Raw genomic sequence first — 55,921 nt, 5'->3', positions numbered from 1 at the left:
TCCAAAGAAGCAGGGGTCCCCCCACCATTTGCCTGGTCTGCAGGGAGCTCCTGCCAGAAGGTTTCCCTCCACCTCCTGCTTGTTTCCCACACTGCACCCCACACTGGGGACACCCTTCTCAACCCCTGCATGTCCTCCAGACTGGTAGATAAAGTGAATAACATACACTTGCCAAGCAGAAGCCTGCTCAAATGCAGCAAATAAACCCTCCATAGGTCTACATTTTGCTATTTAACATGCAACTGGGCAGAGCCCAGGAGCCCATTTGCAGTGCTGGGCGGTGCTGAGGAGCTGCTGTGCACGTTGGGAGAGATGAGGATGCTCAGCAGGAGCAAGGGAAAGACCCCGTCTGCCCCAGAAATCACCCCTCTGTCACATCTCAGACATCACCTTGCTCTTCCCCTGCACATCACATGAAGGCACAGTGGTGTAATAGGGCTCCTTAATATCTTCCCTCGATTGACCTCCCTCAGCATACCCTTTGGGCCAGCAAGAACTGATCTGCTCAGAAAACACCCGCAGTCAGGACAAGAGACAAGATGGAGCCACCTCACGAGCATCTCTTCAGGCAGTTCATTACTCCTCAGCCGGGCTGTGTGGAGAGCAGCCAGAGCACAGACACAGTAGCTCTCGTGTCCTTGCCTGTTCCTGAGACTCAGCATCCATTCCTGCAGCACGTAGCGTCCAAGCTGCCTGCTGGGAGAGCTATCCCTGCTGCCAACCCGTCCCAAACTGCATCGTGTGCCCTAAGGGCATGCTTGCGTGATGAGCACACGGGACAAGTCATCCTATCAAGCCAGAACACACTTTAGTGCATAAGATGTGTTTTGTATGAGAGCTCCAACACATCTGTATCTGTCAGATGATGCCTAACCAGTTTCAAAGTAGCTCTGCAGGAGTCACGGAGCCTGTCTTGACCCAGTAAACATATCACAGGTGGCAGTGCCAAGCAGTCTGTGGACAAGAAAAGGCAGCTCCATCAAACCCCACTGAACCAGGGAACAGGACGTGCAGCCCTGGGAGTGCTGGCAAATCAGCGTTTCTCATGCCATTTTGAACCAGAGATGGGTCTACTCTGCAAGCGCTACTGAGTCTTAAATACCAAATGCTCTGCATGAACACAATATTTCTCCTCACCTTCCCCCCCCACTCCCCACCCTCAGGGCCATATTTCTCTCCTATTTCCAGTTTGCCAACTTCTTAATGAAGTCTCAGTACTTCTCTTAACAATCTGGTCAGTGGAGGACAGATGACACTGAGGAACAGTCACAGTCTTCCACCTGGTTGAAATGCACTCTGTGACTAAAACTGAGGGAAGGGCTAGTTTCAGGATCACTAAGATTTGACAGGGCAGCTAATTTTTTTTAACATCTTAGGGCAAACCAAGACCCATGGACTGGTATCCATTGCAATACCCATCCACCCACATACTCTGAATTAGGAAGTGTTGCTGTTAGAGACCATTAAGCACTAGATGGGTCCAGCAGTGGTTCTGCTAAGCCAAGCAGGGCAAGGGGGGGGGGGTCTGCCTGCATCCCTGTGCTGGGTGTCTGGTATGTGTGCTGCAGTGCAAGTACAACTGTCTCTGCCCTCCTCCCATACCTCTAACTAAAGACATTGCATCCCACCACCTCTTAAATTAACAGCAATTTGCTCCACCTAGGGGTTGGACCAGATCCTTGATTGGGGTTGTCCCCTGCCTTTTGACTTCATGAAGGACCTTTGGGAAACTTGGGAAAGGTACCGAGGGCCCATCCACATTTCCAGAGGAACACATGAAGCTAGCAGAGAAAAAAAAACTTTATTATTCACTATGAAGATACTTCCATCCCGTAGCAGATGGCAACACTACATGCTGAAGCATTTTTAGGTTAGTGCGCTTTATGTGCCAGGAAGCAGATTCACATCAGGTTAGCAGTTTCCAAGAACACTGAAGTTCAGAAGTTCACTCGCTGCTGTTCTAACTCTTCCCAAATGGCATTTGGGAGACCTGCTGCCTCTCCCTGAGTGTATTGCTATCTCCCTGCCCTGGCAGCTGAAAGGTACACTTTTACACATTTTCTCCCACCCAGCCTGGATTCCTACAAACATTTTTCAGAAAGTCTCTGGAAGGTGGGTTTCTCCACAGCAAAACTCATCTGTCTTGCCTGGTTTTGTACATCTTTAAGGAAAGCACATGGAATAGATTCAGAACCCAACAAGGTATGGTCACAGAACCCACAGGAACACTGCCTTCCCAGGTTGGCTTCAATCCATGTTAGTAAGGCAAGCTCTGCAACACAAAACATAGTCCAGCCAGATATCGAGCTGATATTATCAACTGTCGTAATCTCACTGCTACTCCCAAGGTAGGCATAAAGTGTTCAGTGCTACAGGTGTGAGATGTTCATACCACAAGCTCTTCCAAACACCCCCAGTTTCAGGAAATATGGAGGATGCTCAACAGCTTAACGGAGGAGGTCAGTTAATTTTATCCATGCCCTGATTCCTTGACGTCAATAATTTATCTTTCAGTCTTATTTAATAGCATCTGAGATATTCCAGTGTGGCCACAGCCTCCTCCGAGTACATGCTGCAGGTGAGTGTTTGAGTACCTGCATCCCTTGCTAATCTCTGCAGCATTTAAAGTCTTGGATGAGCATACAAAATCACGTTGCTCCTGTCACAGGAGAGGCATTAGCAAACAATGCCAGATAAAACATTTTAAAAGGCTGCTGTCAGGGATATCTGAGCAATTGCCAAAGCGAAGAGGGAAAGCTAGGATTCAGACAGTGAAACACCAGTGAGCTGCCTGAACAGAGCCACTCTTTGTGGGGACTAAGAACCTGAAGCTCCAGTTAAGCCAGAGAATGAGAAATATTGAAGTTAAATGAATGAAGCTGGGGTGAGTTTATTCTCAAGAGGTGAGCAAAGCAAGCCATGATCTGCAATTTTAAGATTGCTGGGCTGTTGGTTATGTAAATGCAAGCAAGGAAGTGAAAACACAAGTAATTTCCTGGATTGTATTCAAATATATGTTTGATTATTCTGTTCCTTAAGGCAAATTTAAGAGGTGGTAGGGTTTTCCTGCCTCCCAAATATACATTTGAGGCTATGCTCCCAATAAAAAAAAATATAGTTGCACTATCAGCCAGCACCTTAACCCTGCTAGGATCTTTCCACTTAGTAAGCCAGCCCCAAGACATGTACTAGCACATCACAAAGCAGTGTCTGATAATTGTGTTTCTCCAGCCCAACATGACCACGTCCCATGGGTTACAAGTTCATGGATTAGTATAATCCATACAAATATAATTACAGATCTTTATGACTCTTAGCAAGCTCTGCATATTGGCCATGTGCTGAAGTACAAGTTCTTTCCTAATCCTCTTTTATGGTTCCCCTCCCCCTCGAAGAGTATCACCAAGCCGTCCTTTATCCCGACTGAATTTTGATGCTTTTGATCTGTTGGGATTGAAGACTACATGCAGCCTCCTGCAGATTATTTTGCTTATCTCTCCCTCCACACCCCCTTTGGTCTGCATGGCCACAGGAAGACATTTAGGGCAGATGTCAGGCTAAGAGATCCGTAACATCAGCCAGACTTTAACTGCAGGCCTGTCCCACACCTAGCACAGGCACCATGCTCCTCTCAGGCTGAGCACCACCTGTGGATGCCCCAGAAAGACCAGGATGCTGGGATCTCTGCTGTTACACCAGCAGCTGTAGCTGGCAGGCTACACAGGGCAGGACTATGCCTTAGCCCTGCCCTCCCACCTCAAATGTCTCATGCAAGGACTAGCTCAAGGTACTGCAAACATGAGAGCCTGGGCACAGGAGAAGCAGCAGCATCCTGCCTCTGGGGTCACAGAGGAAAGGGGCTGCTTTTCAGAAGGAAAGGGTCTCCACTGAGGGCATGATCATCTGAAACACCTTCCAGTGGTCAGTCCAAGGCCCTGGCAGTCTTGTACCACACCAACCTCTTGTCCTATATGCATCTAGTTGAAGTAGCTTAAACTTCTCTGGGGTTTTCAGGTGCCCCAGCTATCCCAGGATCTTCCTACAGAACCTGCACCTCGCTCCTCGAACAAGCACATGGGACACTACTGTCCTTGTATGTTCTCCACTAAATCTGCTTCCAGGCCCCCTGCTTGAACTCCGGCCTGAAATCCAGGTATTCCCAGCGCTGCAGCAGAAGATAAGCCGTCAGCGTGCTGTCATGCCACTGCAGGAGGGAGGGTACTGTTTAAATTGGCAGCTCTCCCCAGTTCTCATACCTTGTTACTCTGGGAAAGGAACAGAGAAAGGTGAGCTCCAAGGGCAATTCAGCATCTCCATTGACCACCAGCTCTGTGGGGAGCTTATGGAGGCCAGGCAGGTAACAAGCAGCCGAGCACTGCTTCACCCCAGAGGCTGCTTCAGGAACAGGCAATTAAAGAGCTTCAATCTGGGGAAGTTTCCAGCCTGTCACCCATATCACTCTCCGAGGCATGCAGGTGTAAATGCTGGCGGAGGGCACCCTGGCTGACAGCCCCCAGTCTCAGCACACCCAGGTGGCAAGAGCAGCTCCTCTTGCACAGCCAGCACTCTTCTTCCCTGCTCTGCAGGGACCCTTTGAGGGGCACAGGCAGAGCTAGCTTTCTCTGACCTATTATGTTAATGGCCCCTGTGATGGAGGCAGAGAAGAACTGTGCCAGTTAATAGCAGTTATAATGAGGGAGAGAAGCAATCCTTTTTCCAGTTGAGGTCGATAACAAGGCTCCCATGGGTACCTATGGGAAGTGGATTAGGACAGTTACAGGAAATTAAGATGTGCGCAGAGGAGTGTCGAAGGAACCCTGGAGAGAAGTTTTGAAATTCTTGTAGCCTGATGAGAAATGATTCACTTATCTTCCCAAATGGATTTCAGGAGAGCAGGCAGAGTTGCACATACGGAAGCAGCGCCATGCATTCCCTGGGAATAGGTAAGCCACAAACATTATTTGCTCAGCTCTAAAGCTTCTCTCTGTACTTGATAGATGTAATTGCAGATGGTGTTTTCACCTCCAGTTAGTAAACACCTCATTTGCAATTAACTTCACCTGAAATAAAGGTAAGGAGAGAATAGTGACCAACCTTATTCCCTACCACCTTATGCGATACAAGTGCTTCTTTAGCACAGACTCAGGTGGGGACAGCAGAGCTGCCCTGGCAGATGAACCAGAGCCGTAACCCTGTTGCACAGACAACATTAGCCCTAAAACCTCATCTCAGACCAGGGCTCTTGAGGCGCGCTGGACAGGACCAAGTATCTTCTGAACAACCAGTGTTTCCTGGAGGTGGAGAGGTCTGGATTTCAACCAGCAGTTACATACTGTCCTAGCAGGGGGGTGCTTGACCTTTCCCTTGCCTCCCAGCCAAGCGAGGGCTTCACTTCTTACAGGAGAAACCACATCTCCAATGGGCCTCAACCACCATTAAAGCAAATTCAGCTCCAGCCCAGTTCCTCCACCACTTCCAGCCCTGTCAGCAACAGAGGCAGCTTCCCCAGCCCAGGGCACCTCCTCTCCAGCGCACGTGCTCGGGGCCGGCCCACGCTCCCTTTGTGCACAGATGGCCAGCCGCGGTGCCAGTTAGCGCAGGCCCCAGTTTTACTTCCTGATGCGAACACATGCATTTGGGACAGAAATCAAGTGGTCTGGCTTACTTCACTGAGCAGCCGGGTCCAAAACAGCTGATGCTGCATTACCAGTGAGGGCCACATCTGAGTGGCTCATTAGTTACCAGTCCTCTGAGCTGCTCAGCACAAACCAAACAGAAAGCACTGCTGGTCTCTGAGGAACTGGGCCTTTTCCAGTTCAAGACTCATCCCCATTCGCTGTCTTCCAACACCTGAAACATTTGCTTTGTTGTTTAGAAAAAGCAAGTTTCAAGTGCCAGTTTTCCAGGTAACCAGGTCGGGACAACCATATCACTCCAGTTAAGTCAGAAAGGATCTTTTCTTTTCCATGATAATGAGCCTAACACTTCTGCCAACAGGAGAGCAAAGCAGGTAGCATATAGAGAGACCCAGGAGCACCAGATAGCGCACTTGAACTGTGCTGCTACCACCTCTGAAATTGTGTGAACAACAGAAAAACGCAAGCCCAAACTCACCTGTAGAGCAGCATTTGAGGAAAACACATACATAAAAGAGCAGGACATCCTTTGCCCTACATGGCAGCTCCTTACCCTCCACAGCCCTGCCTGCCAAACATCACAGAATGTAACAGCATGGCCAGGGGCTGAAGCCCAAGGGAAAGCTCTGCTCATCTTTTTTTTTTTTTGGTAGTGGGACAGCACAACCAAAATACAAGAGTTTCCCCCGCCTCCTTCTCAAAACAGCACTAAAAGCCTGTGATTAGTTTTTCACAGCTACATCTCACTGAGAAGAAATCCTGTCTCTCAAGTGGATGAGTTACATCTCTCCCATGTTTGCTTTCAGGGAGCCAGAGGAGCCGTGCTGGTGTTCCCACAAGAGTAGTACTTGGGCTTCCCACCAGTTCGTGGAAGCTGCAGGTGCTATGGCCTGTGAAGACTGCGGATCTTCAGGTCAGGACCTTACATACATATTCTGAGTCACACTCCTCAGTCTACCTTGTGTATGCTCAAGTTTGTTCAGTTTAGCAACAGCCTGGATCAGGGCTCAGGAGGGGAACAACAGAGGGATGGAAAAAGATGACTGTGGGACAGACAAAGGCTGGGCAGTCCCATGAAGTGCCATCCCTCAGAATGGCTGTAAAAAAGAGCAAAGCCAAATAGAGTGCAAGTTCCCATTTTTGACCACCCAATATCACACTGAAAACACCTCAATTTTTAAAGAGCTTTTTTTTCCCCCATAGAAGATGCTCAATGAATTAGTGGTAGCAAAATCCTGCAAGTGCCTGCAACCTTTTAATCTGATTTTGAGTCCCCTCACATTGAAGTTCTTTCCCTGGTGCCATGTGCAAGTGCAACAATACCTGGAAATTCAATTGCTGCCTTTTGTACCATCTCAAAAGTCATCTCCGATATACTCTCTTATTGTGGTTACAGTGAAAAGGGATCTTGCGAAGCTTTTAGAAATGCTGACTTCAAAGCCCATCTAAGATTAGCAAAGCACTCATTTACTATATGGTTTCAAGGACTGCAGCAAGCTTCTCCCTTATTAGCTGCTATATTCATCTCTCAGATATTAAGAGCAAGACAGACTACTCACAAACATTGCTGTGGATATGGGGAGGCAGAAATGGTGCAGAGGATACCTAGTTCTTCACCATACAACAGTGACAAGGTTTCAGATGAGGGCTCCCATCCATCCCAACCGTACAGAGCAAATTCAGCTATCGAGGGAAAAAATGTTCCTCAGCAGCATGCAGGTCAGAAGCAACGTGGCCCCCTCCTCCTCCTCCCTCCTCTGGCTCAGTCACAGCAAGAGCATCTGCAACAAATTAATTTCCCCTGGTGCATTGCAGCCCCCTTGGCCGCACACAGGCTGTGCATTCAGCATCTGCTGCCTTTCCTCACAAGTTCACGGGATGCTTTCAGCCAGTTGTCACAGTTCCTACAACTGCGGACTTTCAAAGGCTTTCTACAACTGCATACAAGATGGAGAGTCGAGACAAAAATCAATGTTCCTTTCCATACACTGCCCAAATGAAAGATTGAACATAGCTCTTCTTGCAAGAAAAGCTAGGTACAAAACTTCAGAAGACCCACATACTTCTAAAGGACATAGCACTATACCTTCCTAAGGAGCTTGGCTGGTCAAGTCCCTCTGTGAAGCATTGTTTGATTGAACATACTTTTCTCTACTGTTTCAAAAACAAGGTAGGATGTAAACAACTTCAATGCCCTAGATGTTATGACAGCCATAGAGCAGCAGCTGTGAGTAGTGAAGGAGAAACAGTTTTGAAACAGCACACCAGAAACGCTGTGGTGTGAATTTTATTATTATTATTAGAACAGCTTAAGGCATGAGTTTCAGAGAAGGTATCAAACCTTGAAGATCCTTTCACACACAAGGTGCACAGCTCAGATGAACCTGATGTAAACAATGACGGGGAGAGAGATTAGATCTACAAGCACAGAACTAAAAGAGATTGACATGAGTTACAGAAAGTTAACCAGAGCTGTTTTTTCATCCCTTTAATTCCTAACTTTCAAAGCTTTCTGCAGCAGACAGGCCCTTCCTTCCTTGTTAGCACCTCCTGTTTGGTTTCCTTTGTCGCCAGCTCAGAGGAACACCCAAGGACAGCCCACAAACACGTCTCAGCTAGGCTTTAACTCATCCAGCACCACTTGCCAGTAGGATGAGATTTCGTTCTCCAGGGGATGGGTCACTGGGACCCTCGCTGTGCCATCCTTACTGGGAGGCAGCTAGAGAGGCCTGAAGGCAGCAAAGTAGCTGGGGAATAACAGAGGAAGAGAAACAAAAGCTAAACCCAAAGGGTTCATTTGCCAGAAGGCTTTGGCCCTTTGGAGACCAGGGACGTGAACCCACACCCATGGGCAGGAAGGTCTGCCTCTAGCATCTGGCTGCACACCAAGGCATTAGTCACAGCAGCCAGCCTCTATAACCTGCCTGCTAGGACCCTTTGTTGTGGTCCTGTCCCCCCTGCATGCCACCCCCAGGGTGGTAGGGTGGCCTCTAGCACTTACCCTCCCCTCTTCTTCTGGCCACAGGTTCAGTTCTCATCACTACACTCGCTGCTCTGGAGCATCAAAGTTAGCTCTAGGCAGTGGTTACAGGACCCCTTATGTTTTTTCCATTTACTTTAGCCTGAAATAAGAATGAAGCAGCCTGTACAGGAAAGCCCAAACATTAAGGAAAAGGTTTGGGATCTCTATCATGGATTTTCCTCAAAAAAAAACAACACACCCCCTGAAAATCATTTTGCTCCTTTAGCACGTGCAGATTCTCAGCTTCCACAGTTAAAAACCCAAATGCTATCCATATGTTTCCTCCGTGCTCTTGTGCTTCCTGGCCATTTCTCCAGCAGTCTTGCGTAACCTAGGACTTCCCTCTCACCCAGCATTTCACAGTTAATATAAGACTGCTAGATGAGGAAGAGAGTGGTTTCCTCCTCCTTTGCCAGGACAAACAGGCCAAGAGGTCTGGCCCTGTGCACCTGTTCATGATCTTATGATGCACAGGGGTACATGGTAAGTACTTAAGAGTAAACAGCAATAACAAAAAAACAATAGCAGAAAGACACAACACCAGCAGTATTGCCATTTACGAGGTACATGCATGTGACAGCTTACACAGAAAGAGAGGCAGATAGCATTTTGAATTTCACGGATAATACAGATGTAAATTGGCCTAGCTTTAATGGCTTTCATATGTCATCTAATGCTTCAGCTTAGATCAGCAAAGGCTCTGGCTTCTTTTTAATGTCATTTTGTTCCGTATTCAGCTTTGCTATGCACTAGGAACTGCTGTCTGCAGGAGAGACACTAGGGCTAAGCTCCAAGAGGGGAAAAAGATGTTCAGCAACAAAACACATTTCCTTGGAGCAATACTGTGAGCAACGGGACTATTTCTTTCTAGGATCCCCAGTAGCTAAGCACTGATGCACAGGATTTGTTTGCTGGTTGATAACATGCCAATGCCTGCTTGAACCAGCTTGTACACATTAACACCTACAAAAACAATTCCTGCCCAGCTGGAGCGATCCAACATGGGCCAGAGTGCACCCTGCCCAGCAGTAGGTTGTCTGTACAGTGGCACAGGAGCATCAAGTGGCAAAACAGCACGTTCAGAAGCTACAGAGGAGGCTAGGACAGAGGCAATGATATGCTCCAAGTGCAAAGTCATCCCTCCTCCTCCCTGTTACTCACTGCCCTTCCGGAGAGCTTTCTGCTTTGCTAGCACTTGTTGTTCTCCTCCCCAGGGAGGAGAGCCAAGTTCCTCTCATCTTTGAGTGCTGATTTTTTTTTTCCTTCTCCTCTGAGAAGAGCACCTATGTACAAGCTCCTATAAATCTCTTTGATGAATTTGGACAAGGGAATTGGCATTAACTAAGAACTATCAGCCAAAACAAAGCTCAGCTCAGACTGAGGCTAAGCCAGCTTTCAAGCCTGGTTAACCACAATTATGAATGACAAAGCCTTCCCTTCCTGTGCTGTGCACCTTCTGCCTCCCTTGGGTCCTGGGAATGGGGGGGAAGAAGGAGGAGTAGATGAGAGACCATCCTTGAGGAGCTCTAGACTTGAGCAGGAGCCAGAAAGTACTGGAAACAGATGTTTCTAGGAAAAAAGTACTTCCCCTTAGAAGTTTCCCAACCAACCAAAAACACTGCTCACCTGAGTAGTACCTAAACTGATGGAATAACAGTGCTAGAGCTGGGCAGGAAATACCGCTCCTATCCTATGAAAAGAAACCTTTCTTTTCTCCCACTTCCTCAGTTCTTCCTCGTGAGGAAATCATGCTTTTGTTAGTCTTCTTAAGGAAAGCAAAGCAAAACAGAAAAAAACAGCAATTAAGAAACCACCTGTGCTTCTCACCACAGCCAGCAGACAAGCAGTTGTGTGCCTCCCTGCAATACAGGAGAATCAGATTCAAATTTCTGATCTTCCCAAATCAGGGTGACTTTAGTCTTGGTCTTTCTACATTCTTTGTAATCACAAAGAAAAAAAAATCACAAAAATCAACCTGTCTCCAGGTTGTTGATACTCCTCCAAACTGAAATTCTGTTTTGGATTCAAAATGGTGACTGCTATAGCAGTACTGCTATTTCCACAGAAAGCCAGGATAGATACAATTCTCTGTTTTCTTTCTTGTGTACAGGAGCCTAAACTACTTACTACAACTCCTCTGTCCCTCAGTGCTCTCCCCTAGATCTGAACCTTCACAAGTAGCTGATTAAACAGCTTTCAAATGACATTTCCCTTATTCTTCTCTATGTTACTCTGCTTCCGCAAGCATAGGACCCATACCACCAATAAATGAAGAACTGCTGACAAATATCATCATTTTATACCCATCTGATCAGTGTCCCTTGACAAAGCTGAGGTTGGAAAAAAATATTCTCAACTTTTCTGTGGAGATTTATGTTTGTTTTACTTGAAAAAACAAAGTTGTCATCGCCGACTGATTGTGATTTCAAGCCAAGGAAGAGAAGTTTGAAAATACAATTGTATTTTGACTCCTTGATGCAATTGAAGACACTCTGCTACCGAGAGCCCCAAGTCAGCTAGGGTAACTCATGAGCTGTGCCTTTCTGTCCGTTCACAGAAAGTATTTTTGAGAGTTTTGGACAACCAGAAATACCCCACAGGAAGGCAGCCTGCCTGGAGCCTGACATGTGCTGTTGAGCTGGGTGTGGACAGTCTCAGAGCATCTCTCGAGAGTACTCAGAGACCCCCCTCCACCCCCAGGAGGGAGTATGGAAACTGCAAAAAACAAACCAAAAAGCCTTCTGTGGTGCTGATGAGACTAGTCCAGATCACTTGTAAACCGCCTCCTAGGTAACAAGATGTGAGAGATCACTAGATTTATGCAAAATACATTGCGTCTCATGAGGAAATAACTTATCAACAAGTAAGAAAGTGCCCCGGCTTGTTATTCCTACTGTATTTCAGTGCAAATGTATTCATCTTGCTTATGAAACCTGAGAGGGAGTTACGTACACCACGCAGATTCAGAGTTTCTTCCAGAAACTTCTGACTTCATAAGCCGAAATAAGCCAACTCTGCAGGCAGGATGAAACCAGTTCAGCAGCTTTGCACAGGGAAACACTTGTGTTGATAGGTAGAAGCTTTTGAAACGGCAAAGGCAGACAGCCGCAATCATAACCTAGGTGTTTTGGAAAGACTTCTGAAATTGCTGACCTTGAAGAAAAGTGCTGGAAATTATTTGTCATATTGCTTTGTAGTTCTGTGCAGGAAACCTGGTATGGCAAAACTTTACTTCCCTATACACTTTCCTCTCCTCCTTTACTCACACAAAGGGAGTGCCTGGTATATCCTGCACTGAGGACTTCTCCAGGTGGTCCCAGACAGTGCTAGAACAACAGTGCCACCTTTGCCCTAGCCCTCAACACTATTTTTCAAGGAACAGGGTCAACAGTGCATACCTCAAAGCATATAAGGCTCCAGTACAGACAGGTTAACACCTTTGCCAGCAGAAGAAATATCTGATCATTACTGATTGCTACATCCCAAGAGCAAATAGAAGTTCTTGGTTTAAGAAAGAAAGAAAATCTATTGTGTCTTTTAACCAGCCCGTGAAGCATAAAGGCCTTTTAGGCGAGTTGTCATACAGGTAATTATAAGAGACAATAGATTTGACCTACAGATCAGAAACAATAGATTCATTTGTCCTGGTCTAGACTGAGTTAGATAAGTGGCAACATATCACAGCAAGAACTCAGGCTACAGGCTATTCTTTCTCCCACAAGAAGGAGATACGCCTAGAAATGCACACCTGGAAACATTCTTTTATACAAATTAAATAGATCCAACTAAGATGGCATCAGAAATGAAACCAGATATTAGTCTTTCCATATGCTTGTCAACGAATGTATAAGTCAGTTTCTCTCTGATATCTAGCATCATACTTAAAAAAAAAAAAGTCATGATATGAATTCTTGGTGGGTATGTCTAGCCACAGATTTCCCCCCCTCCCCCTCCTTTAACTTGGAATACTTAAGTGACTGTAAAGTACTTAAAGGTAGTTCCAGGTAAAGCTAGAATAGTTCTTGATAGAAGTTGCAAGATTCCAATTTTCATATGTTCAGCTGAGAAAAACTTTTTCATATGAGCAAGTTGATAGTTATTTTTCCTGTCAACATGAAAAAAATTGGAAAAACATTGTATTTTTATTTTCTGTTCACAGGGCTATTTACTAGAGCTCATTAAAATGAGAGTGCCCATGTTAGCATGACTGAGCCTTAACGTCTTTCCTTCTACCAGTCCACGGTACATGGAAAGTCTTTGTATCTATTTCAAGATTGAAAAAATAAACCTATGGGTTTAAATGAAAAAAAAGAAAAGTGTTTTGGCTCACTAATTTGTAGTGAAGCTTACCCCTCCAGTTAGCCTTCATTTCCTCATTTGCATGGCTGTGGCAGTCTGACACCAGGAAGTTTGGATTGCCCAGACATAAGCCCCTTGAAACACAGACTTCCTTACCAAACACTCACTGTTACCCACCATCATTGCTGGGAGCGAGGAGAGCCAGCACCCCTCCCTGCCCACCCCGACATACCATGCCTGTATCACAAGCCTCCTTTGCATCTCTCTATAGCATGCCAACCAGTAACAATACTCTTTTGGTGGTTCTCATTTCTAAGGCTTGTCTATTTTTTCCACTCACCTCCCTCTCTCACTAGGCTAATCCTTTTGTGCAAGGCTCAAAGGACATGGTCCCGTTCAAGGCTGCAGCAGATGGTGAAGACGCATTATGGGAACAACAGCAAAGACAGCGGGATGCACATGAGATCAACATGAAGGAGCGCTGAATAGCAGCAACACCGAGCTATGGCATCATTTATCATTGTAGAAGGCAAGACATAAGGTTATCTCAAGGAACTAATTGTTTAAAATCCCACTAGCTCACTCCAACCATCAACCTGCAGCTTCTGATACCGAGCAATTCCATTTCCTTCCTGTCAGCTTGGCTGGTTTGGCATTAGAGGGTGGGGGAGAGGTAATTTGTTGCCCACATAGCTCTTTATAGAGTGAAATGAGCAGTCTTACAGAGCACTAAGAGCCAAGGAACTAACTACTCTTAAACCTGGGAAAAATGTCAGGAAAAAAAAAAAAGTGTCCACACAAAGCCAGGAAGTAAAGATCAGGGCAGAGCGGGAGTCAGGTGTTACTCTGTCCCTCAAGCACTGCTAATTCCTCTGGGCCATGCATACCCCTATTTGCAGAAAGGCTGAACAAAAGCAGCTTTCCTTTGAACTCTAATCAGCTCCTTTACCAGATACTCCTAAATCTAACTTTGTCCCCTGATTGCTGCAATTCTGCCACATTAAAGTGATTCTCTGAAGTAACTCTGATTCATTCACAATACTGCTATTTAGCAGCCAGAGCGTGAGAGTGATGCGGTTATGTTTTGATTTCAATTCAATTACCAGCAGAGTGGAATCCACAGCACAGGACTGAGATGTGCTCAGCACAGCTACAGCAGCAGCCACACACCAGCAGCCCTGTGCCTCCCCTTCCCCAAATTAAAGTCTCTCTGGAAATGCCCCTCTGCCACACTACCTTTCTGCTGCTGGGCCAACACGTGGGGGTACACATGGCTTACACAGTCTCTTCTCCAAATGCAAGGGGGGCAATTTCATCTTCAGAGAAATGAATTGACACACACAGATCAAAGACAAAGCTGGTTTCTGGAAGCAGAGCCAGCCTGAGAGACCATAGGAGCAGGGTTCAAGGAAAGGCAAATACCATGTCCCCAGGGGACATGGACTCTTCACATGGAACAGAAGTAAGAGCTAAAATTAAAAACAGTTCAAAAGGAGCACTTCTCTTTTCAGAGGAAAACGGAGAAGTCACCTCAGGCCAGACCAAGAACAGCTCTTCCCACAGACCTATTTCAGCACAACTGGGACCAGTCCTTCCAAGCAAAGGGGATGGGGGGCTGGACCTTAGGAGAGTAAAGAAGAGCCCAGCCAGGAAAGATGATTCTCACATTTAACTGTACCACAAACTTCAAACATCAGAACAACAGGACCTCAACATCCAAAAATACAATTAGTTCTTCAGAAAGCAACATTTTTCAAAGGGCCCTGTCAATCAGGCAGTTAAAGGGGTGTTTGGATGTAATGAAAAAGAACACAAAGGCTTACCACAGTCAGCTCTCACCATCTCCTGTTCTGCTGATTGCAGCCAGGCTGCTGCAAGAGGGCTTTACAGGTAGAAAACAACTTACTCACCAGTAACTTTTAGCTGAGATCCACAAAGCTCCATCCACAAAACTGCTTCTGTCCTTCTCAGCACCTATAGCGGATATAGCTTCATAACACCATCAGCCACATAAAGGTGGTAAAGACCCACCTCACTGTTCAGCAGGACTGATCTTACTCTGGGCAGTGTGGCCAAAGGCCCTTGCCAAAGTACCTTATCATTAGCCACAGCTGGCAAGCAACCAGTCACCACAGATGGAGGCTCCAGTACTTACAGGTCCTGAGATTAATTACAACTTTGGCTACCACATACAGGGAAATTAAATTACCTCCTTCAGGTGGTATGAATGAGCAGAAATGGTCCCCATGCACAGGGAATTAAAACAAAAGAAACCCTTCTAGAAAGAGGAAAACAACAGCAGATCAGGACACCAGAATATTAGTTCCATTTTCTACTCCACCAAAAAGCTTGGTGCTTGTCTTAATCTCCCTCCTTTTTTTTTCAGTGCTTCTGAGAAACTTCAGAGTAGTATCTAGCTCTCTATGTCCTAGATAGTACTCCCTGCTTTTTACCTGGAGTTGAAAGAGCCCACTTTTTGGGAAGGTCTATATTTTACCTGGAGGGATGAACTGCTTTTAAGTAGAGCCTGCTAATATAACTAAGCTGTAGCGCTGAGGTCTTCAGCAGAGCTCCTCTGGGAAGTGGCTGCATTTCTTTACAGCCTCATTGAAATTTGTGTCAGCTCTAATGGCTGCCCCAGAGATGCTTCTGCAGCACCATGGGCTCCAGAGAGCAATCTCCTCACTCCTCCCCTCTGCCTGGGGAAGGCCTTTTTGCTGTAACACTGAAAACTGCAGCTCTTCCTAGGTTGATACCTCGGGTTTTGTCACCCTCAGTTCAAAAGTAGCACTGTTGAAATAAAAGTATGCTTCCCTATCACCTCTTGGAGACACAAATGAGACCAAAGCATCCTTTATTTTCTGGGGTCCTTGGGAGCTCTTTGGAGCTCTGTGTCCTGCTCTCAGGGGCCATCCACAGCCAGCTTCCTGCTGCTTTACAGCTGGTGATTTACAGGGGCAGTTGAAATCTCTAAAAGTAAACACAATTATTTTATTTTACATTGAGGTTTTCGTGTGTCTCACACTCCATTTAACAGAATGCAGAGATTTTTTAATGGGTTAAAGGTTGTTTTCTCAGAGCAGGGCCTTGTAAAACAGTTGATTGTTTAAAGTAAACTCAACTATGGAACCACAGAAATTCCCCTTACTAAATTTTTGGAGCTCTGAATAGCCATCTGGTGGAGCCACATGGCTTTGAGGGAGGTCAAAGGATCAGATTTAGACTGGAGACCTAACTTGGGATGACTAAAGTTAGGTGAGAGGAATCCCAACCAAGATGCTGCAACAGCTGTTGAGGGTATTATTGGAACAGTCACCAAATGAAATATAACACCAGTTTTTTAATGGGGTACACTGCTGTTTTTAGAAATTAAGCTTCCAGCCCTGTTGTTGTTTTGGAATTCATTTCACTGATGGAGATATGGGAAATTCTTTGGTTCATCACCTCAAAGGAAAAGAGATGCCTAAATCCGAGTGACTTCAGTAGGAGTTACGATTATTGAAGTTTGGGACTTTGCACCCCATTTAATTTCCCTCTCCAGTGACCAGTTAGTCTGTACACATAACTAAATGTGAGTTTTACATCTTTACCTAAGGGACAACGTGGTAGATTCCATGACTTTTTTCAAGTAGAATTCAGTGAAATTTGTGGAAAAATCCTCTCCTGAGCTGTGGATTTGATGGTGAATGGAAGAAGACATTGCTCCCTGCATTGGCATCCCCTGGATGAGCAGAGCAGCCTGGGCAGAGGGAGGCAGCAGTGTCAAGGTGTTCATCCCTCTGTGTACCCTGCAGCTAACCCACCCACAGCCTCTCCACTAGATCCCATTCTTTGGCTGGCACTGCCAAACAGTGTGAACTTTGTAGTTTTTTTTTCTATCACGTCCTTTTCCATCCAGTCACACCACTATTGCTGGATAGCAGCCACAAGCAAATAAACAAATTGTGTTATCTGTGAGCTCCAAAATTAGCTACTGTTAGCAGTCATCTTACACTTCTTATTACTGCATTGATATCTAACTGTTTTATATATTCTGGTTTGTTCCTCCTTATATATGTAGCCAAATGGGAAAATAGTAGATAATTGACCAAATAGTTTTCAGCAAACTATTTCTGTGTTCAGTGAAAACAGGCTGTGCAGAACCCCAAAACACAAGACCAGTTGCTACTTCTGTTGTATTTGCATTTGGAATGTACTTAAACTGTGTCTATGTTTGCTTACTATGAACATTATGATGTTCACACACAAGACATGGTAGAGAGAACTGTCATTTCCTAGGCAGAATTTCTTGTAAGAATTAATATGACTGTTTACTTCTACACTTGACACGCAATGGTGTAGAGTGAATTTTTTTTTTTAATTATTATCTATAAATTTCAAAAAAGGGGAAAAAAAGATCATTTAAACTATCCTTGAAAGATTCTTAACTTAACTTTTCCAAGGCAGTTATTTCAGATGAATTTTCTTATTTTAGGTGGCAAGAGAAAAAAAAAAAAAAAAGATTAGGCCTGTCACATTTGTGACAGTAGGTTAAGAGATATCCTGAGCTGATAATTTAACTTGCAAAATCAGACAACATTTAGCTGCCAGGTTAAAAAAAAAAAAAAAAAATTGTAATTCCCTGAACTGTACCATTATTCATTACTGGCATGAAACCAGTGAATAAATTAATACAGTATGAAGCAGTGGTTAGACAGTAACTTATCTTAGTAGACTGTCAAGTGTTCATCAGACATTTGGACGAACCAGCCGTCTATCAGGCACAGTGTTTTGTGATTGCTGGAGGTAGCTCTGCACAGACAGCTGGAGTCTTCCCCTTAAAACACCTTCGCTTCACGTATTTCCCTCATTACACCATACTGGGCACGGCATGGTAGAGGCCCTTGTTTCCTGGCTCTTCCTTAACAGCAGACGACGTGGGCACAGGATGGCAAAGGCATGGAGTCAGCTTCAAACACCGAGGGTAAAACAACAGCCGCAGAAAAAGACACTGTGCTGTAAACCAGGACACACTGCACTCAGAAAGGAGCCCAGCTGGAGCTCAAATAAGACACGACTGCAGATTTGAAAAGACCTTTGGAAAACAGCTTGATCTTGACTGAAAGCACATACCAGACTGAAGAAGTTTCTCTAAGCAAAAGGTTGCATCTGGCTGTGAGTGAAGTGATTAAACAACAGCTTTAAGGTTCAGCGACAGAAGTCTCAGCAGCATCTGAAGGCATTTGAGGAGCCTTATGCTCCTTGTTTTACAGAGTGCCGAGGAGAGAAGAAATCTTTAGAAAAGAAATGGGAATACACCGTGAGTAAGAGCAGAACAGGGCTCATCCTGACCCTTCGGGACAAATGCTTCTGCTCTCCTATTTTAAGCTCTTCGGAGCAGTTGAACAGCTAAGTAGTCGTGCTGAAGGCTGCAGCACTGCACACAGAAACAAAATGGGCTGGAGACTCAGCTGACCCTTCTCAAGTTCAGGACCTGCTGTCTGTGGGTTCATTTTGTTAATGTTTGAGGATTCTGCAGTTAGGTGGAAGCTTTCTGACCTTCATCTGTGGGAGTGAGGAGTGGTGGTAAGGGCAGGAAGAAGGACAGTGGAAGGGGGAGGAAAGAAATGATTTATTTCCCTCTGAAATGACGAATTGGCTGACTTTGGCAAAACTAAAGACTTACACATGCACTCACATATGCTTGTCACTGGCATGAGACAAAATACAGGAAAATTATCTCAAAAGTTGTTTAACTTCTGTAAGTAGCTAAATTAAGGGAATTGGGCTAGAGATTGATTTTACAGTGGATACTAGACAGGCACGATATAATACTGTCTATTTTTGGATGCTTAAAAATTGTTACAGCCTTTCTAAGCCACAAACCCTTCCAGAAGCAGAACAACACCTGGGGGCTGAGGGCCTGGCCAAGCCTTTCTGAGCCTTGGGCTGATGGGCTAAACCACCTCCCCTGGGAACGACATAGGAGCCTGTAGGGCCCAACATTGGCAGGCATAATTTAAGACACGCCTTATGTTGTTCTGGGGGATCGGAGTTAGAAAAACTGGTTCCCCGATTTCCATCCTGAAAGGCCAGTGACAGAGCCATGAGTCACAGCGGCAACATGAAGCTTTGCTGGAGTCAGCTCCTCGGGACAGAGGCCTGTCCTCTCAGCGAGGAGGGGCATCGTGGGCTTGGCAGGAGGAAAAGGAGGTTTCCGTCTGTCCTCTGCAAGCCAGGCAGGCAGGGCATCGCTCGGCCTTCAGCACAGGCTGCCGAGGAGTCAGCTGGCAGCCCAGGATTCAGCTGCTAAGGCACAACCTGAAATACAGAAACACGCATGAAATACAGCAGGCCCTGCCTTGAACAGTCCTCGGGGCTCCCTGCACAGAGCTGTCCCTTTGGCTGACGCTTGAGCAGAGCTGATGATGGCAGTGGCATGGAGGGACAGACCTGGGCTGTGTGCCGTGGTCGTGACAAACCTTGCCTGGGGTGAAGTATCTGTGAGGCTTTCTCTTCCCGGGGGCCTTGACAGTAGGAAAGCATCAAAGACTGTCCATTGCTGTAAGCCCCTCATTTCTATTTTTAAGGGTGCCCCATTTTCAGATGTGTTTGCAGCACAGGCTCCCCAGCCCAGGCCCTTTGGTGCCGCTCACTGTCTGGGTGGCACATGGCAAGGGGCTTTCCACCCAGTGCTGTGGCTGCAGGTGCCGCAGCGATGCAGGTGGTAGGTAACACCAGCACAACAAGCATCTGCCCAGTCACATCACCTTGTTTTGCACCCAGAAGATGTTGAATCAAACCCTTGGCTTACTCAAACCCTGCTTGGGATATCCCTGTTCTTAGTTACTTCATCGTTTGGCATGGCACCGAGCAGCAACAAGCACAAACAGGCAAACCATGACAAGAGGATGCCTCTTACCAGCTACAGGCAGCTCCCACAGTCTTTCCAGAGCATGTGTTTGTTCTTGGGGGGGAAATGAAGCATCTTGGTCAGGGCACTCTTTTAATAGGTAGGACTAGTGCGGGAAAGCCTTGTAATGTGTGGCTAGTGACATGCTAGGCAGAAATGACAGTAGGATGATGGAAATATATGGAAATTTGACATCCTGCCTCTCCGTGCCCCTCCCCGCCCCCTGTTATGCATGACTTTGAATCTGCTTTCGAGAGCCCCCGCAGCGCAGAGGCTGCCCATCCATCTGGCAAGGTTACAAACACGTTTCAGCGCTGTCTGCCACATGCCTGATGTAACCTCCCTTCTCCAGCCCCTGCTCTCCTCCTCCGAAGCTTTGTGCGGTGCTGAGGAATGAAGCCCAGCAAAGCAAAACCAATGAACCGCAAAGAATCGCAGGGCCCAAACCATTCCATCCTGCGAGGGAAGAAAGGGGAGGGAAGGCACAAAAGGAAGAAAGGGGAGAGGAGGTGGAAGAAAGAGAGAAAATAACACAAAGAAGATCTCACAGCAGAGGGGTGGGGAAGAAGGGATAGGGAGAAAGGCAGCAGGGATGGGGCTGCGCCCTTGCTGCAGGGTTTAACACCAGGTTGTGGCTTGCTTTGCAGCTATGTTACATCTGTCAAAATCTCCAGTTCTGACTGTCGAGGTATTTACATGATGCTCACTCATGACAGCAGCCAGCCTGTCAGTAGCTTCCCCTCTCTTCTCCAGGGCTGTTAAGGAGAGAGAAAGCCTTTGTTTGTTTGTCAATTGTCTTTTTTAATTTTTTCCCCACTGGGAGATTTTCCTTAGCCAGGTCACAGAGTGGGCCCCTGCTGTAGGAAGGAGGCACAACGGCATTGCAGGTGTTGGTGATTGTTATGGCAGGTGTGAGGAGACGCTGAGTTCCCGTGTTAATCAAGAATAGCCTTTTCTTATGTAGCTAAGAGCTAATACGTTAATTTACTTATTCAGTAATTTATTTGTGTTTCTTTCTGGTACTGAGGCAAAGTAATCAGTACACATTAATCAGAAGTTCTATGGCGTATGACTTTAGGACATTTTGTTAGAAAATAGCTAAAAAAAAAATGGGAGCAGTCAAATCTCTCTTAGATATGACTCCATAGAATTGCTCTTCATATATCAAGAGCCTGTGCACAGCATACGAATACATAAGTCAGAAGCACTTAGGATTAAAACAAACTTTTGGTTTTGTTTCTCTAAGAAAGAAATGCATATTGTCCCCATAGTTTAGGCCTTTCTAGCTTGATTCCTCTGAATGAAAGGATAAACAGGGGAAGCTTTCCTGAACAATCTGCAGGGGAAAAATTTACCCTAAAGCTCCCCTGCCAATTTATTGAGGGGCAGCTGGTCACTGGGACTCTGAGTAAAGCTGATCTCCAGAAGGACAGCTTCTGCTCCTGGGAGCAACCTGCAGGCACTGTTCAAATGCAAGTGCCAGTCCAGGCAGCCATACTTCTGCAGCAGGGGCACCAAATGTATTAGCAACTAACGCAGGAGCATCTCTCTGCTTTTCCATCTCATTTTTTTTTCCCAAGAGTAAGTCACACTGACTCAGCCTCACTAAAAATATGCCCTTCAAAAATAAAATATTCCCCTTTGCCACAGCTTCCAAGACTGCAGAGTTTCCTGACACAAGACCTCACATGAGCCCCTAGCAGCCTTCCAATGACTTAAAAAAAAAACAAAAAAAAACCATTTCTTTGACCTTCACTATTGAAACGTTGGACTGCTAATTCTGAAAATGGAGCACCTAAAAAGGCAGGGAGAAGGGTTGTATGCCTGCTGCTTTTGCTTTTATTTAGAGCTTCAAAGGCAGTTTGAAAAGAAAGGCATGGGCTGCAAAACTCCCATACAGGTCTACAACCTTTAGCAAACTGGCAGTTCAACTCTAGCCAGTGGAGCCATCTCCCTTGGAAACAGCTCAGGATCTGGCCCCAGGCTTCTGTGTTTCAAAGGCAGCTAATACAGAAAACATTCCTAATCATTTTTGAAGGGTTTATTTTTTTTTCCCCTTCTTTCTAACAGGAATTGAAACTGAGTTATGGTTATTCTCTGCTGAAGCACACAGGCTGGTGCAAAGTCAAAATCTGCTTACATAACCACAGAGGAAGATCATGTAGCTGCTTGCAGCCTTTCATATCTTCTAAACTTAATCTAGTTTGCCAGGCAATGAATAAGAGATGGGATCACTCCTATGCTGTATTACTCCACTTAAGGGCCTGTTAACAATTTGCTATTGTTTGAAAAAAAATTGCATGTCATCTGTATTAGTCACACTCTTCTTCCCAAGAATGTAACCTTAATTACTGTTACTGGGTTTGCGTGCCTAATGTGTTTGGTCCCACCTATTTTGCTTGTGAACCTGTTATTTTCAATCACTGCCTTAAAAAGAAGTACTTAATTATTACGATTCTGTTGCTTCTTCATGAAATGCCTTGATACTTATTTTGCTCTAGGCTGGAAGGATGAGCAGAGTGTTTTGACTTCTTTGTTTGGCATGGCAGCATCCCTCTTTTGTCCTGTTATTCAAAAACGATAAATATAAATGGTTTAAAATAATCTCTGATCCAACTGTTTTTTTATTTTATTTTATTTATTTTCCCCTGAAGTTATCTAAATTTACAGTATTCCAACTATATTCCTTTACCTTCATTGCTTAGTAGCAGTTTACTGCCTAGTGGTCCTTTTTTTTTTTTCTCCCTACTGTGAGGCAGGGGGAACTTTTAGAAGACATACCAACATACCTTGTCTAATACTGAGTACAAAAGGTCACAGGAGAAAAGAATCTGTATAGAGAGTTGTTTGCTTTCCTGTAAGACGTTTTGAATTTCTGTTTGCCTTGTCACCAAAGATGTCAGCTTTGCACTCCATTTTCCATCAGCACTCTTTGCAGTTTAAAGCATGTTGCAGAGTCATTAATATGAAGAATTGCTTTAGGAGATTAGATCATTTAGCATGGAATTCAGCAGCACTGGTGCTTTCAACCTCCATCTTTCCCAAAGGTGATATATGCCTTATTGTTCTCAGCATGGGTGCTGTTGGTCTGAAATCTCACTGCTTACAAGAGTCCTGCTGGGTGAGGCTGAAACTATTCTGCTCCTGTTCTAGTCAGGGTGTTGAAAATTTCCCAAATGCCAGTCATTACAGGGAAAAACAGCCCTGAAGAGCATGTTAAAATAGCCAAATTACATGCTCAAAAGTTAGATAATTAGGAATGCATCATGTCTGAAAACAGTGCTGTGGCTGGACCCATGGGCTGGTCCACTCCTAGGGACAGGCTGCATTCATGGGGGACTTGGCAGAGCAGCCCTGTGTGGGGTGCAGGGTGTCTCATCCCCCTTTCCCAACTGAGGCATACAAAGAGCAAGGTGATCTCTGAACCTCATCTGAAGTGATGAAGTTGTGATGATTTGGGCATTTTTGGCGATTTACAGCATGAAATGCCCCTACGGACATTCTCTGCTGTCAGCTTCTGCAGCTGAGAGTGCTCCAGTGTCTTAAGTCAGGCACCAAAAAGTAAAGAAAAGAAGCACGGTATCAATCATCATCTGTGCCAAATTTGGTTTAAGTGGTGTGTCAGGCATGACCCAGGAACTCTTTGATGACTGTAGAGACAGAATTGGATTTTTCAAAGCAGTGATCAGTTGCTTTAGCCTTGAGATAAGCTTTTAATTTCCTGTACTTCAATGCTTAATTCACCCTGTACCTCCCAATTTCTGTAGCAGATGAGGTTTCTTTCTCTTTCCCAGTCTTCGCCCCTCCATCAAATCCATTTTCCCATCTCGATTTCTGCTCCTTGGTTTTCTCCTTGTCCTTTCTTTCTCCTTGTCCTGGGAGTCCTTTCTCCCAGTCCTGGACTCCCCTCTCCCCAGCCAGCTCCTCTCATCTCCCCATCTCTGCTCCGTTTTCCCCTGCTCAGCACCAGCTTCCTTTCCTCCTTCTCCCCTCACTGGTTGCCCACTTTATCCCCAGCTCCTTCCCATGGACAGAGTCCTGCAGGGAGATGGGCAGCAGCCATCACACCAGCTGCTTCCCATGGTAGTCTAGCAAGGAGCATTGGTTTCAACATCTGAAGTGCTGCAGGAGATCGAGGGGGACAGAGGTAGCTCCCCGCTACCGCTAACACCTTAATAGTTAAACTAAATTAACCAACCAAAATTGCCACAGGTACAGAAATACAAGCAGGGGTACCTGCAGAGCAGATCTTACCAAGCTGTTTTCCCTCTGTAGTGGGTGTACTCAAAGGCCATTTCAATAAACGCAAAAGTTTTCCACAATGGGTATGCTGCATACTGGGAACTTAACAAAAATGCAAGGGAAGGTACAAGAACAAAAATAAATCTGCATGTTCATTTTTCAGGTGTGGCCATTTTTTTTTCCTTCTAGTTATCCTCATCAGAGATATTAGCAGAAAGCAGAAAAATGTTTAAGGTGAGAAAAATAACAATATGTAGCACTTAGTAATTACAATTCCTTGAAAAATCTGCTCAAAATTATGTGAACATGTGCACATCTATGTGAATAAAGACCATTCTTTTCCTTCAGCAAATTGTCATCTATTCCTTTCATCTCCCTATATTTTGCACTGCAAGTTATGGATGCAGTTTCTTAGCTACATTCAGTGTTTGTTTTTTCTTTTTCTGATCTTGCCTCAGAATCATTCCCTGGCACTTGCATAGTGATGCTGCAGTTTTATGGATAAAAGGAAATATGTGCTTCTCTCACTTTCCCTCCTGCTATTCTCTATGTAAATACTTTTTTTTTTCCTTCATGTTGAAATAGAAAAAGACCTCTGTCAGCCAATGAATCACCCAACAGCAAATAGAATCTGTAAGCAGAAGACTTTGCAAGCATTAGTTACCAGTTACCAGTTTTGAAAGAGTCCCCATAAATAGTGAACAAGAAGCGGGAAAGGTAATGAAATTACCACAAACACATGGAAAGAATGAGGAAGAAGCTGATACAAGAGCGCGAGTGCTGAGGGAACGGTTTGTGAGTGTTTTCATTGACTTCCAATTTGACCTTAATTTCATGGAGCAATATTAGCTCCACATGCTCTTAAAGCTTATTTGTGCTTCACAAGGCAAAAACTGTTTTTAATAAAGTGAAGACTTCGGAGCCCAGAGCTCCCTCCAAGACTACCTGGTGAATGCCAGCCACAGATAGCTGGACTAGGACTGCAGTGAGGAGTCCTGGTGGGCAGTCCTATGACAGTCAAGACTTCAGTGGGCTGTGCTGCAAGCTGCTGCTGGGACACCTGCCTGCCTTCCAACATTCAAAATTCAGTGAGGTTTCTACTGAAGGCTGGATTATGCTTAGAAAAATGGTGTGAACTGACACAGTGCAAAGGCAAACACCTATTCTCTTCTGCTGAAGGAGCTATCTCCAAGATTATTAATCACAAGATAGGAATTGTCAAGAGCTGTTTACTGTATGAACAATAATCAGTGTCATTACAAAACACATTGAAAATTTTTGAATATGCAGAGCCTGCACTGAGCAGTCAATACAAGGTTAGACCAGAGCCTAATGTGCCATCTGAAAGAAGCTCTGTCTGGCCTGAGAGGCCAGGAAATGAACGGAGATGGAGAAGCATACATTGCTTCTCAGGCACCCCTCCAACAGCTGCACCTGACCAGCTACAAACTCATCACGTGTTGGTGCTCCCTTCCCAACACTGGACAGGGGCAGCATTAATGACAATGACAACACTGCTTTCATGACTCTGAAGTGATACCTCCTGTTCACAGGAACACAGTGTGAGCGATAACCTGCCTTCATTTTTTTGACCCATACCACCAAAGGCAGGTGGGTATGCTAGGAAGATTAGAGTTGCAGTGATACAAACTTTGACCTGTAAAAAGTGCATTCAGGATAAGGAAAGCAAGTCAGTTAATAGCACAAAGTCAATGAGCATAAGGTAAAGCTCATTAAAACTCTATACAGATGCCTTAATTTGGGAATAAAGTTATCCCCTAAAGAGGATTATGCTATGGTGAAAATATAATACGTCTGAATGAGGCTACTCACCTGGGGATTTAACACACCATACACCCTGTAATTTACATTGTGTACTAGCACCACGCATTGAGGCAAATCACTTCATAGTCATTGACTGTGACTCATGTTTACATGGTCACGGTGTGACAACTCCTGTCTTTGTGCTCCATCCCTTCCTCCACTCCTGCCTCTTTCGAAGGAAGGTCTTCACAGTCAATGCCAGAACCCTTGTAGCGTGTACGGTGAGTACACTGCCTACCACTGACTATATATAGCCCCATCACACTGCCATAGTACAACAAGTACATGGAGTGACAGTGTTTCGTATTAGTATCTCCTGGAAACAAGTCAGAAAGCATCCCATTATGGTACCCAGCACACGTTTTGTATAGAGCAGCTCTGAGCATAAGGACTGGAGTTCAGACTGAGTTTGGCATGGGTGAGATGACATGAGCGCTGCACAATGGCAGGCAGGACAGAGACACCCACTCATGTTCCTTCCAAAACCGGAAGCTGTGTCATCATATCATTATGTTACCACTATTTCTATAGCTAATTAATTCCGCTCACAGGCCAGACTAATTAATTTAGGTGCAGTCCTGCTATCTTGCAGCTATATATCTTTAGGGAGTCAACCTAACATTTGTTATTGCTAATAACTTGCAGCCCATGTCATAAGGTGGCCTGAGACCAGTCAATGGCAGCCTTGTTTCCCTGGCATCATGCTCCCATGTGAACCACAAGGTAACCTTGAGATCCCCAGTAGCTTTTCCTAGTGGTCAGGGAAGAAATAGGCAGCAGCAACGCTTTTTCTTCATTAGAGTCCAGGTGCAATCTTTTGTAACATTCCCAGAGAGATAATTCTAACCTGCTGGTTGAAAACAAGTGTCCTTCTGACTTTTTGTTCTGGCAATTCCCTTAGACATGATCAGAATTCTTTCTTTCTCTTTCTCTTTCTTTTTTTTTTTTTTCCCCCTGACAGTCTATTGATCGAATGTACTGCAGTTTCATTGACGTTCCCATGTTAATTCCACTCTTGTCTGGTATCACAGAAAGTTTTGCTTGCTCATGCAGTGTAAATTAGCCGCAGCTCAATTAACCTTTTGACATATGTTGTTTTTTCCAATTTCTCTTCAGACCTGCTAGCTTTCCTTCAGACCATCAGCACTTGCCTTCTCTGGTGAACACTTCCCTACCTGCAATATTATGCTGGTTCAGCAGTGGCTGATACAACACCAGGGTACAAAGCCGCTTTGCAGTACCTTTTTCTGAGGATGGCAGCTGAGTGCCCTGGTGCATGAAAGACTCTGGCCTTTTGGTCCAAAAAATCTGCACTAGTTCAGTGAAAACAGAAATTAGAGAAGGGAAGAGCACAAGAACTGGGGACCCTGAAGTGAGGCTTGTGGACTTGCTTTTCCATTTAATGCTTATATGGGGAAGAATATGGTCCCGTACTATCAGGGCTAGGTGTGTACATGATGCAGTACACTGAAGAAGTTTACCCTATTTATCTTCATTAGCTCCTTTCCTTTATATTACCCCTAATTCGACAAGGCAGGCTGCACTCATTATGGTCAAGAAGGGTATTATTGCATGTGAAGAACACACACACTTCTAATGGTGAGCTCCTATTTAATTGAATTCAGTGAATGACAACACCATGACATTGCTAAGATTAATGACTCAATAATTTTTGAGACAAGGCAAAACGTAAAAGTAAATTGATTGCATTAATTTATTTTTTTTCCTTGGGATCACTACTGCATACTAGCTCAGCAGTGTCCTGGAGGGGACTCTGTGCTGTTACACAGAGAAGCCCCTCTACCCCTTCTCTGTTCAGCTCTTGCACTCTGACATTACTTTGGAGTAACTTCTAAAGTAATTTCCTAGTTACAGAGATGCAGGCTGAAGATAATTGTGCTGAGATCTCGACAGACCAAATGATTAATGGAGAGGGCTTTTTGGAGTGGAAACTTCGGTTATTATTAGATTATTCAAGAGAAGGAGAGAAGGTGCCAGAGCATGCAATGGCGGACTGCAGTGACTGCACATTTCACTCTTGAAAAAATATGAATAGATTTTCATTTCTGCCATCTTCTTAGTAGCACTCATTCACTTAAAAACTTCTTCTTTCTTAAATGCAATGTCAGACGCAACATCTTGCTTGCAAAGCTATTTGCAGACGATGAGATAGCTTCTTTCCTATATGTGGTATAAGTTGAGATGGCTTTTCACATAGACACTGCAAGAGTGTCTGTCAAAAGTGTTTCTCTAAAAGGTACAGAGTAGAGCTTGGTATTGCTCAACAGCATCTGTAGTAGCACATTTGTTTTTTATAAGATATACACAGCAAAACAACAGTTGCAAGCCTAGTGGGCATTTAGTATTTCTCATTACACAGGGATTGTGTTTTGTCTGTCTGAAGGAGACTGTGACAAAACCAGGTACTCTAAAGCTAGGATTTTGCTCATTAGGATATGGATATGTTCATAAAAGTGTCTTGAGGAGCAGGGAAGACAGAAGTAAGGTAACGCTTCCTGTGATACCTGGTGTCCAGGAACCAATTGCAGGTTTGAGAAGAAAAGTTCCTCACGCAAGCTATGTGAATTTTTCATATTAAATATTTGAACTCTGTATGACAGAAGAACAATTTTAGCTTTTCCCTTCTACCTTTCCCTCTCTTTAGAGAATGGGGAGTGAAAGGGAAGACAGCAGTGGCCGTATGACAAGTAAATTCCATCTTACATCAAAGACAAAAAAAAAAAACATAAAATGACTGAGATCCACAAAAGATCTTCACTGGTATGTATAACACTAACAGCAGATTTTTATTATTTTATCTGTTTGCAATTTATTGCAGATACTTTTTTCTTGAATTTCACCTACTAGTAAAACTAGCTCAGAGTTAAGTGACATGTGGCGTGTTCCTCAGCCAAGTTTTGGTGAGCCATATAGCAAGGGTCCTGGTACGTGTGCCCTCCTTACCAACACAGCCCTTTCAGGAAAAGGAGATGCATCAGGACCACAGTCTATGCTGGCCCCTCCAGGATCTGCTTTGGTGAGCTCTGAAGCTCACCAGGGAAGAAGAACCTCCTGGAAAGCCAGCACAGCCAAGAATGCCTCCAGGCATATCTGAAGGGAGCACTCCTGAGCCTTGAGAAGGTGGTAATGAAAACAGTTCAGTATCTCTTGCTGAAGCCTACTGGTCTGACACTGCAGTAGGTGCTCTACTGTAAATAGTGTGTGGGCTAGAGTGTGCATGCCCAAATGTCACTGACACGTTTAATCTAGACATTTTAATCCTTCTGCAGTCATTTCAGGAAGCCACAGTGAGATCTCAGGGCTGACAGTCTGCTTCCCCCCAATAATTTCTTTCTGCCCCTGTTGCCATGAAAAGCTCAAATCCAGTAAATTTTGTCTCTTCTACATTGCTCATTTGTCATTTCCCTATTCATTCTCTGGACTTTTGTGATTTTAATCCCAGGAGCCCCCAAATGCTGTTCAATTGCACAGCACAAACACTGATGAACTAGAGACTGAGAAGATCAATTCTTGCCACCACAACAGAGCTCCCAGCTCCTGTGGCAAAAATTGGAGAGGGTCCATGGCATCGCTGCTGTGACAAGTACAGGAGAACCTACACGTCTGAGAAACTGGGTCCATGGACACTATCTGCCTCGTTCTGGATGGGGGCTGTGTCCTTGCAGAAGGGCTCTAGATGTAGGCACTTGGGTGGTACTTCAGAAGGAATAACAACACAGGAAAAAAGACTTAAATGCAAGTCTACAGCTGGGTGATAGGCCTTTGAAATCTAAAGGAAACCAGTTCAACTAATATTTGGGGGCACCTGCAGCCTAGGATTTCATCTTTCTTCTTTGCTGTCTGACTGAGGGGAATTTCATCACTGCAGACGTTTGTATGAACTCAATTATGGCTCTGCCCCAGTGTGTCTTGTTTTGCAGCAGCCAGTATTGAAGAAAAAGAAACATTTTCAGTCGGAAAACAGATCATATTCTACCTCAGCGGCTAAATATGATCTCCCTGTTTTAGTGCTGTATCATTTACCTTGCCATCCAACTGCAAGCCAGCTCACCCAGGCCTAAGTGCACAAGAGATGACATGAGCAGGGAAAACTACTTCTTTCAATAATATTGCAGCAGCAGAGAGTTTATGACCCTGAAAAGATGGAGGTTTACGGTCAAAGACCACTGAATCATTACCAGCTTTGAAGGAAAAAGGGCAAGGACATGTTTTTCCTGAACAATAAATAAACCTGTGATGTTCAAATACCTTTTGGTATGAGCTGATGATCAGTATGTAGGAACTAAGACTCCACTGCAGCGGCAGAACCTGTGCATTCAAGGAGTCCTGTAGCACGGTTCTTATGTGCCTTTGCGAAGGTTTGTTGCACACTTATGGTCACTTTTCCCTTTATAGTCACTTTTCCCTGAATGCCCACTCTTTCCTTTGGAGTACAGTCAGCTGTGCAGCCCCAGTTTCAAGCATGATGGCCTGTCTCTGAGTAGTGCTGGAGGCTCAATGGTCTGCATGAAGTTTACAGGAACTGAAGCTAAAGCTTGCCCCAGCAAATCAGAGCATGGGTGCCACAGGGCAGGCATTCAGACACAACCAAAAACATTTTAAAAATTATGACCTTTGGGGAGATCTTGTCATGTGAAGACTGACATGAATTTGTTGATGTTCGGCCAGGAATCCCAGCCTTCTAAAGGACTTGTTAGCAAAGCAGTGTGCTAGCGAGCTGCCTTGCTCCTAACCAGGGGGAAATGAGCTTATCTATAGGCCATGGTCAGCAGGAGAACTTTCTCTATCAGTGTTCTCCACTGAGTCTGAGAAAAGCTCTAAAACATAGCTGGAGGGAGAGGGATAGAGCACATTCAGTGCTGGCCAAAGACTTTCCAGGCATGTAGGAATCTATAAAATCAGTTTTACTTCTTCTCCTGCCTCTAGGAAAATAGGCCAGATGGGGACAATGACTGTGCTGGCCATAAGGGCTGCCCCATCAATAGCCTCGTACCCTCTGATCTTCTCTTGCTGGCAGGAATGCCAGCAGCCAGCCTGGTCCCAAGGTGGTGGCATCAGTAGAGCAGGCAGAAAGGAAACCAGGAAAAGCCTGAACTAGCAAGGTGTGAATCACTCGGAGATGCCCTTCCCTCCCACCTCAACCATCGCTGGCTCTGTGACTTCCCTTCTCTTGTCTCACCCTTCCTTCCCGTGTGTTGGAGTTAAAGATTTTGGTTAGTGCTTGGTTGCCAAAGGAGAACATCTCTAAAGGATTCCTCATTGAAATGTCAGAAGTCGGCAGCACTTAAGGGAACACACACATGGTATGTAGGACTCTGGGTTTTATTGTGAGACAAAAGGCAGGGATCTCATCAGTGTTATATTTGCCATCATAAATCAGTAGAAGAAAAATCTTTCAGCAGTGCCGGCAGTTCCAGTTTTGGCTTCCTACTAGATTTAGACCAGATGTGACTCAAGCAACATGACAGTTGTAGAAAAAATAATAATCATTCCTTCTTACTGTGTGAGAAACCTGAAAATGTTCAGCTCCTAATGAAATAATAAAGATTGTGAAATGTGCAGGTGGAAGATGCATCCAAATGGATTTCTGGTGCTCAGTTGTGTGCTGTCACATACCTTCACTTCACCTCAGACAATGGTTAGTTTAGATGAAGCTTTCCCCTTTGCTCTTCCCTTTGAACCAGAGATAGCTCAGGTTTCTCCTCAGGAGCAGAATATGGACTACTTTTGCCCCCATAGGAGGCAGGGATCGAACCATTCCCATCTCAAGAATTTTGGGAGCTTGCAACAGATAGCTAATTAACTTGGCATTAACTCTGACATTAGCTTTCTTCTTGACGGTGTCTGCAGGACTCAGAATCGTGAAGAACATTTACAAAACCACAGTAAGTTCTATTTTTATTTAAGGCATAATTTGCATAAATTCTTCCAAGTGCCTGAAACAATAGGCACAATATAATCAGTCTTCAAGGAATCTCTGGATGCATTACAACTAACAAATGATGGGAATGTTGGTACTATGTGGTGCCTTTCATCCAAATAAGCCAATGTTCTCAAAATGTTGGGCAAGTCTAGTACAGCTGTACAGTCATGGGTTGCCTGGCCACAGAAGCATTACCTCTCCTGCAGCCCATGAGGAAGCGTGGAGAAGAAGGTAAAAGGCGATGTCCTGAAGCAGTGGGTCTGGGCCATGCCTGGCAGCTTTGTGAGCACACCCAGCAGAACAGGGAGAAATGGCTCATGCTGAAAAACATCTTCCAGTTTTGAAGTAACTGGTAAAGGGCCAGCTCAGGGTATGAGATCTGAGGCGCACTCTGGGGTTAGTTCTCTCCTTGTCTGACTGCATTCAGTGAGAGTGTAGATGAGAAGCAAGGTGTGTTTGTGTGTGCATGGGTACAGCTCGCTCAGCCACCACTAAACCACAATCTGCTCTGAAGTGGTAGACAGATGTTTCTAAACTGGATGCATGTCTACACAAAATGTTTGTGATCGGTACTTCATCCAAAAAAGAAAGAAGGAATCTGAGACACGTAAACTGTAATAATGGAAGTGGAACTCACCCAGGACACTCAAGGCAACAACCTCCCAAAATGCCTGTGGAGACTGACGTGGGAGCTGGAAGAGCGCTACAAATGGCTAGATGTTTATAGCTGGGTAGGAAGGCCACATCTCTGTCAGCAGACTGTCCCCTGGCACTGTTTTATTGCACTGAGTGAGAAGGAAAAAAGCCAACTGCTGACCTACTTCTCATGGCACCTACATCTGCTTTATGTCCAGGGACTGAAAAAGTACCCAGCTCACCCCATTTATGATATTTAGCTGTGCTTCACTGCAAAGTTCAAAGCAGGCCGGGGAAGAGAAAACACACCACTATGCAATAAAATGTGCTACAAATAAAATCAAGTAACTCAGGCTAGAGAATAATGGTAAATAGCCAGGTAGCACAGAAATGATCATTTTACTACTTTGAATTACAGCATACCAAGGGAATTGTCATTGAGTCCGGTTTTATTAATGCAATACATAACTGATTCAGAGGAGGCAAAATGCAAACTCCCTCCTGAATTAGTTTAACCAGTATGAATTTGCGGGTAGACCAAGCCTCAGTCAGAACAAAAGAGAAAATAATCCCCTTGTAATGTAGCATTTAACACCTAGCAGGCAGGTGATAATTGCTTCAGTCCAAGGGGATTAGCACATTGTAACCTCATTATAATGTAAAATGTAACTTCCCTATATGGGGTTGTCCACATGGAAAACTTATAGTGGCATAAACAAAGGTATGAATTCAAACTGATTTAGTTTTACTGGAATAATTCCTGGTGTGAATTTATTTATTTGGAAAGAAGAACTCTTTTTTTTTTTTGGTGGTGTTTGATTTTCTTTTCCCCTTCTTTTTCCTCCTGCAGTTTAATCAATGATGCTTTGGAACTAATGTAAGAAAAATTTAAAACTGTTCCTGTTATTCTTAAATAAGAATATTCACACAAGAAAGTCCGGTCGGATGTAAGCTGTATTATTTAACTCTAACCGAATCTTTATATCAATGTAACCATAACATTTTCTTCAATAAACAAACGTTAGGCAAAATGGAACTTTGCTTCAAACAGACGATACAATTTCATGATAGGCTTAATTGGCCCTAAATTCTTGCAGCCACTGCCCTTAGTGATGGCAGTAACGTTTCGGGGACTGTACATTGGGTAGATCGTGTGCTTTTAAAGTAATCTTCCAAATAAATAACTGAGAAAAAGAAAAAGGAGAGGAAAAAAAAATAAAATAAAAAGGAAGACGGGTTCTTCTCTTGCCTTTTGGGTAAGGATTTTCCAGGCTGGGGAGTGAGAGATGGCGGTTTGCCTCCATCTAGCAGGGTTTAGACTGACATCAGCTGACTGAAACCACACATTTTTGAAGGTATTTTTCTCATATCATGCATATGGTTACTTAACCTGTTTAAAAAAAAAACACCTCTTGTCAATGGAGAGACATAGGCCCTGCAGTCTCTTGACCTGCCTTAGGCACTCAGCTTAGTGGATATCATGTCTCTTCATTATTTAATGCCAGGTGAGACGAACCCCACCTCGAATGCCCACTGAAATATGCTGAAGCTATTCAGTCAGCTTCACTTTAAATAGTGTGTTTCTTTAAAGAGTTCACTCCAAATGAGAGACATTGGATGTCAGCCAAGTCCCCCCACCCCTTAATGACACCATAGCATTCCTGAACTAAATAAGTATATGGTATTGGGGAGCCCATTATTATTAACTGACAAGTGTGCTTAAATGTGTGGAGACAAGTAGCAATGCATTTAAGGAACTCTCATACGCTGAACACTAGACAACTATGCGTTCTTGCTAAAGCAAAATTATTTCTGATCCTAGTGGGAATTCTGTCATAATCAGTGGCACAGAAACAAATGCATGGACTACTTGCAGTATGAAGATATATGAAAAGAGCAATTACCAGCCATTCCTCCACTGGAGTTGGTACTATTCAATATTCTCATTAATTATTTGGATTAGGGAATATTATAAATATTATAAAATAAATAAAAATATAAGCAATGCCAAAGCAGTAGTTGGAAAGCTTAGGAGGACTGGTTCAGAATGATCTTGGCAGATTGGAAAATGATCTGAAGTAAAGGGGATGTAATTCAAGAAGTGCAAATGTGAAGTACTGCTTTTTAAACAACCGAATGTTAAAAGATAAGGAAAGAATTGCACGACAGCCATCCTGCTGTAAAGGAACCAGTGGTTAGAATAGGTCATAACAAGAACACGAATCAATGGTGCAAATATCTTGAAACAGGCAGAAATGTCATCTGTAGGACACATGAAATCACCTTTACTTCTCTATTTTCTTAGAGCCTCTTCAAGATTAGTGTGTCCAGTCTGGCACATGACACTTCAGGAAAGGTAAAGATGAAATGCAAAAAGCTGGGTGTCTAAGAAGCATGGCTAAAGATGGATGAAAAGACCTGGATTCAAGCTGACATGAAGATGAAGATACCATGATAATTGTCTCAAAAATTGAAAAAAAATAGTGTAGAATAGTAAGTGGTAATCTGTTCTTTGTGTGTACTGGGGCCAGATCAAGAGGTAATGCAGAAAAGGAAATTTAGTTTAGATAATAGGAAACACTTTTTAACAGCCTGAATAATTTAAGCAATGGAAAGGATTGCCTGAGGAGGCTATGTAGCCTCTGCTTGTGGGGGTGTCTAAAGACTGATGCAACAAATATCCCTCAGGAAGGATTTAGGTAGAGCTGATACTGCCCTAAGGTGGGAGGAGTGCCTAGGTGACCTCTTGGGCTCTCCTCCAGTCCACGAGTTGTTTTTCTGCAAGAGAGAGAATTTGGTACTGTCAGCAAATATGCCCTAGCTTATGGCTCAGGGACTGGTTGGGCACATGGGGAGTGAGGGGAGAGCTGCGAGACCCTCTTCAGAGGGCTTCCCACCCACACCAGTGAAGCAGAGGGGATAGAGGAGATCACAATGGAAATGAAGGAACCATACCAAAACACTGACCTTGGCATCACCAAACCAGTAGGAAAGGTAATGTTTACTTCACAAAAAGCAGCATTAAGACTAAAATTACTGGGAGATAAAGATCAGCTTGCAAAATTGACATACTGTCCTATCTGAGAATATTCCACACAATACAGCTCTCTGCTATTTAGCATAAAGTTGCATAATGGAATGGATACAAAAAAGCAGCAAGTTCGTACGTGTTGTGTCTGAGGTAGTATAAAAGCTCAAGGGGGTTGGAAGAAGCAGACAGTCTGGTTTTAGACATGCCTGGTACTATACACCTGCCTCAGTTCCCATCATATTGTGTAGCTGATCTTTCTGAAGGCTTTAGAGAAGAGAAGCACCTTCTCAAATGGTATCTAAAATGGAAATACTTGTATGCTAAATCCATGAATGACACCTGGCTATAACTAACTGTAATGACTCCATGAAAATGAAACAGAAACATTTAAGAACACACACAGAAGTACTCTGAAAATGGGCAGGCAAAACTGCCAAGAACAGCCACTTAGCACCAGTTTAAAGCAGCAAGTCATGTTCATATGACTTCTGGCTCAAAGCAGGTCCAACTATTCACATTTTGACTTCTTTGGGGAAACTCTGTGAGTGATGTTTTAACTCCTGTTACTTTCAAATAAACACATTCTGTCTTCATACTCTAAGCCAAGCAGTCCCTTACGTGCTCTTCATTCCTCGTAGCTGCATGAGTCACTAGTGGAGAAGACAGAATTGAAACAACAGGTCTAGGGGAGTAGATGGACTGATACAAAATCAAGGAACAGACTAAGAAAAAGCAAATAATGGACTAATTATGATTTGTAAAGGCTATATCTGATGTTAGCTGAACAGATATATTCATACGGTTTAATGCATACCAGTGTAAAATACTGCTATGTAAAGAAATAGAAGGGTCTAAACTGGCAATGTCTGTCCATGTGGTAGAAGTTGCACTCTTATCAGTACATCTGTATAAATTGCACAAGGGCTTATTTAAGGCTGTAGAAATGGCCTTGGCTTCCTAGCACTGCTCAGCTGCCTTGCAAGAAGGTGGAAAGCAGCAACCTTTGTGAAGACCTTCTGCACCCATGGAGACAGGGCAGGAGTGGAGAAGCAGTGAAGGGCTGCGATGCAGCTGGTATCAGAGCTCCGAGGTGTTCCTGCTCTAAGGAACCTGCTTCTGCTCTAAGGAACCTGCTTTGGCAGGGGGATTGGACCCGATGATCTTTCTAGGTCCCTTCCAACCCCTACAATTCTGTGATTCTGTGATTCTGTGACGGACACCACAGCAGCAGGCCAGGACTCCTCACAGCCCAAGTGTCTGCAGATGTATCAGGCTGGCTGCCAGGGCCCCCTTAGCTGGCCTGGGCCATCCAGAGCATGGCTGGAGCTGGCAGAGTGGTGCAGTTCTCCATAAGATGCATGGCTCCAAGAGCCTCAGTAAAAGATGCCGTCAAGGAATATGTACAGTAACAGTTTCACACCTGTCTAACTGTCCCCGTGCTCTGGGGTTGCTTTGCTTTGTCTGCTGGTGCAATAAAATGTTAATGCTTTTTATTGAAAACAAGGCCTGAGGGGAGTTTCCAGGTGATACCTTACTCTTGAATATATTTCTGTTGTTTGTTGCGTCAAGCCACTCCAGCAGTACCAAATAGCAAAACCTCATTTTATCAAGGACCCTGAACCAACATAATTAAGGCTCAAGCCCACCCTAGAACATGAGGTGCTGTGCTGATTTTACAAGTGATCTAAGCAAGGAAAGGGATGAGGAGAGCTGTGGCCTCAGCCACAACGTGCAGGAGGGTGGGAGTGGGGGTGTGCTGGCTCCGAGGGTGCTCCCCCAGATAATGGCAAAATCAAGGATTTTGTCACACACTTCTTTCCATTTCTCCCTAAAGAGCAAGTCCTTATGAGATCTCACCTGACTGTCATTTTATGCACAGCCAAGGTCACAGCAAAAAGTAAAATATGAAAATCTAATCTGCTTTGCTAATGCAAAATAACCTCTTTCTGTGTGTGACCTGGCACAGAGTTCAGCCACTCAGCTCTAACAGGCTAAAGATTGCTTTCAAAGTCTTAATTCAATTTCAGCCAGCTTGCTGTGAGCTCCCAGGGAACAACACAGGGGCCTCTCTGCCTTCCCCGAAAGGGATCCGTCACAAAGCTCTCTGCAATGAGCTCTTTGATTTCAGATTCACTCTTACACACATCAGTCAGCTCAGATGCTCCCTTCAAATCTGAATCACCTGGGGATTTGGCTGCCTTATAAACAACACGTATTGCCACTTGCCAGGCATTTACATACCAGAGAAGTCTAAGGGAAATTCTTCTTCCATGTGCTGTAAGGCTTCTTTTAACAAGTATGAGTGTATACAAAGGCACATATTTTTTTAAATAGGGTTTCTACTATAGACAAAATAGTATGCAACAGCCCAGCTATATTTTGCTTTAGGCCTGCTTTAAATATGTATTCTAAGGTCCTTTGGCCCTTCTTGTGCATGGATGATCAAAAGCATTTGTTAGTTGTTCTGTTAGCTTCTCGCCACTTGCTGAAGTCAGTGACATTAGGCACCAAGAGCATTTGAAAATCCAAGCTAGAAGCCTACCTCTTCAGCCACTCTGAAAATACTGTTTTAAATACCCCACCTACAGATCTTTGCGTCATTCTCCAAAGAGTGTGTCATTGTTAGCACAGGATAATGTTTACATAGATGGAGTTTTTCTCGTGTTTTTCCCCCTGTGTATGCTGCGGATGGTAATGGAAGCTTGCCATTTTGGGATACCTGCAGTCATACACATGATCAACATCGAGGCCTGTACTACTCCCTGGGAAGCCAGAGTGACGGGGCAGAAATGGCTGTAAAAATGTGGCAGTGGCATACATTCATCAAAGCGCTCTCCCTTACATTGGAATTGTACCAGGAATGCCTCCTGATCTCCCTGCCAGATCTTATCAGGTGTGCTTTATAGACAAATATCTTCCTTTATAGTTTCACTGGGTTCTTCAGGTAATTAGGATTGGCAATTCTTTTAATATAAACTGTTAGCATCACTACCAAGCAATAAAGCATCTGCAAAAATAATCAAGTTGCTCAATTTAATTGAAAGTATCTAATGGGGTTATCTGGAAGAAGGTCTTTTTTTCCAGGAAATAAGCACTTATCTCCCTATAGCAAATGCAGCTCATGCTTTGCTAATTCATTATGGGAAGCATTAATTTTTTTTGTGCTCATTCCCCCCAAAACAACTGGAAGAAATTAAGCTTCTTTTTAATTATTCTGCAGCATCTTTACTACATTATTAAATTCAGCTTCAATAATAATAATAGTAATAATAATTAGAATGTACAGGGCATTTTACATCCTCACAGTGGCCTACAGCATTAACTACTGCATCCCAAACACATTCTGCACTTGAATTAAATAAGCCCACTACTGCAGCTAAATTATCATTTCCTTTGCAACTTATCTGATGTAATTTAAGTTTACAAACACACACATGCACACCAAAAATCACATTCCTGTTCTATTTCTAGGGCCAGACCCAGATGCTATGATTTCTTGGCTTCCTAGGACAGCACCCAGGACAAAGGCTTTTCCTGTTGCCTCCCCCTCTCTAACCGGGATGGTGCTCTGGGAATTTGTTAAGCACAGAGCAGCAGTTGACTTTTGCAGAGCTGCATTTTCCCTTCAGGGAGGAAATGTTCCTAGAGCTGCTCTGCTTTGTCCCTTGAGGCTGCATTTTCCATCATGCCTACAAAGCCCCTTGGGGAGGCTGGGCAGCTGGCTGGGACCACGGGCTTTCATTCAGAGGGGTTTTGTGCCTCCGTTGCCCACCCCATCTGCCTCCTGCCTCTTGTCCCTCACCCCCACCACAAGCCACCCGTGGCAAGGGCTCTGCAGCACAGGCACGGGCAATGCAGAAATAAGCACTGTCACGGAGGAACAGCTAACAATTTCTCCCTGTTCTGTTTACCTCAAATTGCTGTTTGAAGTGACTTTCCCATCACATACTCCTACCAAGGAAAAGTAAGAGCCCTTTTGGGATAAAGCGCGTGTAACACTCTTTTAGGAAACTATAAACTGGAGACAGCTCTACTGCCTGGGAAAGGAGATAGAGAGTTATTTTTACTCTTAAATTCCTTAGGGGGAGAGGCACTCAGATACAAGTGTGATGAGAGCCATACAAGTACATAGAGAGAGAGTGCAAGAGGAGGAAAGGAGTGATTAATGCAGCTGGGCTACACTGCTTGCTGGGAGATGAAACTGAACCGGTAAAACCAACATTTTGACAGAAACATTCCACTCCAACTATGGTAACTTTCAAGTTAAAGATACCAGTGGCACTATTAACCCCCGTTTCAAACATCTGTGACAATAACTGTGGCCACCAGCTGAGAATGACGGCTACTCCTAAAGCAAATGACCAGAGATAACCAGTCCTGGTCGCTCTCTCCCAGCTGCCTGGTAGGCTCAGTCAATCTGGATCTCGCTGGGGGTGGCCCCTCTCCAGGGAAGCCTGCCAGAAACCAGCTGAGCATTGATAGCTCACTTGTGTAACAGGGAAAGGGTTGGTCTCTGATGAAAACCCATACAGGAGTCCCTGCACTGTGCCACAGCCGGGACCCCAGGGCAGCGTGTCCTCTCCCCTGCATCTCTGCTGTGCTGCTAAGAGCAAAACTCAACCTGTGCAGCCCTGGACTGCAACACTCACATCTCCATCATCAGTGCCAACAACACTGGAAACACTGCAGGACAAATAAGCAAATGCAAGTGGCGACAAGGTCATTGCTTCTTGACTCTAGGTTTGACTCTGGGGCAGAAACACTGGCCACTGCCAACCATCATGATGTAGATCAAACAACTCTTGAATTAGTAGCAGAATAGGGGGCATGAAGAGGGAGTTCCATAGCTGATTTTGCTTTTGGCTATTTAAAGAAGACGTAAATTTCTAGAAAAGTCAGACAGCAAGGACGGCTGTGTTTCTAGGAAGACTATGTTTTCATGCTTTGTATTTTGGGTGGGTATCTGTGAGACTGCAGATGTAATTAGCAGATGGATCAAACTGCAGCCTAAAAAAACCTGAAAAAACGCTTTGCATAGTGTGGCCATTTCTCCTCAGGAGCTGTTTGTGACTCACTGTTCCTATCAAGCAGGAAAATGTGCCTCTAAATTTCACCTGACAGAAAATGTATCACAGTGTCAGCTGCATTAGGGAATGACAAACGCAGCCTGGCGGTGGTACTGTCAGACACCCCTCAGATGCCCTCAGCAAGTACAGGTGGAGGAAGTAACCTGCCTCAGTCCCAGCAAGGTAAAAGGATTCAGCAAGCTCGAGGACACACTCAGGCAAGTTCAGCAAATTGTAAAAGCACTCATTAATCTCTGTAAAATGAGCCTCCCGGCTTCCTGGGAGGAGGGCGTGTTGAGGTGGAATATGGGTGACCTGCTTATAAGCAGAAAACTGACTTAGAAATGGTGTTTGGCCACTGAACAACTTCTGCTGTGTGAAAAGGACCTTCCCCAAGCCCACCTCACACAGCAGGCACAGCCTGTGCAGCTTCTGGGAGCTTCTTGACTCCAAGTGGCCAGGCCATGCCAAAGCAAAGGTGCTCATGTTGCTGCTGACCAGGGGAGCACCTAACAACTTACCCTGCTTTTGGGATCCAGCCTTGAAGGTCCTGCGCTGTGGATGTGCTAGCCTGCACAGAGAGATGTCCCAGTGCCTAACAGAGGTGTCTGTGGACTGTTACTGCTTATACATGAGAGGAGCAATGCTTTTGCTTTGGCCATGCCAACTCAGGATTTCGTACTGAGAGAGACAAGTTCACTCCCTGTATGTATACTAATAGGAATTAGTATCGTATGCATCCCATCCAGAAATTGTGTTTATCTTTCTAGAACTGGCATTTCCAAACCACACAATATCTATTTTTCATACTTAGCTTCCCGACTGTTATGGCAGGACCTGGCAGAGAATGGCACCATCTCCTGCACTGGTGGTCCATGGGGCACGCTGCACCAGTGACTGAGGAGCCAGACTTGTTGATCTGAAGTGAACCTGGGTACAAAGGGGTGGGTGGGGATAGTGTATCCATCTCTTGTCCTCTGGCTTCTCTGGGAGCTGTTACAGAATGTTTTGTCAAAGACAAGCCTGACTTCAGCTTCTACCTCAACTTCTATCATGAGATTTCTGATCCCCTGCAGAGTTAAATTTACTTTCCTCGTTCTTAAAAACCCTTTTTCAAAAAGGCTGAAGATATATATATATATATATGTATATATACTAAAGCAATTGCAATCAGCTCTGATTTCTCTATATATCTTTATCTATTCAGTGATGTCTCTTGCCTAGACCTCAAAGAAATGGATGTTGGATGCAGGGCAGTGAGTGAATTCCTCCAGCCAGACCCTAAAAAGGATTAGAGGGAAAAATATCAATTATAAGCAAGCTGGTTTTGATCTAATGACAAAGGCCTGGATCAAACAGAGCTGATAGTCTGGACTACCTGTCTGTGCTGTTCTTGTTCTCCTTCAGCTCTTCTGATGCAACACAGATGTTCGGCAGTGCAGCAGCACAAACCTCTGTCTGTGGCACACCTCTCCAGATGAGCTGCTGCAGGAGCTATAGTGGGGAACCCAGTGGTTTCGGCCAGATTTGTGGTGAGCGCACTGCATGAGTAATCTGCAAAGTCTTTGAAATCTCAGCCTTTCTGGATTCCTTCAGAGTCCCTTCCTTCACACTGTAAACAAAGGCAAACATTGTAAAAAAGATTTACTGGAACAATGTTATCCATCGGTTCCTACATCCCTACAAACCCACATTTGATAGGCTGAGATTAAGCAGTTGGCCAGACAAGATAGCCAATGCATCAACAAACATAGCTGTAGCATAAACAAAATCAGCGTGCAAAGGCAGTTAATGAGAAACGTGCTTGTTTCTCAAAATCCGTGAAGTTCCCCTCAGAAACCTGAAGGGTCTTTCACTCTAGCTATATTCCTCCTGACCCTAAAACCATCTCAGCACCCAGCCTTTGTTCTCCCCAGACAATCAGATTGGCTTCAAAACTACAAAACAAAACAGAAGGTTGAGTTCTTTTCAAACTGATTTTTTTTCCGTGTTGAAAATCAGAAATGTGTTTGAGAAAGAAAGAAAGAAAGAAAGAAAGAAAGAGAGAGAGAAAGAAAGAAAGAAAGAGAGAGAGAAAGAAAGAAAGAGAGAGAGAAAGAAAGAAAGAAAGAAAAAGAAAGAGAAAACCCACTAATATTGAGGTAACCATTTTTTTCCACAGCTATGCTCTCATTAAATCTTCAGCTATCACAAGGCTATAGATAAAGCATAAGAGCTGGCAACATCAAGATGTCACTTTAAATCACAGCCAAGAGAGCAGGGCTTCAAGCAGGTCTTTCAAGGGCTCCCACCCTGGGGTGGATCTGCTTGCTGTTCATGCATTGCGTTACATGCAGGGGAAGGAAGAGAAGGAGCAGCTGCAAACTCCACCAGACCCCGTGGCTCCAAACAACCTCTCACCAACCTCAGCCAGGATGCTGCAGAGCAAGAGGGGAAATTCTCTCTTCCACTAGTCTTCAAAGCTGCATTGGTCCCATCTCCTGCAAGCGTGGGGAGAGCGAGACAGGTTTAGAAACACTCATCTGTCCAGAAAGGACAGGGAGGATGGAATGGGCAACATTGCTTATTTGTTATCCAGGGTGTTTCTGTCCTGTTGCCAGAGGACTATGTTTTTTCTAATGCAGCATAACATGACAATAAACAAACATTGAAAGCTGTGGGGGAAAAAACAACAAACGCACTGGTGTTTGGAGCATGTTTTGGTCCATTGCTAGTGAGGCCCTGAGGAAGAGATGTCTATTTTTGTACCCATGTCTCAGGCGGGAGGCCAAGCCACTGCCTGGAGGCACGCCACCTTTCCATCTGCTCGTGGCACTCTCCATCCCTGTTACAGCTTTGGTACCTCCAACAGTGGTGGTTTTCCTCCTTGCGGTGGGATGCTCTGGGTGTATTGCAGGCATTGCAGCCAGGTTAAAGCCCACCTTTGTGTGAGGCTTTCCCTCTGCCTGCCAAACAGAAAGGGTGGGGGGCTGTGGAGGAGGCAATGAGAAGCCACTTCACAGCGTCTTTGTTGGCTTTTTAGTTGAGTGGATTTAGGTTGCTGTATGTCATTGTTTCTTTCACTCCCTCGTCCCACAATTCTCAGCCTTGTTTCCCAGGACATCGGTTTGACCCTTGTTGGCATCGTACTGCCCTCCGCTCCATACACGCTTTACCACAGAGGATGTGACGGAGTCTGCAGTAGCAAGATTTGCTTTCAGGTCATCAAAGTGTTAAAGCTCTAATGTGCTCACAGGCTGGCTGTGCATGTACGTCCCTGAGGGCAGGTTTGTATTAAGGCCCAGAACACCCTCCCAAAGGCCATTAAAGTTAGTGGAAAGGCACATTGTGGGCAGTGACTGGATCAGGTGGGCAATGGCTTCATAATTGAAAGGGCTTAAAAAATTCACGATCAATTCATCAGAGGTGGCAACTCATTAGCAGGCAACTGATTTTTGAGATGCTGCCAGCCCAGCCTCCAGAAAGCATCCCTAATCCCCAGGGTCCCAGCAAGGAAGAGGTGTGTTTGGCATTCCTGAAATGGATCACGGGAGTATGCTAAGGGTCAGCACCTGAAGACATTTCAAGCTTAGAGTCTGCGGAGCTCAGAGGTTGAACCCATTCCCAAAACTTTGGTTCCAAAATGGTGGTGGAGATGTTTTGCGGCATGTAAGTCAGATCTTCCTGCTGGAAGCCCTCGTGGTTACCCCCGTTGCTTTATTGAGCACACATTGTTACTATTTTTGAGAAATAGAGTCTTGCTAAGTTCTTCCGTAGTCTAAGAATAGTAATTTTTCAGAGAAATGGCTTTATTGCAGAGTCGCCTTGATGCAAAAATGAAACTGTCCCTTCACAGGATGGAGGGTTTCCAAGTTTGTTAAAAAATACATGCATTCAACAATTTTACTGTAACTTATTGTGAGTGTGAGGTAAAATAGGGGAATTTTTGTGGTTCGACTTGCATTTCTGCACTCATATATGGTAATTAAATGTAAAAAATGTCAATTAAAAACAAACTTTGGCAAGAGATTAGTCAAAATATGTGTACTTGAATTTTTTAGGGGTTTGAGCGGGCATTCCTTTGACATTTGCTTTTTTAAAAACTGCCTTAAAATACAACACTTCAAAAGCAGCTGCTTTGTGTTCGCAAAGAGGTTTCCATATGCAGAGTTAATGTCAGACGTACAAACATGTATGTGCCCAAATGACCATAGCTGATGGTAATAAGTTAGATAATTATTTGCATACTGCCTTCTTGAGACTGGCAGAACTCTGTTAGTTCTCAGATTATAAGGAATAATTAAGGACTGAAGGTGAACCCCACCAGTAATGAGTGCCCCTGTCCCGTGCAGTGTGCCAGGAAATGAATTAATGTTGGTGCCATGAGAGAAGAACAAGCAACCTTACGCAATTGCCTGGATTTTAAGGCCTTCCATGCTCGTTTCTGTGAATGCTACTGGGTCTCGATCTGGTCACGCACCTTTTCTGTATCTCATCTTCCTCATTTGCAGAGTGGGGATAATTGTCTCTTGAAGTGTTGTCTGGTATAACAAAGACAAGTGCACCAGAAGCGGAGAAATCATTGCAGGGAAGGGTTGTTCATCATCGTACATAAAATTGCCTGATTAGCTCATGCTCTTGTGAAAGATAGGAAGGCAGAGTGAGAGCTCATCAAGTTTTTTTGTTATTGCAAAAAAATGCTTAAAGCAAGCTGGAGGTTCAGGTGTTGTATTGCAGGAAGGGGTGGTGTCCAGCCTCACGTGCTCTCTTTCTGTCTGGTGGGCCTTCACCCTGCCAGCAGGCACAGCCCTGGCTATGACCCATCCCCAATCCCACCAGAAGGCTCTTTCTAGTAGCGGTCCTGCACCTGCCTTGGGGACTGCTCAGCTGCTGGGCCGTAACTGTTCCCCCTGCTAGGGAAAATGCAACCTCTGAGAGCAAAACCATCTGCTCTGAGAAAACCCCTGCAGGAAAGCCAGGCAAGCGTGAGGTCTCCCGGGGACTGGGAGCACTAGTGCAATACGCAGTCATCACGAGAGACAATTAAGAAATCTGCTCACAAGAGAAGCTAGGGTAAACATGGTATTGTGTGCTACCCAGTGTTTATCATAGGGATTTTGGATTTAAGAGATAAATAAACACACAGGCTGTGAGCAGTGAGGAAGTAGGTGCAGATCTGTGTCCGATCATGGTAGAGGTCTGGTTCATCAGGGACAAGTCGGCAGAGGCTGTAGAGCCACTGGGATGTGGCAGGCAGGTGGCCACAATCTCCTTCCCCAGGTCTCCATCATGCTTAGGACAAACTGGGATCTGGTGGCACAGCCAGAGCCTTGATGACTTGGCAGGAGCCACAGAGGAAAAACCTGTAACTTCCCACCTAGCCCTGCCACCTATGTTCCCAGTCTGGGCTGGTCTGGGATGGACAGTGGGGGAATCAACAAGATTTTTACTGATATTGGTGCATTTTAGGCAAAAACTGGCATATAATTAGACATCTGCACTAAAAGAATCAGGCTTAGCAGATTGATCAAATATCAACATCAAAATTAACTATCAAATATAATTAGTACAGTAAAATCTTCCAGTTATCAACTGTGGACCAGAAACCTGAGGCATCTTCAGAAATTAGGGTGAATGGAGAATACGGTGGGGGAAGAAGAAAAAAACCACACCATTATTTGTGAAACAAGATTCTGATATTCCGGTAATTAAAAGAAGACTACAACCTGAATTTCCAATCGTGGACATTAACACTCAGATGAACACACTTACAAAGAAAATAATAAACAAATAAAGATGTGGTTGCCCAAAGCAATTTTTGCACGTCTTTATTGCATTAAATCTCAGAGGATTCGATGGGGAATTTTTGTGGCAGTGCTGGCGAGGAATGTGTCACAGAATTGGAAGGAGGATTTTTCCATTCAGTTCTCTGCCACTCTGGAGGCGAACACCAAAAGACCCTATTTATTCCTAAATGTGTTTTTGGTTTGCTAGTTCTGGTGAAGGCAGCTCTGAGGGAGCAGTGCATTTTTCCAGGTGATGTTTGGGAAGCTGCTTTTCTCCTGACTGAGGAGTCGGTGGTCCCTCAGGATGCAGGATTTGTCATAGCAAATGGGAGGTCTCATCCAGAGCCTGTGTACCTCCACACAGAGGGATACATCAGTAATCCTGTGGAAGGCACTTACAAACTGCCATGCTCAACATTTCCTCTTAAATTCTCTTTGAAAATGGCCATGGAAGGAGGCTTTCCACCTTCTTCAGAATTCTCCATTTCTTTATAATATTTACTTTGATCTTTTGGCAGAGAGCTCTGCAGACTATGAGCCCATTCTGAGGGGAAAGCTCTTTGGTTTTCCCCTTGTACTAGTCAGTTCATCACTCATGTGGGACCAGATGCTGAACTAGGGCGAAGGCACTTTAAAGCTTGTCCAAACAAAATCCTTCTTTTAAAATCCAGCTCTTTCAGGTCTTGTCAGCAGCTCCAGGCATCACCAGAGCATATTGAAAAGCAATTTGTGACATCTGCATTCAGCAATTTAAGTCTGGCTCTTGCCACAAACAGCTTAAACTGGAAGAGCATTAAAAGGTTAAAAGGCCAAAGCTGCACAGAGCAAGTTCTCCCCAGGGATGCAATATTAGTTGATCGTGTGGTCCTGGAGGTAGAGGGAGGTTAAGGAATGGCTGCAGACATACCGCTGAGCTGTTGCATGGATGAGCAAGTCACTCGCCTTGTGCAATCCTAACTGGGCAAGGAAGAAGCTGAATGTTGAGAAACCCCAGAGCTTCATCTTAGCTGAGCAAGTTCACCTTTCCTGAGCAACTTTATGGCCCCAAACAGCCATGCAGAAAACGAGAAACAGGAGGTGCCGCACCAGTGGGGTGGAGGAGAGGAGCCCTGTCCCCGGCCCCTTCCTTCCTCACACACCCATTGTGCTTCCCCGCATCCCCACACACAGCCCTTTGGGCATGGGGCCAGGGCTACACCAGCTGCCCACCAGCTTTGTCCTCATGATTGTGCTGTGTGGAGCTGGGCACTTCCCTTCATGCTCCCTGTCCTCCATCCCATCCTTCCCACCCCCATCCTGGAGGGGTAAACCAAGTGCTGCCCAACACTGGGATGGTGATGGGAAACTTCATGGCTGTGATTCCCTACATGGAGGGCAAGAGGAATCACACACAGTTAATATGTATTCTTTTCCTCTTTCCTGTCTTACTGCCACTGCTGAGCAGTTTAAGTGTTCTTTAAAATGGATTTTATACACTAGGCTCTGATCTTAATGTATAACATTTAACAAAACTATTTCAATTAAAATTCTGTTGCTGTAATTCTGAACTGAAATGTTCCTTTACAGTGTTTGAAATTAAAGCCAGTTCTTTTCTCTGGCATACAGGAACTAGAAAAAAAAATGAAATGCTCAATAAACAGGAAACAAAACAACTTTGTTTTTACTGTCCAAGCTAAAAATACCACCTAACACCCATCAAATAAAAGAAAGAAACATCCTCAATCAGAGGAAAAGAGACTTGATTTTAGAAGCTTGTCAGTATCATTTGTAACAGGGGTAAATAATTTACTTAAATATATGAATTTATGTACAATTTCCATCCATGCAACTGAACACAATTGGATGCCTACTGTGTTCCTCTAGGTTGCGTATAACCATGTTGCAACAAACAGAAAACAAACTAAACAACATCTGGCACGGGCTTGGGGTTTCCCTTCTCAGAGATGAATTTTTATTCTACCTGCAAAACCTGATTTCATGCCATGCATGCTCACGTGCTTACTAACAGGTACAGTTGCAAGATAAAATTAAAGAACACGGGGTAATATCAATATAAGATTAGTCCTTGTCACCAGTCCACCAACTGCCAGTGGCAAACAGCAAGAAGATCCCTGCACAAGGGACAATGAAGAGTGCAGCACTACTCCCCTTTCCAGATATAATTTGCTCCACATGCTGTTTATCCTGATTCTTCCAAACCACATCTTGGCTAGAAGGTAGGTGATGACAGGTCATGGGAGAATCAGAAGAATTTTGCAGCTTGTCTTGGCTGTACCGAGTATGCCCTCACGCTTGGAACGAATCAAATGCTTCGTACCATTAACAAACTGTGGCAAGTCCAGCGAGCCTTTCTTCGCTGGAAGGGACTGAAGAGATGCACCAGCTATAAACAATGGAGAGTTATGGGCTGAATTCAGTGGGTTGATACTCACAGTGGAGAAAATGAGGCACGGGCTCACTTTATAAGGGCAGATATGCAAGCGTGCTATGCTCTGGATCATACAATCACAGAGTGGTTTGGGTTGGAAGGGACTTTAAATACCACCTGGTTCCAGCCCCCTGCCATGGGCAGGGACACCTCCCACCAGACCAGGCTGCCCAAAGCCCCATCCAGCCTGGCCTTGAGCACCTCCAGGGATGGGGCACCCACAGCTTCTCTGGGCAGCCTGTGCCAGTAAATGGGTGGGTGACAGAGTACAGGCAGATGTTGTTCTTGGTGACCAGTATGTGTCACGTATCTTCCTTTACAGTCTGCTTGGGAGCCACCTTTGAAGGCATAAGAATGCCCTTGTATTTCTCCAGTTTTCGGTGTCATTCTCAAAATTCTCCAGCAAATTTCTTGTCCTACAAGCCACCGGGGTGTCACATTCTACAGATACCCTCTAAAAAGTAGCTTGCATAGTTGATGTATATAGCAAGGTTTACATATTTCTGTGTGGAAATCACACAATTGCACTAGGTATCAAAACTTCACTATCAGTAACACAACTTATTTGTCGTTTACTTGTCACCACCACGAGATCTGCACAAATTACAGCTGATGCAGCACAAAACTAGTTTTTAGTGAATAGACATGAGGAAAACTCCCTGTTTTGCAAATTGTCTTCTTACTCTGGAACATGCAAAGGGAAGAGACCGTACATCTCTGTCTCCATCAGCTTCCTTGGAGAGAAAAGATATGTGCTTCTTTGGTAATCTCTGCTTCTTCAAGCACCACTGAGGGAATGCCCAGGATTTTACCTGTCCAGTAGGTGAGCAGTGGCTGTGAGAGGCTAAGAAAGTGGGGGGAAAAAATATAGGAGTCTGAGGCAGCATGGCTACAGTGCCTGTGTCTCTGTCCCTACTTGCAGAGCATCCAAAAAGGGCAGAACAAACAATGGGACTGAGCCTGAGCACGGACTCAACAGCAGCCGAATACATGCACACGGATTTGCGTCAGCATGTTATTTTTGCAGTTGGACCCTGCTGAATTTATTTAACCTGGAAGTCACCGATCATCTGCCCAGCTGGGAACAGAACAGCAGCGTGTGGTGTGATCTCTGTAAAAATCTAAGCTACAATGGGCAAGAGAAAAAGAGGAATTTGGTGAGGTGTATTTATGTTCCTGTGTCAAAAGATCAAGTCTACAGAATCGCTGCATTGTTACACCCGTACGATATGTCTCAGGAGCTAAAGATGAAAAGAGAGAAGTGAAAAAATGCCTGTTGTTCCATGCAGTTCATCTAGTTCATCTCCATGACACTCTATGTTCATTTTCTGCACCTCATTTCCTAGTTTTTGGCTGGTCTTTTAATGTCCCAAGAAATGGAGCTTCTCCCCTTCCTGTGAAGTTATTTCACAGACCTCTCTGCCTGGATTTTTTTATTTTTTTTTTAAGTTCTGCCAAAATTTAAAACCTCCTAATTTCATCTCGATACTAATAGACACATCACTATCAATCTCTGTTCATGTTTGAATATTTCATAATTCTTCAGATAATTAGCTCTTTACCAATATAGTTCTTTTAATTAGTCCTTCCAGTGACAGAATTATGTTGTTCTGCATGAGTTGTATCAGTTTTTGCCTAGTAAGACAATGCAACAGTTCCTGACACCCCAGCCACCCTGCAGGTTTGTTTCTCATGGCAAGTCAGCATCTGCGAGGGTCTCTTGGCTGGTTAACAGACGTCTTAGAGTTCACTGGAGTTCATCAAGATCTACTTTTAAGGAAAACTAATCTAATCAAACATTTCTTCAAATATGTCAGAATGCAGCCTTGAGAAAATCAATGTATTGATATGACTATTCTCCTCAGCTACACCCCCTTGCTCAGCTGCTTGAAATGCACATTTTCCTTCCTGACTCAAAAGCTGTGAGCACGTCAGAGGATGTCCAAAGGTTTGAGCCAGCTCAGTGCTGTATGCCCATGCTATGTGAACGTAGCACAGCCTTAACTCTCAGTCTTCATCTTTTGATTCATTTCCCCAGTAGGACTTAACCAGTTTGCTGAAATTCAGATACAGTCATCCAGTCTCCAGCTGTGCCACTTCTGTGAACAATTCATATAAAAATTTTACTAGGCTAAAATGTGGTAAAATTCCTGCCATCTTCAAGATTGTCTCCTTATCAGGTTGCGATCAGCAGTTTGTAGCTGGCATCTCGCTATCTCCTTACAAATATGAGCATCAAAGGGAAAGTACGTGCTCCTGTCTCCAAAGAAGAGACATTTTCCATATGTGTGCTCTCCACTCTGTCCTGCCTAATGACTATACGTTAAGATATTATGCAGAAAAGGTTGCAACATTTTGTAGCTTATGTCTGCGCAAGCAAGAAGCATGTCTCACACCTGCTTCTTGGCTTTGGGATGTTACTCCTCATAACTCTCTTACAGCCTCACTGGCTTGCGGGGCAGCACGCTTCAAATGGCAAGCTGGGGCAGCAAAGTGGCCCTTTCCCTGCTAGGGATGCCAAGCTGTCCAAAAGCCCCTGTCCCTTCTTGTTTCACAGTCAGAATTATTTCTGTGGTCTTGTGCGGGTGGGGAAGTGACACGCTGTGCGAGCCCCCCTGCAAAACAATGCTGCCAAATCAATTCCAAATGGGGCTCCCAGGTTTCTCGTGTGGAAAAACACTTACAACTTAGTTTCTCACTTGAAATTCAGAGAGCTGGTCTGAGAGAAATATATATGGCTTTCCTTTAAATAACATAGGCAGTGCTGGAGCAGGATTACATCTGTCACAGATAAAAATGCTCTATTTATGCCTTATTGTAATCCATTCACTGGTTTATGGTCCTCGTGTCCTTCAGGGAGTGTCAGAAACCCACACAGTGTTCCCGAGTGCTACATTTTGCATTTGGATCTCCGATGCTGTTGACAGATGTGTACAATCGTGCGCAGCAGCCAGACAACTCCCTCTTGACTCTGTATCGGAGGAAGAGCGAGAGGGCAAATTATTTCAGCTGAGGTCAGCATTGACTTCAGCTCAGAATGCTCCCTCCAGATCCACCTGTTTCAGACAGAAGCACACGAATAAGCAGTGCTCTTCGGTGAATTCCCGTCACTTCCCTATTTCACATCCCATTCTGGGGCTCTGCCATCACAGATGTAGAAAACACACGTACTCGGTTAAACCAGAAAGGCTGCAATCAGCCTGATAAAGGAATAAAAAAAATCCCCTCACTGTGCAAGTGTAATGTAATGGGTTGGTAAACACATATTCCCCATTTTATGGAGAAACACCGACTGTATAAATACAGGCATGTATTTATCTTGGATTCAGGGAAAATATTATCAGTTTATTGAGAATATTCCATTAAAAAAAAAGACTAATGATTTCATTGACATTGAATTAAACAAAGATTTCTGAAGATTACCCTTTAAAAAAGAGATTTTCCAATTTCTCTTATAGTTTCAATTTCTAAGAGTATCAGCTTCATTCTTAATTGTCTTTCCATACCAAAAAAGTAGATTCTTTTGTCCCTATAAAAGGCCATTCCTAATAAATGCAGTGATTGACTGGCACTGGATCCTTGCCACAGAGTGGTCTGAGACCCACCTGTTGTGCAGGGCAGGGACTCCTTTTTTTGAACATGTCACATGTCACCTCAGGCCAGAGGGCTCCTCGCCTTGCTGTACCCTGTTGAAGATGTCAGGGAACATCCAGAAACAGAATCCTGTTCTTCTCAGTCCTGATTATCTGATTATACTGGTGTGTACTGGTAGGTGCCTCCCAAGCCCCTTGCAGCTGCTTTTCAGATATAGTTACCTGGGATTTACAGACAGGTTCTCAGAAGGGCTTGGGAAGCAAGACAGGGGCCCTGCTCTTGAAACTGTCATCTTTCTTGAAATACCCCTTAGCAGTGTAAATCTGTTCTCCTTTATATCCACTTAAGCTAAAGTTTAAACACTCAAGAACTGGGAGATTTTCTCTGAATAACCACAAAGCTTCTTATAGCTTGAGGCGAAAGCTGAAGGGAGGTACCACCATGTTAACCTCAGGCAGCTCTGATATTTTTGTTGGCTGTGTCCTCAGAAAATAATGGTATTAGCAGCTCTGACTAAAATACAGAGAGATGTGGCTCCCTCACAGCAGGTAAACAATCTGTGCAATTGGGCACAAACGCTGATAACAAGGCCTCCTTCCAATTAGGAAGCAACAAAACAAACTGCATCAGCAAAAATTCCTGCGAGGATATTCCTTAAGGCTTCTTTGTGCTCTTTGTAAAACACAACCGTTTTCACCATGCGACACCCCCAAATTCATCAGCTGCCAGCAGGAATACTTAAGCACGGCTTCTTTGTGAAACTGCCCAGAAAAGATTGCCTGGTGCTGCTGCAGCTGAACCTCGGGGTCACGGCCAGCGGGACGCATTTACACGGGAGAGGCAAAGACTGACATGCACAGACACAGAACTGCAGCCTCTCTTTGCAGGGGGAGTTTGCTAGGGTAAGCTGAAACCTCGGTGTAGACATTTTAATCTTCAGATAGCTGAATAGGAATGTACTTGAAAAGCAGATGTGTTTGGGTAGCAACCTCAACAATTACCAAATGTGGGTGATGTGTGGGGCTGAGACTGCACCATCAGAAGCATCCCATCCTTGGTCCCCTTCCATCCGAATGCAGAGTGCTGGCTTCTAGTGCTGCAGAAAGACAGGAGGCACTAAGACCAGGAGTTTCTGGACTCGAGATGAAACAGTCATTATCTGTACATGAGGCTTTTTACTGACCTATGGAAGGAGGTCGTCTGTGAATGGCACTGATGGCTCTTGGAAGAATTGCTGAGGAATAATTTCTTGAGGTAAGATGGCGTTCAGGAGATAAAACACATCATCAAACAAATGTAAAAAAAGGGCCATAGAAAAGAGGTCATAAGATGACACATTACTTGATATCAGCATTGGTAATACTGCAAAACATCCCTTTTTTTTTTTTTTTTTTTTTTTTTTACATTTATAAATATGCAGGTATGGCCGTGTTTTTCCTGTTAGCTGAAGGGCTGTTCCCACTGCTTGCCTCGATGCAAAGGACACCAACAGCACCCAGAGGAGCTGTGCTGGGAGCAAGTAAGGGGCCATGACACCGTGATCTGGTGAGGTGACCTCCCGCTCCTTTGGTGCAGTCGGCATAGAGGATTTCAGGCTGGACATTTAGTGGGTGGGCTAGGAAGACAGTTTTCCAGCAGCACTGCCTCTGGGAGACTGGAGATCAGTGTCAGGGAACGGAGTTTGCCAAAAGCATTTTTAACAGCCAATTTGGCTGTGATCTTGACAGCCACTTCTATCAGACCAGACTAAATCATCTCCAGCACAGCTCTGCCTAGGCAAGAGATGTAGGATTTATATCAGCCTCTTGGAACTGTTGTAAATGCTTTGTAAACGGCTCCTTTGATTTGCACATAACCTTCTTCAGTGGAGATACTGAGCATCTTTCAAGTGATGTAGCTGTCAGTGAACTAGGTAAATATGAGCTCATCTACTTTCTGGTAGCAAAGGCCTTTACTGTAGTTCACAATACGAATCATCCTTTCAATTACAGTAATGATTCATGATTATGTTGAAAGTTGATAGCTCAGCATGCCTGCGTCTATGCCAACAGCCTGTGTGGGATGTCTGGACAGTAGCCCAGGTGGGGGAAGGAAAACTAGACTAGGTCTGGTTAAGAGGCCCAGACTAGTCTAAACATTTAGTTGCAACCCTGGTGGCAAAGTAAGATGGTTCAGGAAGAATATTTGTGCTTAGCCACAGGTAGGTGTAAGGCTTAGACACTTCTGCCATGTCTGAATGACTTTCACACAATCAAAGAGGGGTAGACTAAGTGTGAACCATTCTGTATCAGCAAGATCTGCCCTTATGCAAACTGTGTGGCCATGTTTTCCTTTCAGAGTAATTAGCAGGGTCATAACCTTTAACAGTAATGCAGCAAGCAGAAAGAGAGTTCATGTGTGTTTTCTGCAGGGAGTTTGCCCTCCTGGAGGAAGAACTGCTTATGAGTGAGGAGCCCTTATACGTCCAAGGATTTTCAGGAATGGGATTAAAGGTCCTTTTAAACGTGCATATTCTGGATATTCAGTGGTTGAAACTTCAGTTTTCACATATGTGGACAGAGTATAATATGGGGAGGTATCTACAGTTTATCTCCAGCATGTTAATTTTGGGGTGCAATGCTAACATGCAGGCTTTCAAAGGTGCTATACAACTAATAGTGATTTTAATAATCCTTCTCCTGAGGATTTCCTAACGATAATGAAAAAATAATGTGAAAGGAGCAAAAGAAATAGATGGTGTCAAGTGTTGGAAGGCTGAAAAGAAGTGTTTTGTTAAAGAGAAGAGGGAAGGGCAATCACAAAGATGTCTGAGCTGTGAGGTGTGACTGCTGAAAACCCCACTGGCCTTTGCAGGTTTTATGAAAGCGTGCTGTTGTACAAAGTGAAATATTAGATACACTTTTAAGGGCACAAACTAAGTCAAGGGCAAAGTTAAGGAAAACAAAACAAAACAAAACAACAAAGAAAGCAGGTTGTCCAATCTTCACCAAAGTGGCAGGGAACAAGAACAATCCCTGGATGGCAGAGTCCAGGACAACAACAACACGTGGGAGGAAATGGAAACAAAAGGGTGCGTGTCCAGAATGTACAGCAAGAAACCTTAGTCTGCTACAAGAAAGGAAAGAATCAAAATCTGTGAAAGCCTTTATTGGATAGGATGAAACAGATGCACCATCAGGAGTTAATAACAAGGGACTGTTACAAACACATTTCATTCTGTTGAGGATCTCTGCAATTTCCTTTGATTAAAAAAAGAGCTCTTTGGTGGAGCAGTCCAGGATATTTCATGAAAAATACTCAGTCATAAAAATGTTGTTTCAACAAAAGCATTTAGAAGTGTGTGTGTGAGTGCATGCATGTGTCTGTGTGTATTTGGACTGACATGGATGAAATTCTCCAGGAAACACATCACAGGTTTTGAACTGATCTACTTTTCAGCACTAATGCTCATTTTACAGACTTCTATTGTTTTTCAAGGATTCTTCTTGTACAAGCAGATTAATTGTAACAGTTCTACACTTCTAAAGAGCTGCTCTTCCAAG

General features: G+C 44.4%; 2 long non-coding RNA genes across 2 annotated transcripts; one reads left to right on the top strand and one right to left on the bottom strand.

Annotated features, from left to right (window-relative positions):
• Positions 1 to 4,145: 4,145 nt before the first annotated feature.
• On the bottom strand, positions 4,146 to 15,041 carry LOC308191699. Its single transcript, XR_013948212.1, has 2 exons — positions 14,868 to 15,041; positions 4,146 to 5,060 (listed from the first exon to the last, which is right to left on the bottom strand). It is a non-coding gene; the product is annotated as an uncharacterized lncRNA (long non-coding RNA).
• On the top strand, positions 4,887 to 14,768 carry LOC308191702. Its single transcript, XR_013948218.1, has 3 exons — positions 4,887 to 4,943; positions 6,443 to 6,549; positions 13,314 to 14,768. It is a non-coding gene; the product is annotated as an uncharacterized lncRNA (long non-coding RNA).
• Positions 15,042 to 55,921: the final 40,880 nt, after the last annotated feature.

This window comes from Anser brachyrhynchus, assembly GCF_964034855.1.
Source record: "Anser brachyrhynchus genome assembly, chromosome: 3".
NCBI classification, from domain to species: Eukaryota; Metazoa; Chordata; class Aves; order Anseriformes; family Anatidae; genus Anser; species Anser brachyrhynchus.
This window is presented reverse-complemented; position numbering and strand designations above follow the sequence as displayed.